The sequence below is a fragment of the Neltuma alba genome, unplaced genomic scaffold, assembly GCF_004799145.2.
Source record: "Neltuma alba isolate B1F8T4 unplaced genomic scaffold, ASM479914v2 tig00003374_pilon, whole genome shotgun sequence".
NCBI lineage: Eukaryota > Viridiplantae > Streptophyta > Magnoliopsida > Fabales > Fabaceae > Neltuma > Neltuma alba.
The window spans coordinates 1-52,544 of NW_021633256.1; the positions used below are offsets into that span (position 1 = coordinate 1).

The 52,544-nt window shown below is 34.6% G+C and overlaps 5 protein-coding genes across 8 annotated transcripts; 1 reads left to right on the plus strand and 4 right to left on the minus strand.

Moving 5' to 3' along the window:
* Window positions 1-5,237: 5,237 nt before the first annotated feature.
* On the minus strand, window positions 5,238-11,768 carry LOC114741361 (probable ribosomal RNA small subunit methyltransferase B). Of its 4 annotated transcripts, XM_028929616.1 has the most exons (18): window positions 11,595-11,768; window positions 11,396-11,458; window positions 11,114-11,268; window positions 10,529-10,639; window positions 10,240-10,305; window positions 9,902-9,985; window positions 9,728-9,814; window positions 8,975-9,066; window positions 8,810-8,870; window positions 8,498-8,557; window positions 8,040-8,100; window positions 7,603-7,710; window positions 7,066-7,184; window positions 6,918-6,989; window positions 6,743-6,828; window positions 6,249-6,345; window positions 5,845-5,988; window positions 5,238-5,735 (listed from the first exon to the last, which is right to left on the minus strand). In XM_028929616.1, exons 1-17 carry the CDS (start codon window positions 11,725-11,727, stop codon window positions 5,857-5,859), a joined length of 1,587 nt encoding a protein of 528 aa, XP_028785449.1. In that variant the 5' UTR covers window positions 11,728-11,768; the 3' UTR covers window positions 5,238-5,735; window positions 5,845-5,856. The 4 variants fall into 4 exon arrangements, with proteins under 4 accessions (XP_028785449.1, XP_028785450.1, XP_028785448.1 ...); XM_028929617.1 differs by having other exon boundaries at window positions 5,238-5,988; window positions 10,529-10,632; window positions 11,191-11,268; XM_028929615.1 differs by having other exon boundaries at window positions 5,238-5,988.
* A 3,487-nt stretch (window positions 11,769-15,255) lies between these two features.
* LOC114741362 (protein NOI4) lies at window positions 15,256-18,622 on the plus strand. The gene is made up of 3 exons (XM_028929619.1): window positions 15,256-15,355; window positions 17,213-17,395; window positions 18,197-18,622. The coding sequence occupies exons 1-3, from the start codon at window positions 15,350-15,352 to the stop codon at window positions 18,236-18,238; spliced, it is 231 nt and encodes a 76-aa protein (XP_028785452.1). The 5' UTR covers window positions 15,256-15,349; the 3' UTR covers window positions 18,239-18,622.
* A 2,173-nt stretch (window positions 18,623-20,795) lies between these two features.
* LOC114741360 (cellulose synthase-like protein E1) lies at window positions 20,796-24,545 on the minus strand. The gene is made up of 8 exons (XM_028929614.1): window positions 24,229-24,545; window positions 23,331-23,667; window positions 23,095-23,235; window positions 22,841-22,975; window positions 22,522-22,734; window positions 22,045-22,281; window positions 21,605-21,952; window positions 20,796-21,511 (listed from the first exon to the last, which is right to left on the minus strand). The coding sequence occupies exons 1-8, from the start codon at window positions 24,543-24,545 to the stop codon at window positions 20,942-20,944; spliced, it is 2,298 nt and encodes a 765-aa protein (XP_028785447.1). The 3' UTR covers window positions 20,796-20,941.
* An 11,139-nt stretch (window positions 24,546-35,684) lies between these two features.
* LOC114741364 (cellulose synthase-like protein E1) lies at window positions 35,685-39,377 on the minus strand. The gene is made up of 8 exons (XM_028929621.1): window positions 39,064-39,377; window positions 38,171-38,507; window positions 37,935-38,075; window positions 37,682-37,816; window positions 37,363-37,575; window positions 36,896-37,132; window positions 36,462-36,809; window positions 35,685-36,368 (listed from the first exon to the last, which is right to left on the minus strand). The coding sequence occupies exons 1-8, from the start codon at window positions 39,375-39,377 to the stop codon at window positions 35,799-35,801; spliced, it is 2,295 nt and encodes a 764-aa protein (XP_028785454.1). The 3' UTR covers window positions 35,685-35,798.
* A 2,855-nt stretch (window positions 39,378-42,232) lies between these two features.
* LOC114741363 (cellulose synthase-like protein E1) lies at window positions 42,233-47,193 on the minus strand. The gene is made up of 8 exons (XM_028929620.1): window positions 46,859-47,193; window positions 44,639-44,966; window positions 44,401-44,541; window positions 44,191-44,325; window positions 43,859-44,071; window positions 43,542-43,769; window positions 43,093-43,440; window positions 42,233-42,955 (listed from the first exon to the last, which is right to left on the minus strand). Exons 1-8 carry the CDS (start codon window positions 47,191-47,193, stop codon window positions 42,395-42,397), a joined length of 2,289 nt encoding a protein of 762 aa, XP_028785453.1. The 3' UTR covers window positions 42,233-42,394.
* Window positions 47,194-52,544: the final 5,351 nt, after the last annotated feature.

Below are 52,544 nucleotides of genomic sequence, written 5' to 3' on the forward strand. Positions count from 1 at the left end.
TCCTATTTTTTCTTATTCAACTCTTAATATCTTAGTCCATATAGATTTGAATGAAGTTTAATAATAATTTGGATATCAATGATTATTATTTTTAGTTAATGATGAATCAAAAAATCAAAATTCTCTCATATTGTTATACTTTGTTATTGTTACAATCAAACTATTGTCGTATTTTCTTATATTTTGTTATTAGTGATTATTAATGTTGTTATATTTTGTTATTTTCAATTAAATTATATTATTTTAATATAAACTAGTTTGACTCCGAGAGTTGCTCCCAATCCGAGCAACTGATCCTTCAACTACTACCTCAGTTAGCCTAGTATTTGATCTAGTTTTTTTTCCTTGGCATAACAGCTGGGATTATAAGTAGGATAGAAAAAATAGCCTCTCAGTTGTGACGAAAGTATTCAAGCCACTATCATGATCAAGCTTTTACCCAGCAAATGTGTTGTGTCTTTCTCTCTCTAAGATGAGTTTGAGTTGCGAGGAGAGAGAAGATGGTAAAACGAAAGGAAAAATACGTGACACGTAGTGGACATGCACAATGCTTCAACACTTGTTCCCTTTTCTTCACTGATTGCCATTGCTATAATGCCAACCACTGCCTCAATTCTTCCCCAGTTCCAAAAACTGGAGTTATGACCTTCCACAGTCAAATTCTATTTTGTTGTTTATGTTGGAGTTTGTATATAGAAAGAGATAAATAATGTCAATTAATAAAATGGGTCTATACTACTAAAAAAATTAGATTGATCTATCATGAATTTTGTGGTTGCAATTTTTTGTTCTCAGAAATCGACAATCTATTTGTTTTTTCAAAGAAAAAAATATAAGAGTTGGCAACTTGAAATAATAAACATTTTCAAACCCACAACATCATATATATTGTCGAAGAGTTTCCATACTATAAAGCCACAGGGCAGTATGATGCATTACTATTATTTTTCTATTATCTATCCAAAACCAACAAGAGTAAGTTGTTTTTTTTTTTTTTCCTTTAGGCCAATAAAGGTATAGATATCTCGAAGTTGATAGGTAGGAAGACCAATTTTTGGAATTTTGTGGTCGATCCATCCTCCGATCTTATCTGATTCAAGACTCGGCCAAACCAGATCTGAATATCATCATCATCATCCAAACTCCACATACGTATCTCGACCTGCTTGTAACTGTTTTAAGAATGTTTAAAACATAAATAAATATATAACTCCTGCGGGTCCCAAGCATTATTATTACAGTAAGAAATTCATTGTTTCAGAGAGACATAAAGGAGTGGAGGCAGATCCAGAGGTTTGAAGATGATGAGGACCACTAGCTACTGTTGATGAACAATTATAACGTTGAATGTCCTTCCCTACTCTGAAATGTAAGTATTAAACTGGGATCACATGCTTTTGCTTTTGCTTATATATTACTCCTCCAGTCCTTAATATAGGACCTAATTATTGAGTTGGTTTTGGGTCCTAAATATAAGAACCCATTTCTCATATTTATCAATTTTCTCTAAATTACCCCTATGGATACTCCCTCAACTATAATCAAGTAGAAGAGGGAGATGGGGTATTAAGAAAGATGATTATGGTGTTTTAGGAAAAACGCATCACATTTCTCATAATTAACTAACTTACCTAATTCCTTAATCTAATCAAATTAGTTAAATGGGTCTTATATTAAGGATCAGAGGAGTACTATACCTCTCGTCCTTAATATAAGTCCTTGTTTGACTTTTATTTTGGTTCTAAATATAAGACCCAAATCTATTTTATCTCTTATATTTATCTACTTTTTTCCAAGATAATCCTTCTAAAATAATGGTAGTTCTAAATAATGAACTTGATTAGTAAGGATATTTTAGAAAAAAAATCTATTTATTACAAATAACTAACTTAACTAAGTTCTTTAATCTCTCCAAATTAGTCAACTGGGTCTTATAATTAGGATCGGAAATAGTGGTCTACTATATATCCAATCTTTAGTATAAGACCTAGTTGACTAATTTAAAAAAATTAAGAAAAGTTACTAAATTCTATTTATATTTATTATTTTATTCAAATTAATTTGTTTCACTTATAAATTGATATATAATTTAATAATACACATAAATATTTTTAGAGAGATCATGTAATATATACTATAATTAAATAATTTAATAACTTTCTTAATCTTTCCAAATTAGTCACTAAGTCTTATAATAAGAACTGAAAATAGTGCGCGCGCCGCACGCGCATGTATGGTGTTGCTGTCTTCAAACGTCGAATTGCTTGAGGTGGAGGTTGAGTTCTGTATTTCCCTTCTCTCCTTTCTGTTTTGAGATTTGTCCGCTTCCTTTCTACATTTAAGTCTTGTGTTCTTCAATATTATTGTTAGTGTGTGAGACTACTCGTCCATTTGTTCCGAATTTAAGATAACTTGTACCCTTCAAAACTTGGGTACATGATATTTTATATAAAGAATGTTTAATAGAATGTAACTGTGTTGGCAAAAAAAAAAAAAAAAGAGAGTCTAATTATGAATTCAATTTGGGCTATTAATACTATTGATTGTCGATCGATTGATGTGTCATTCTAATTCTAATTGACTTAGCGCGCTTCTAATTTTTCTGACAAGCTGAGCGTGCCTCTAATATACACACACGCTACCCTCCTCTGCTTCATATAAGAGCTAATAGGGATTTCATTTGATCCTCAATATAAGATATTAATCCATTTTATTTCATAAATTTATAATTATTCTCTAAAGTATATCTACTAATTATACGTGTTAAGGGATTTCTATCTTATAATAGTCATGATTAAAAAGATATTTTAGGAAAATTAACCCATAGTTGTGACAAATAACTAAATTAATTAATTTTCTTAACCTATTCAAATTAATTAAGTTCTGGGTATAAATATAAGAGTTAGTTTGATTTTTTAATTTGGTTTTAAATATACAATTTTAATTCACTTTGTCTTTCATATTTATCTATTTTTTTAAGATAATCCTTATCACAATTGTATATTTTAAATGTCTTATTAAATTGTAGTTTTAGCTCATACATATGATTAGCAATGATATTTTGGAGAAGACAACACATATTTATCACAATTAACTAACTTAACAAACATTTTTAATCTTAGTCAACTAGGTAAGAATCGGAGGTAATAACTCTTATTAAGGACCGGAGATATCATACACACATATATACATACATACATATATATATTTATATGATTCTGTCATAATAATTAATATTGGGACCTGCATGAGAGAGGCAGAATGTCGTTTCATGTTATTGTCCTATTCATGTGGAAAGACACTAGTACCTGTTCAACGACGACAACTTCTTCTCTATAATCCAAGTGTTCGAGACAAAGATTCAATGATGAGCTTCATGCTTGTGGCTTTTCTTAATATCACACTCTTATGAGGCAATAATCGACAACCACTCTTTAATCTTATTATTGTAATTCCTCAGTTCTTAAATATAAGAGTGTTTAACTAATTTAAGTATTTAATAAAGATAATTAGGTTAATTATTTGTAATCAATATGAATTCATTCTTCTAAAATACTATTTTTAAACATGATGACCTTTGAATGAAATATCTTGATATGTGTAATCAATAGAGATATTTTGGAGAATAAACTACAAAATTTGGGGGACAAAGCGAAAGAAACTAATCCTTCATAATATAATAAACTACTGTTTGAATCTTTGCTGCTGAGAGAAGTATCCATATTTAACGTCTAACAATGTCTTGAACAGAATTATCTCCAATAAAAAGATAATTGTGATTTTAAAAAAAAAAAAGCATCAAGTAATTATAATAGTACCTCGTTTTTTGACTTGGTAGGCGTGCATGGTGATACAAGCTATGAGGAAGATATTGGTTGTCATGCACAGATTGGAATCAAGGACGGGATTAATTAAGATATGGATCTAATCTTGTGAACTTTGGGTGTTTTAATAGTGGAATGAATTTTACTTATGCTGTCCATTATTTGGTCCATCTCTCTCTGGACTTTATTTTCTCTTAAAATTATTTTTATTTTCTTGACACTTTGAGAGCCATCGATTAAAGAATTTCCATAAAATATAGAAATGAAATTTCTCTCCGGATTTGAAAATGAAATTCATAAAATATAGAGAAGAAATTTCTATATATTAAAAAAAGAGATTAATATATATAAAAAATATTTTTTATTTATATAAACTTATTTTTATATAATATAAATTTGAATAAAAGTACATCCAACACTTTTTTTTTAGGCACATCCAACATCCTAATTTTTGTATGGTGTATCTAACATTCTAAGCTCATTTGCTCGATACATCCAGCCTAAACTGGAATAGAAATAGATCCTCTTGTTTTTTTTCAAAAAAATAAAAAAAAATTTTTTTAATTTTTTTAGCCTTTTTTTATTAAACCCAAAACACATTTAACTTTGAAAAATGAAAAATCTTTATTTTCTGCACTCGACTTCCAGCGAAAAGTTGGTGTTTAAAATCATAGATACTTGGTAATTACATAATGTTCTTACATAAAACCCTCTTGGCTTCATCTAATATTATAAGGCATTTTTAACTGACATAAAATCAAAATTTTTAACATATACCACGTCCGATTTTAATTATAAGAACTAGTTGACTAATTTGAGAAGATTAAGGAAAGAAGTTAAGTTAGTTATTTGTAATAAATATATGTTGTTTTTCCTAAAATATCCTTATTAAACAAATGTATTCGCCAGAACTACTATTATTAGAAAGACTAAATTAGAAAAAATGCATAAATTATGAGAAACAGAGTGGATTGGAATTTTATATTTATGACCAAAATAAAAGTCAAACAATGTCATATATTAAGGATCAGAAATAGTATTAAGCAAGGTACTATTATTTGTAAATACAAATTATGTTCATATCTCACAACGATTTGACTTTTCAAATTATTTAACAGGAGCTCAGATTGATCATGCTGTGCCCATGCCCCTTGGTTAAACTATCTCTGCCACTCATTTATGATCTTCTTGGAATGCACAAGAATCATAAACTTAGCTTGAAGCTTTAAAATCAACCAACAAGAATTTGGTCTAATGAAAAGGACCAGTCCCCTACAATACAATGAACTAAAGTTCAAATCTTTACTGAGAAAAGTACTAGCATTTTAATGCTCGACAGTGTCTTAACTAGGATTATCTTCAATAGAAAGATACCTATACCTCGCAGGGGAAAAAAAGCCATCCATTCTCAACTTTGTTCTCCCAAGGTCAGTGGCAATTTCATATAACAAAAACTGCACCAGCCTTAACTGGAATCCAGTACTTACAAGAAGAGTAGCATTTTTTTATTTACATCCATCAAACATTTTACTTCATGAGGTCCTGTTAAAAAAGGAAGTCCAGCAATCTACCAGATTCAGGACCCAAAAAAAGAAAAAAAATTCATGAAGCAACTGGAGCAAAAGTATACATAATATGACCATCGGCCACAAGATTTGCCACAGAAAGTTAGGTGTTTTGCCTGAAAATCGACAATAATCATCCTTCAACAATGTAAGTGCCTCTGTTGATGCTTTTGGGATGCAGCCCATCCGTGATTACCAGGAAAAAAAAAAATGGAAATGCTCTTGGGCTGTAGACCATTCATATATTTTTAAACGATATTTGGGAAAAATTGCAGATGATTCCCTGTTCTGAGTGTGAAATATCCCCCAGAAGGAAAAATGTCTGATTTCAGTGCACGAGACAGTGCTTGCAAAAATTGGAGCGAAGACCAGCACCAATGTAAGCAGCAGTACTAGGAATCGGTTTTCAACTGAATTTTCCCTCAAAAGACAATGAAGATACTGAAGATTATTACCCAGGATTCATTTTATGAAGCTCGAACCAATCGAGCAGCAAAGGAGCCATCCAGTGAATGTTTTACTGGGTTGGAGAAATAGAAGCCACGGTCCGTCACAAAATCAGGCGGAACAAACCTATCTACGGCATCGATGTGGAAATCCTGAATCCCATGGAGAACAGTAAATTAGCATTTATGTTTTAACTTCATAATAGAAACCAAACCATGACTAGTCTTCCCAAAAGAGGTTACATATAGCCAAAGCATTTGATGGTCCATTATTTTATTCGACAGCTTTCCTGTAACATGCCCAGTATTCAATTTCTCTAAATCTCACAAGAAGCTCAAGACGACTAGGCACAAGTGGGTCCAAGAACAGGAAATAAAGTATTTGAAAATCTTAGACTCCAATGACAACTTACTGGATGTCTTGCAAGAAAAGCATCCACCCTCTCATCATTCTCTTCGGGATCTATGGAGCACGTACTGTAGATTAACACTCCACCTGGGTTTACCAATCTACACAAGCAAAAAGATGTTACATGAAAGACAATAACAATGAATTGATCCCCCTTACTCAACTTTACCACTAGTCACCATTATAGAGAGTTCTTCATCCAAAGATTCACTGAACTGATAATAGTTCTCAATCAGCCATTCATAGAAGGCAATTTTCAAAACCAGAACTAACTCTCATGATGTGCAAATAACAACTGAAACGGTAGTCATAAGTCATAAATCAAGATTTTTAGCCATTGCGTCTGAAAAAAATTCTACACACCTTATAAGAAGCTCAATATAGTAGCTACCAAGACAAAGAAATCATAACTTTACAAATCCGTGCACCTCTCATGAATTAATACATGAATAGAGGACAGTTTTTTTAAAAAAAAAAAAATTTAAAAATTGGCCTTACTTGGATGCTGCATCTAGCAGCTCATCCTGTAATTTCTTTAATTCTTCCATGTCCTCTAGCTTCCGGTTCCAGCGTAAGTCCGCTCTCTTGAAAAGCCAAAGATTAAAAAAAGGTTTGTCAGCGAGAAAAGAAACCGGAAGCAAGATGGGTGATCGCAAGATGTTTAATATAGTACCTTGGAAAGAACACCAAGTCCGGAGCAAGGAGCATCCAACAAAACTTTATTACACTTAAGTGGTTTGCTATCCTAGAATTTCAATACAAAGCCAACTTATTAAAAATAAACAGATTCTGAGCTTTGAAATGTAAGTTTAATGACTTACAGGTAACTCACGAAGATCAGCATGGATGGCGGTAATGACACCATCAACTTGGTGCAATTTTGCTGTCTCTTTAAGAATTCTCAATCTACCACGATTTACATCAATTGCAAACACCATACCTGGAACAAATAATCTTCTTCTTAGCACACATATTCGTCAGGTGGAGGGACACTTGTGATTCAACGTCTCAGCAAGACAGATCATTGACACTAACACTGCCAGACAGCTTATATGACTAAGGAGAGTAATATCTGGAAATAGCTAGCATTTTTTTTCTCTGACACAGACAGCAAGTTCTAATGTTTGGGGCACATAAATGGGTGAAAATTTAAACTGCTCTAATATAAAGAGGTCATGCAAATAATTGTGGTTGCCAAGGACAAAGGCTAACTTGGGGGAAATTTATTAAAATTCTTCAGGATGGATGTCTTTTATGGAGAACAAAACATTACTAAAAAGTTTATCATAGTCTCTAAACCAAAAGAAATCCCACATGGTTTTCAGATGTTCAATCTCTTTCGTAAGAGCTAGTGATACCTTGACCACGTAAGTGAGAGGCCATGTACAGAGTCTTTCCGCCAGGAGCAGCACAGCAATCAACAATGACTTCACCAGGCTGAGGATCCACAACAGAAACTACCAGACCTGCAATGGAGAATGTACAATCCATTTTATGAGGATAGAGGCTTGTAAGAATTATTTTCAAAGAAAAACCATGGTTGAAAATTTTTCTTATAATCAACAAGCGGGTCACATATATCCTATCCAGTTTGGCCCCTGAAAAGAAGAATGTGGCCTATCAAGCAAAAGGAAATCCTTTGCAAAATCTAAAAGCCTACTAATATATAACCACAAATATTTACAGCTGATTATTTCTGATAGATCATCAAAATAAGGCAAAGGCCACTTTTCTGAGAGAAAAGAAGCTTGAACATTATAGTTAACCCTTCTATCAGATAAGATGAAAAGATTACCTGCGCTCTCATCCTGAACTGAGCATAAACCCTTCTTAAGCAGACCAGCATGAATGACAATCTATAAGGGCAAAAAATAAAAGAAAAGGTATAAATAGTGAAGAACCTGAAGAACAACAAGACTTCAATGTCTCCAGTGTGAAATTAGGGGACCCCCCCCCCCCAGGGGGGTGATACCCAAAGTAGATAGCTCAGGCGGAAATGACACTATCTAATAAACCTCTTAGGCTATTGCATAAGTTAGAAAGCACACAATATATAAAGTCCCGCCCCATCAACTGTCTACTAGGGATATTTTCTTTATCATCTATTCTCCACCTGCTTCACTTATTCTATCCTTCATCTCTCTGGATTTTTACCATTTATCAGTTTATGGCTCCTTAAAAGGTTATTAGCCCAGTTAGGAAACTCAAAGATCATAACACTCTTATAATCAACTCATTGTCTAATTTTCATACCTGTAGCCCAGTTTTGATGCGAACAAATTCATCCAAATGTGATGAAGGCGTGTGCGGGACCTGAAGTTCAATAAAACAGACTTAAATTGGGAGTGAAATAGATTACACAAGGACAGTAGGTAAATTAGAATTATGGTATGCAGATCAGTAGCAGATACATTAGCCACAGCCCACAGAGAAGAAGGAATTCATTCCAAAGGAATTCAAGGAAGACGAAATGTAAAATTTTTATAACAACTCTAAAAGTACAGAAAGATCATGTGGATTATAATTTTAAGCAGAAGTTATCACTGCATGGAATAATGGTAGTACCTTCAATGCATTAAGCTGTGCCACAAGGTCAGCTCTTGAAAAACCTCTTGCGCGGTTTGCCCTAAAATTTGTATTAGCATAGAGCTTGAATACTTCATTTGCCCTGTCATACACCTTGTACTATTTTGGGAGGAGCAGAGAATACAAGAAGAAGCAGTCACTAACCTTAAACTGTAACTGGGTTCACTGTTGTTCCAGATCATCAATTTGATAGCTTCTCCCTGCCCAAGATGCTTTGTCCATCTTCTTACCATCCACTAAGAAAGAAATAATAAGAAGTAAATTTAGCCTCCATTTTCATGAGAACGGCTATCATAAAAAAATTCCGTGAACAAAATTTCTCACCCTCTCTACATTACAATATTTATTTGGATGGACATTAAAGTCTTCATTGTCATAACTAGCTTTTTGTACAAGACAAAAATCCCAACCATTAACTATCGACTCAAGTTATATGAGAGAAGACGCAGCACTCAAACTGTTTAGTTTCTCAAAACCTCATACACAAATTTGATAAAACTAAACACTGAGATAGTACTAATATGAGTCCATTTAGAAAGCACTACAGACATAAACTTGGGCAAATGATGTATTAAGCATACAATTTTCAAATTTCTTTGTTGAAGTGCAAAGACATTTTGCATATCTTATGCTAATACACCTTTTCCAGATGATGATCTAGACAAATAGTAAGAAGCAGGGGAAGTCCAATAAAAATATGATCATCTTTAAATGAGTATGATAAAGTTTCATAAAACAAAATACTCAATCAATTATCAATCCAGCGATAGTGAGAAGTACTAGTAATGCTGGCCAGAGGAAAAAATATCTGTTTATTCCTTATAAGCTACAGGTTTCCAATTCTAGACTTATCCAAACCATGAGTGATGAAAAGAAATGAGAGAATAAAAAACTCACAACTGGATGAGAATACAAAGTAGCAAGAGCACGCGCTTGAGCACGGTCATCACCCTCCACTTTGGGCAAAGGAAGGCTTTCATTTTCCTGTAAGCCAAATATTAGTGAAGTTAATAAATTATTTATAGTTTTCAGCTCATTTCACCACAGTTTATAACATGGCAGAAAGAATACCTTAAGCACTGCAAGCTTTCGAAGGATTCCATTGACCATGTTGCCAGCACCAGGTCTGAGAGCAACTTTGGCAAGCCTAACATTCTGCATTCCATATGACAGGAACAATAAAACAATTGAGGTAAAGAAAGAAGGAAAGTGAGAAAATAGAAAGCAAAAGGTACTATACAAGAGCAAATCAAGAGGATTATACAGTGCAGATATATCAGCAAAAATTTGAAAATTCAACAAATAAGAATCCTTCTAAACAGAAGTTCTATTTGTTTTCTGATATCTGCTCATATAACAAACCGACTTATTCTCCAAGGAAACAATACACAAATGAGCAAGTAAATTACCTCATCAACAACAGCATAAGGTGGCATATCTAACTGGACAATCTCATAGAAGCCAACCCGTAGAATCTGAGAATGAAAAAAACACTAAGATCAGTAATTAGGTGCTCAAAGAGTAGATGACAAATTCCATGGTTTCACATACAAAATCTATATTCGATCATGATGAACCGCGTGAGAGTCATGATTCAAAATATTCTTGTCTAATCCCATTTACTTGTATAATAATTTTTTCATATAATTAGATTACTTGTATAAACATGTTCACAAGAAGTACAGAACCTTAAATCACCTGCAACAGTAGGGGTTCCATGCTAGATATATCTTTATCGTGACTTATTGAACTAATCAAATGATCAAGATATCTTCTCCAACGAATTGTTCCCCCTACAATGTCTGTAACCTTAGTTGAAAACAAGAATGGAAAAGAAAAAAATCAATACAGTGACTCATGAGTGCTGCAGGACAGATAAGAACTTAATAGATCTACCATAATACTCCTCTGGTCCTTAATATAGGGCCCAATTTTTGAGTTGATTTTGGTCCTAAATATAAGACCCATTTATCATATTTATCAATTTTCTCTAAATTACCCCTATAGATACTCCCTCAACCATAATTAAGTAAAAGAGAGAGTGAGAGGTATTAAGAAAGATGATTATGGTGTTTTAGGAAAAATGTGTCAATTTTCTTATAATTAACTAACTTACCTAACTTCTTTAATCTAATCAAATTAGTTAAATGGGTCTTATATTAAGAACCGGAGGAGTACAACTGTTTTGGATGGGTTTAAAAATAATTTACCTAGATTCAGTCTAATTAATAAATAGCATCAAAGTACAAAATGAAAACCAGAGAATGAAGTGGAAGTTACAACCAGCCTGAGATCTTGATCATTTAACTGCCGGGTGCGGAAGCCAAGAGTTCTTTCAACATATGCCATCTCATTCTCACCTGAACCTTTGCCTTTCTCATTGAGAAGGTCAGCAAAAGCACCTCCAAACTCTATCCTCATCAACCTAACCGCTGATACTGCACGTAGTAGATAAAATTGAAAAAGGATGAATCCGATTAACAAGTGACACTCTCCTTAAGTAGCGTGACTCCAGCTAAATAGTAAGAGTAAGTGATAGCAGAGCAGAGACAAAGACAAGTATACCTGCTCTGTGAGGAGAAACCTCCAAATTCAGCTTCCGGGTTTTGAGCAAGCGATTGGCAGCACCTGGAGTTCAGTCAGTTTCAGTAGTAATAAGCCAGAGAAGCAGTGAAAGCTGAACAATTCAGTGAAATTATAATTCTCACTCACTAAATAGAAGCAAGAATCCGAAAAATGACTTTTTTAAGGGAACTTGAGCTACCTTTTCTGGTTGTGGAAATGGATATCTTTGACCCATTGGTTGACTCACCAAGCTTCAGGGCCTTAGAAGAAGAAGCTGAAATTTTGTTGGGTTGGAGGGGGCAATAGAGACCGAGGCACAGCAATTGCGCCATTGATGTTTAGCTTCTATCTTCTCCTCCCCAGTGCCGATACCATGGACCCTTGAGGATAAAAAAGAAGAAGGGAGAATTAGAATCAAATCCCGTAGAAGAGAAATAATTATTAAAAAGTCTCAATAACAATCTGAACAGCTTATAACGACAAGTCTTACAGAGGAAATGACAACCTCTGAAACTTGTTTTTTAATTATTTTTGTTGCTTGGAATCTCATTATAATTCTCTCTAAAAAAATTTCGATATTTCACTTCCGGTCGATTTTCCCGGTCGATTTACAAATTAAGTGATGAAATTTAACATTTTCAACTCTTTGGTTTAAATTAAGTTTTTAGCTTAATATTAGAGCAACCAATTAGAATTTCAAAAAATTTGTTCAACATATAACCAGATGAATGCATAATGTAATTTGTGTCTATGTGGATTTTGGAGAAGGAGAATAATAATTAGGTCTGAGAACTTCAATTTAATCATAGTTTAATTTCCTTAAAAAAAAACTTTGCATAATAAGTTGAAAATAACAATTGGAAAGATTCAAATTTTAGTTGTGAATTATGATATTTCATTGTTATTAATTCATACTTCTTTTTAAAACTTAAACTCTTATATTAATAATTATCAAAATTAATATTTTTAACTTTTTTAACAAAATCTTCTGAGAACCTAACCGTAATGAATTTAAAGTTTTGGCATTTGATTGTCTTTATCCCATAAAATTACAATCTCAGGATCTCATTAAATAATTAATCTCAACACAGCTTTTCACATCAGGAAAGTTGCCGCCTGACATGAATATTTGTAACGAGGACATGAAATGTTATTCTTCTGCTATTTTCATAGAGGGCCACTTTAATTGAAAGTATTGTTATGAATGGAGTTTTAGTGCTATGAATGCTTTTCTGTTAGTGGCAAATGGTAACTTCGATCATGTTTGCAGTAACCTCAATCTTCTTGTTCATTTTGATTCTAGTGGTGCTTGAAAAATATGTCAATTTTCTGCTTAAATCTATTTCTGCTCATTCTTTCTCATCCTGAGATGTACTCTGTAATTTTATATAATTGGTATTTTAATTTAAAACAAACAACGGAAGGCTTATTGGGAGAATTCCATAAAAAGAATATTAAAATTATTAAATTTTTAATAAAAAATATCTAAAAAAAAAGTTTTATTTTCTTACAAATTAAATTTGTTGTTGTTGTTGGGAATCTCTTAAACTTATTCATGGGAATGTGCTAGTTGTATTTTCATGACATATCTTGTCAAAGATCAATCACTATCGAGGACTCTACAACTAATGTTGGGGTTGTCATTTTTTGATGGGCATGTTGACCACGTCTCTTTTTAAAGAGCAACGCAGCTTCATCTTAAATTTGCAGAATCTCTTTATGTTAACATCAAAATTAAAAAAAAAAAAATCTTTATCGCTTTCTATTCCCTTCTTTTTTTTTTCAATCACCGTCTTACATAAGTACATATTCATCCTTTTTTATTAGCAGTAATCTGATCAGTGCTCCCTCCATCATGTGTTAAACAAGGAAATGCAATCTAATTCACAAGAAATGCTTGTACAATTAGAGGTTTTAAAAGAACAAAACTTACAACAGATTATTTATATCTATTATATCAAGTTTTCTAATCATACTTGTTCCTTTTGTTTTATTTGAATTTATAATTAAATATTAATATTTTAAAATTTAGTCACATGGTTATGTATAATTAAAGAAATTGACACAACAAACAAAAGTTGGTTCAATTGGTGAGGAGTCGATTTATAACCCACAAGGTTGTGAGTTTGAATCCCGCTCTCGACGTGAGAACTTTGTTGGTGGACAATTTGTAAGTAATTCTATAAACGCTTTCTAAACCTGAAGACATGCCCTGGTCCTGGTGAGTTCCCGAGACCCAATTCATCTAAACTTTTATTCACAAAAAAAAGAAGAAATTGACATAATACATATAAAAAATTTAATGTAAAATATATTTAAAATTGTCAAATTTAATTCGGCTTATTATATTTTTTTTTTGCCATCATTATCTGATCCTTTTACTCCATTGATCGTTTCAAAATATAAGTCTTTTTGAAGGAAAGATTTTGTCTCATTTTACTTGTCTATTTATAAGTTCAAATCAATATTTATTATTAAGGCCAAAAAAATAAATATTTATTATTATCATTATAATCATCATCATTATTATTATTTCTCGTCTTAAGGAATAAAATTTCTTCAAATCAGTAGGATTATGATTCGTGTTGTCGCACTCAAAATTTAATTTTTAAACTGAGAAATTAAATCAAACAGAGTTGTCCAAAATTTTTAGGAGTAAGAGTTTTAGAAAGCTTATATTTTGTTTTTCAATTTGCAATCCTTTTTTCGGTCAAAAAAATTTGGAATCCTTTTTTTTAATATAAAATATCTTTTTGGACTGAAATATAAAATATCTTTATCGATGCAAATTCCAACATTGCATTGCAATCCACGAAATGCCTAGGAAGACGTGGGAGACGGTACTCATTTCTTGAAACAAAATAAAACTAATAAATCGGTAAAAGACAAATTAAATTAAAATGCCAATATAACTTGGGATTTTTGATGTGGAGATTATAACACATAATTGCAATAAAAATATGATAACTATAGTGAGGAGAGCCTGTATAGATTATAAGTGTTGAGTTTTATTGGGGACTTTTCATAAAAATATTATATTAAAGACAAATTTATGTAAGTGGGGACTTTTCATAAATTTATTACAGATAAAATAAAGAAAAAATTGTTGAAAATCCCTAATGAAAATTTTATTGCCCAGGATATTTGAAATCGGTAGGTTGTTGAACGGGAACAATTTATTTTTAATTAGTGTGTGACAAAAATCTCAAATATGTGAGAATTTATTCTACTTTGAAATTTTTTACACATAATTAAATATATATCACAAATAGTTGAATGAGAGTTGCACCATTAAAATTAAAGATTCATTTTGTTTTAGTCCCCAAATAAAAAATATTTACACATAATTAAAAATATGTTGTGTGAGTTGTATGTAGCTAAGAACTCACAAATTTTCGGATACGTTTGGTCAATAAATTCTTAATGATGAATTTTCAGCAATTTTTTTAAATAAAATATATTGTAATTCTAAATTCTAAATTATAGATTTATATGAATCGATATGGACAGGCTGCCCACAGAGGCGAGCCCCAAGACGCCTCACCTTCCAAGAAAAGAAAAAAAATACAGCGTCGTCGATGATTTCCGTTTGCCAGCTCATCAATTCCGTTCTTTTTTAACCCTTCCTCGGTATCTGTCACCTTGCCGTGCTGACTCTGGATTTAACGGCAGATTTCCATCTTTCCGTTCCCGTTTTACACATAACGGCGTTCGTGCCAAGCCAAAATGGAGGAGCACTGTAACGCCGTTTCCTTAAAACCGTCCAATACTCCAAAACTCCGTCGGGACAGGCCCATTTTTGGCCCAAACTTATACAAATCATTTTGCTCCATGTCACAGTGCTTCATCTTTCTTTCTTTCTCTCTCTGAATTTTCTTCCTTATTCCTTTTATATATTGCCATTTCGAACTCTTTTTTTGCCTTCACCGGAAAAGTTTTTTCTCTCCAGGATTGATGTCGGTATGTGGAATCTTTTTAATCATTTCTATTTTCTTCCGCTCTTCTTTTGAATATATATTGATGTATTGGGATGATTTCCTTTCTGATTATTGCCATTTGTATTGCTCCGTTGCATACGATTTCTGATCGAAGATTCATGTTCAGTTTGTTCCCCGTTTGCCTAGATGGTTCCGTTTTGTATCTGTTATTCCCTTTTGGTTCAAATGATGTTTCGATTTATTTGCAGGTTCGATGTATTCATTTTTTTTAATTTATGGATTTTCGGAATATGATCCTTTTTTCCATTATTTTAGTTTGAAGACGTCGATGATTAGCTCTAAAGTTCCTTCTTTTGTTTTTCACTTGGTGGGGGTGTGATGTATATGAAATTTCTTGGATTGTCGAAGCTGGTGTTATTTCTGAACTAAATTTCCTGTGATGTCCGTCTTGTAATATGATCCTGTGATTAATGAAGGAAGTTCATGCTATCGAATTCCCCTAAGTTTTTTCAACATTTTGTTTATTGGTTATGATACTTTTGAAAAGTTGTATCATTTTGTCCACAACACTCGACTTTGATAAGAGTTTTGATCTGATGCTCCATTATAAGAATATGGAAGATTACGGCTCCTACGAATTAGCAAGGCTGCCACGTTTTGAGTATATGTTCCTGAATTGAAATTGTGTAGTGACGGAACAAATTATTCTTGGTATGCTGCTCTTCAGCATATGAATTCAAATCAATAGGTTATATACGGTTCGTTTCTGTAATCCTGTTATATGGGGATTTGAGGTTGATGGAAGTAAATGTAAAAATTCAATTTAACTTCAAGATATTTTTGTAGTATAACCACATGTTCTGAGATATTGTTTGCAACAATTGGTTCTTCTTCATTATTTTTGGGTGAACTTTGGAGTTCTCATCTGTTTGATATTGGTTCAACACAGTATTTTTCCTACTGCTGCGTTTGCAGCTTTGTTGTCTTAAAAAGGGAAAAAATTGTGATTCTGATGTGTCAATTTTGGCCTGAAAGTAAAATCTGAGTTAGATGAAGCACTTGTCCTGATTGTTTTTTCGTTTACCAAAATTTTAGAATCCTCTGTACCAGGATAGAGACCAGATTTGATTTAAACTGGCAAGGATGGTTGCTTTAATCACAATTTCATCTATTAGCTTTATTTTTCTGTGTCAGTGGTCTTCAGTATTGGGACTGGAATTTAGTAGGATAATACCTTAAGTAGGTGTGGTTATGCTGTCAAGTAAACTTTGTGGGATGTTTGCATTTCTAGACCAAACATTTAATTGTCCTTAGCTTAATTCACCATTCATAAAAGAATGTGTTGGATGTACATGCAGTTGTTGTCTTTTTATGAATAGAATTGATTGGTATTCGTTGTATTATGCAAAAACTTGTCTCAGAGTTTAGATGGAAGAATCATCACTCAAGATTATGGTTGGGAACTAAATGATTGTAGATTCCATATCCTTAGTATATTGGAAAATCTTCAAAGTTCCATGGATAATCTTCTGTTCCATAGATAATTACTATTGTAATGTACTTTCATTACAGAAACATTGGTTTTCTGTGAATTTCTCCTTTAATGAGTTGCTTAGAAGTTGATTGTATCCAGCAAATAGTCATAAAAGTGCCCTTTTTATTTGGTTTGTAGCATTTGAAATTACTTGTTCTTTACCGTTTGGCTCATATTTAGTTATTTTTAGCACTTTCAAGAACCTTATATGATGGCAGGTTTCCTTGCCAATAAAAGTTACTTTTTAAAAGTTCTCTGGATTTTCAAATGCTTAAGCATAACATGGATGTATGTTCTACTTTTGGAGTCTGTAATTTAATGGTTACTTATCTGATTATCCCTCAGGAAAAGGGTCGGCCACTGCCAAAATTTGGTGAATGGGATGTCAATGATCCTGCCTCAGCTGAAGGATTCACCGTGATATTTAACAAGGCTAGGGATGAGAAAAAGACAGGTGGCAAACCTGAGTCGCCTGGAAAGGCTGATCCTCAAAGCAGGCCCGCAGTAGAACCTGCCAAAACGCAGAGTGTAAGCTGTTCTTGGTTGAATCTTACTTTTTCGTAGAATTGTCTGTTTCTGAACTTATTCAAGTTATTCAATGAGATGTATTTTGTCCTCTTGAAGATGCTGGTTTGATTAGATGAAAGGTTTTAAGCTTACGTTTACACTGATTCTGCTATTTATTTGTTCGTTTGCATGTATGCATGCATGTATGTATTTAAGAAACAATATAGTGGTCGAAGTGATCTATTGTATATTTTGACAGAGAAGATAGTCAGGACCCAAGCCTTTGCCAACTGGATCCAAGACCTGTTGTTAAAACAGTGATCTATATAGGTTATAACCTCTACTGTTTTCTTTGTTAGTACAGTTCATAACTACAGTAGATCTCTATGCCTTGCAACTTTATTGAGGGTCGCATCCACAATACTGTTGCATTTGAATTTGAGATATAATTTCCCTTATAATAAACTCTGGTTAGGATGGAGGTGAGGGGGCAATTGTCAACACCCAGAGGAAAAGAGAAGTAGGCTGTGTCTGATGAATCTAATATTTTTGTCTCTGTATGGCTGATCTAACGTAGGGGTCCTTTGTTTGACCTCACTGTCAAACTTGTTCTTCTTATTGATAGTTGTGCATGCTTCCATCTGTTATCCTGGTAGCTTTTCTTCTTTTGTTCATCCTGTTCTTGGGGAAGGGGTGGGGTCGGTCGTTTTACTGCAGTTGGTTTTGTTAGAGTTTAGCTGTTGAAATGGAAAGAAATAATCATCAATCAGGCTGCATTTACTCACCTATACCCCTTCTTGAATGGTTTCTCTGGGTTTTCAGAAAAAATGGTTCTGCTGCATGCAACCTCCTGCAGAGTCATAGCAACAATGGTTGCCCTGGTGTAAAAGCGGTGAACAGAAGAAAACATTTGTGTAACTAGTTCCACCCCTAAATTATCTCGAAGACATAGGAGCTTTAGATGAATTCTGCAGGGGGTTTGAAGATTATTTGCCATAGTACTGAGTTGCAGTTTGGGGGTGTGCAAAGAAGACAGACTATTATTATTTGTATCTATGTGTATTAATGTTGTGGTTTATTGTTAGAATCGCAGATTGCTTACTGTTTCGCCTCGTCCTTTGTTATGAACTATAGAGAACCCTGTCGGGCACCTCGTATTGTTGGACCATGGACCGAGGTCCTGCTTTATTTTATGAACTGATTTTATTCCCTTGGTTTTATTGCCTGGATAAAGCTTAGAATTTGATACCTCTCTTAGCCTGTTTCTATCATTGTTGGTCGGTTGTCATTAGCTGGCTGTCTTTTCCCAGCTCATACTTCGATTCGATTTCAAACTAGGGAAATAGATTATTTTTGGTTGGTTAGCAAATTAATTGGAGATATTTCAAATTATAACAAAATGATTAAATCAAGTGGTTAGAAATAATTGGCTTGGGGCCAATAAAACTGCCTGTGATGTGCGTATCTTTCATTCTGCTAACAACCTGTGTTATTGGTTTTGCCTTCATGTCTTGGACGAATAGGATGGGCCTGCAGGTGCTGAACCCTTGGTATCTTTTGGGCCTTGGAAGTATCTGTAAAACTATATAGCCTTTCGTAACTCCGACTTCATTAGACATGTGTTTCAAGTAAAATAGTGTAATTATTTAAAAGTCTTAGTGACAGGGTGAGCAGCAAGGATTTTGTTATCATTTGTTATACTGAAACTTGTCATTAACTTTTTATCGAGTTATTGGTAATTACATTTCTTCTCCGCCAAAATTGATCTTTTGAATTCAATTGGTTCTTGTTAAAGACAATGGTGAATGTATTCATGCGTATTGTAACTGTGTATTTCACTCAAAGTTACGACATTGACCAAAATGACAGTAAAAGACTAAAAGTAAAACTATGTTTCCTTGTTTCTTGTTGAGAAAAGGACTCTGTGACACCTGAATCTAAAAGAGAACCCTGGAGACTTGAATATGGTATCTTTAGAAGCAACACGGTGGCCTTGTTCTCTTGTTACAGCGATCTATTGTGCTTCCCAACCACTAGACCACTCATTCACAAGTCAAGCGCTAAGAACCATGCATAAAGAATAATGGCGGCATTGCTATTTTACTTTCTTTTCTTTCTTTTTCTTTTTTTTTGGGTCTCCAAAGTCAAGAGACAAGAGGCACAGTATTCCGCAGGGTACCTTGCATTGTACTTCTCTCTCCAGTGTCACTGTGAAGAGTACTCCACTAAGCAATTAAGACTTTTGATGGCACTATGGCAGTACCCCACCTGGAGGTTGGAGCCCCTAAAACTGATATTTTTGGTGGCATATATGCCACCAAGCAAGACTCTCCTTTTAGAGAAAGCCACTTCTACCCCAAAAAAAATAAAAGCTGGAAAACCACTTTTATGCTATCTCTGCTTTTAATTAGGATTATGCTAGACTCGAGATTAATTTTTGTTAGGCTAGGAGCGTTTAACAATTACATTTTTCAGGATTCAAATCTATGTTTTTCTTTTTGTAAGATAAGATCGCCTACCATTTTAACTAAATTATTGGTTCTCATTCATTTTTGTAAGTACAATAATTTACGCATTCCTGTATGTACAATAATTCACTTTAAACCAATTATGAGCGTGAACTAATTTGGATATTCTAGTTTTTTTTATTAAAGTAAGAATAAGTTGATAAATTCTGAATCGTCCACGTGAATAAATGATTGATTTTTACTTGAAATAAATTTCATTTTTTTTTAGTCATAACACGAAGAAATCCATACACTTGTCGTCATCGCATCCTTAGTACACTTATTTAGTCATTCAGTGAATTTTAGGGTGTGTTTGGTATGAGGGATTTGGAAGGGAGGAGAGGGAAGGGAAGGGATTTTAATCATTTTTCCTTGTTTGGCAACACACAAATTTTAGGAGGGGAGGGAAAATTTTTTAAAATTTCCCCTCCCCTCCCCTCCTCAACCTTCCCTCCAAAATTGAGAGGATTTGGAGGGAAAGGGCAATATTTTGTCATATTATGACCATTATGCCCATATTTTGTCATGTTGTGACCATTATGTCTATATTTTGTCATATTGTAACCATTATGCCCACACCTTAAATAAAATAAGAGCAAAATTATCCATATTAAAATATTTTTCCCTCCCCTGCCCTCTTTTTTTATAAATCCAAACAAGATAATATTAAAATCCTTCCACTCCTCTCCCCTCCCCTTCCTTCCATTAAAATCCCTCCCCTCCCCTTCCTCTCATTGAGCCAAACATACCCTTAAAGTCACCATCCTGCTGCATCTTCTGCTTGATGTCACTTTTTTTTTTTGGGAGAAAGAAAAACTATTTAGGCCAAGGTTTGGATCACCCATGAAATAGGATTTTAACTTAAACCTGTGGAAAACACTCAAAGCAGGCCTACATGGCTCAGTCCATTAATCTAACACCAGACGACAAATTAGGCCTCTGCCGTACTACATTTATTGAGCTTTTTTGTTAGCAAATGTTATGGGAAAAACATATTATTCATGAAACATAATATAAACTAATTAAAACTTCGGTAAAGATATAAGAGCCTAATTAAGACCTAAGTGATGAAGTTCATGCCTTTGAAGAGTACACAAGCACTTGAAGCAAATATTGTAGATTTAATGGCAACAGAGGTTGGCAATCCTCCTTTGTCCTTCCTAAAGAAAAGGCCTTCGTATATTGGCACATTGATGAGAACAAGAACCCCACACAACATAATCTGCAAGATCATCTTCTCCAAAACCCTAATAAAACCATCTTCACTTATAAGAGCATCCATTGATACGCCAAGGAAGCAAAATAGATTGAGCATAGCCAGTGTTGCTAAGAGAGTGAACATCGGAGAAGAGCCTCCAAACTCCATAATCTCCTTCTCGTAGCGTTGGGAAGCGTCTTGTTCTGCAACTTTAGTAGTGATTGCGAAGCCTGAAGCTAGAGGAAACCCTAGAAGCTTCAAGATACTCTCCACGAAAGCAAAGAAGAAAGAGCTTGTTCTCTTGTAAAGCCACATTCTTTGTTCATTCCACCATCCTTGAACCGTGCCTCCACAGCTCAAAAACTCCACCAAGCTGCTAGTGTTTCCCGCAAGTATTACATATGCGAAAGGTATGAACCATGGGCTTGATATCTGATTAAAAAATGCACACCAACACAATTTATTCTGATCTTATTCTGTGCCAAGCGTTAATAAGTAGGCTAAGTAGAGATAGATGATACGTACCTTTGGAAACAAGGGAATGCCCTTAAGTAGACAAAGCGAAGGGACGATGCAGTAATAGAGAATTGGCAAGGACTTAGGTGCCCAGAAGCAATAGTTACAGTATACCATTTGGAGACCTACACTGAGTTTTCCATAAGCATGCCATGGTGGACTGTACTTTGAAACCAAAATCTGAAAGTCACCCTCAGCCCATCGCTTCTGCTGAACCAGTACTTGTCCCAATGTCGTTAATGGCGCTCCTAAGAATGCTTTCCTTTCTGGATTGCAATACACTGATCTCCACCCTTTGCTGTGTATAGATAATCCTGTCATCACGTCTTCCACTGCACATCCATATATTAAACCCCTCTACACTCAAAATTTTATTCTTTATTAGTAATTGTAAACTGCGTGTAATAGAAATTACATACAAATATACAGAGAGAGAGAGAGAGAGAGACCTCTGATCCCCACAGTGTGTTTTGTTCGTAGGTGCAACTAGCAAGAGGCTTTGATTCTTGTTCTTGTTTTTGCAAGCTTTCTTCCATGATGAGTTGGTCATCATCATCGTTGTTCCAATCATTGATGGCATTGTGTTGATCACTGAACTTCCTTCCACAGAGAATATCTCTCCTGTGAAAGCTGCCTGTTCCGATATACAATGAGCCCCCACAACCATCAGAGCCATGTGCTTCCAACTTCGATCACATGCACAAATTAAACTAATTAATCTTCTTCCAATTTACGAAATGTAATTAGGAATAATACAAAAATTAACCCAATCATCAATCATGCTTGTGGTTATAACATATATATGCCACGCAGATCTAAACCTTAATATTTGCAGTTCCAACCTTACATAAAAAAAAACAAAAGAAAAAAGAAAAAAGGACAAAGACTGCAACTTGGATATTGTTTGATAAATTCTGTTAACTGACTTTGTTGAATACTTGCACATGATTCGCATACAAGTCATTCTTGGTGACACCAACGAAGTTCTGTGGGAATTGCACAAAAGCTATTTCATGGCCTTTCTCTTCATCCATGAAGAAGCACAGTGCATCCCTCACAGATTCTGAGCTATTAGACGCCATGTCACAGTCCACGTTCAGAATAATTTTCCCGTTGCTAATCTTTGAAGAAACCCTTATCTGCATTTTTAACCAATAAATCAAATTACCATCGTGATGACTTGTGTATAAATGAATGCATGTATATATGTATTGTGTGATGAAACTTGATGCATTATATATATACCAATGAATTCATGGCTCCAGCTTTAAAATGATGGTGATATTGGGATCTCTTCTCACGAGCCAAGTACACCAGAGTTGGCATAACAGACCCATCTGCATCTTTCGAGTTGAGTGAATCTTTTGTATGAAGCAATATCTAATAAGAATTATATCAAATTAAGCATATATATTAGATAAAGAGGCAAAGTGGTTGAATAGAATTAAAACCATTACTGCTCAAGCTAATTATTAATACTGATGATATTATATATATACTTTGAGAATTGTATCGTGGTCACGTCGAGAAGAATATGCATCCCACTGAGAAAATCCCTTGTGCATTGAACGTACGTCTCTGGGCACTTGTCCCGACTTGGTTGCATCTTCGATTCGTCTTTCCATATCATCATATAGTTTCTACATTATTGAACATAACATAGAGGAAGGAATCAGAGAAACCCATCGTACAAGAAAGCATAAACAAATAAAGATTTGTACTACATATTAATTACCTTAATGGCTGCCAATTCCTGGATCCAAATAGAGTCGTCATCATGATCTGAAGAAGTAGGTAAGCACAAGCCATCCAAATGAGCAGAAGGAGACCTGGGTTCCATATGGAATCTCTTGCAGAAGGGAAGCCATTTCTTAGCAAAAGAACGAGTTTCTAATAAAGCATAGAAGGTAATCTCTGAGGCAGCATCGTCTGAGAGATACACACTCAACTTGTCAGAAGGATAATCATAGGCCATTACTGATAACACTGTGTTCATCACCATCATTGGTGGCTCTTTATCTGGGTCTGCCGTGCACACAAACACGTCTACTCCCGGTAAACTATGCTCATATCTGTTCAAAACACACAAGTTATTTGAAGATCTGGAAACTTATTTTATATATATAGGGTTAATATAATCTTTAGTCTTTCAAGTTTGTTCTTATTTTAGTTTTGGTTTCTTAAATTTTAAACTATAAGTTTTGGTCCTTCAAGGGGTAACATAGTCCAGATCTTTATTGAATTATACGAACCAATATTTTTAATGAAAAAAAACTTAAGAAATTAAATATGATTTGAAATTTGAAAGACCAAAATCAAAATAAGAGTAAACTTGATGAACAAAAAATTATATTAACCATCACATGTGTAAATAAATTATCACCTCTGCTATTCAAAACATCTACAAGCCAGTAAATTTAGCCTTTTTCTATACTTCGTGTATCTCAAAATCTCATGAACAGATTTTGAAAGAGACTTAAAGAACTAAAATTTGCATGTGTATATAACTGAACTTGGTTAGCCAAAAGTTTAGAAACACGTGCTTTTAATGACAAATAATAATCAGATAAACAAAAAGAGAGAAGAGAAGTGAGAGTATGCGTGTGTGTGTGTGTGTGTGTGTAATTACGTACCTTTGAGAGAGTCTGTGCTTGAAGGTTTGTCTGAACACAGGATTCCATCTGAGAGCTTGGGTGAGAAGCCAGTACAGTCCAAAAAATAGTTCAGCAGCAAGCGAACCAACCCAGACGACCCAAGATTTCTCACCATCATCGTCTTCTTCTTCTTCGACCCCACCATGGATATTGAACAAGTGTGAGAATCTGTAAAGCCAGATTGAGAATATTCCGATGAATAGTGAGATAGAGAAGAGCCTGTATGTGATGAGCCACCCACCTGTGGCTCTCCTTGTCTCAAACATTGGATAAGGAATCTCTCCCTTCTTAGCCATGTGCGTTTGTTTAGCAGAGCTGCTCCAATGTGATTTGTATGGAATTGCGTCCTTTTTAACGCAAAATTTTCTTGCCCGGAATAAAATATTTCCAATTTCTTTTGAAATTATATACGTTATATATACACTTGGCATTTCATTTTGTAAAAAAAAAAAAAAATTTCACCAACAAACATTTTGACTTTTATTTTGATCTTAAGTATAAAATCTTAATTTTTTTATCTTTTATATTTATCTATTTTTTTAAGATAGTTCTTATACTTAATTAACAAGAATATTTTAGCCAATATATTTGACTAGCAAGAATATTTTAGGAAAGATAACATCTATTTATTATAAATAACTAACTTAATCTATTTAAATTAATTAATGAGCTCTCATATTAATGACCAGAAGAAATACTCCCTCCGTTCCTTATTATAAGAGACATTTGATGCTTATGAGATGTTCCTATATATAAGAGACACTTAAAAGTTGTCTCTACTTTTTTGTGTTGCTTTCTTATTTTACCCATATTTATTATCTCCAACTCATATTCTCTCTCCTTTCCACTTCTCTTTCTTTTAATAATTTAATTGTTTTCTCTCATACTTTCTCTTCTTATTAATGAGGGCATTTTTAGAAAAAAAAAATTATACTTTTTACACATTGACAAGGTGAGCAGCAAGGATTTTGTTATCATTTGTTATGCTGAAACTTGTCATTAACTTTTTATCGAGTTATTTGGTAATTACATTTCTTCTCCGCCAAAATTGATCTTTTGAATTCAATTGGTTCTTGTTAAAGACAATGGTGAATGTATTCATGCGTATTGTAACTGTATATTTCACTCAACGTTACGACATTGGCCAAAATGACAGTAAAAGACTAAAAGTAAAACTATGTTTCCTTGTTTCTTGTTAAGAAAAGGACTCTGTGGCACCTGAATCTAAAAGAGAACCCTAGAGACTTGAATATGGTATCTTTAGAAGCAACACGATGGCCTTGTTCTCTTGTTACAGCGATCTAGTGTGCTTCCCAACCACTAGACCACTCATTCACAAGTCAAGCGCTAAGAACCATGCATAACGAATAATGGCGGCATTGCTATTTTACTTTCTTTTCTTTCTTTTTCTTTTTTTTTGGGTCTCCAAAGTCAAGAGACAAGAGGCACAGGATTCCGCAGGGTATCTTGCAATGTACTTCTCTCTCCAGTGTCACCGTGAAGAGTACTCCACTAAGCAATTAAGACTTTTGATGGCACTATGGCAGTACCCCACCTGGAGGTTGGAGCCCCTAAAACTGATATTTTTGGTGGCATATATGCCACCAAGCAAGACTCTCCTTTTAGAGAAAGCCGCGTCTGCCCCAAAAAAATAAAAGCTGGAAAACCACTTTTACACTATCTCTGCTTTTAATTAGAATTATGCTAGACTCGAGACTAGTTTTTGTTAGGTTAGGAGTGTTTAACAAGTACATTTTTTAAGATTCAAATCTATGTTCTCGTTTTTGTAAGATGAAATCGCTTACTATTCCAACTAAATTATTGGTTCTCATTCATTTTTGTAAGTACAATAATTTACACATTCTTGTATGTACAATAATTCACTTTAAACGAATCATGAGCATGAACTAATTTGGATATTCTAGTTTTTTTTTATTAAAGTAAGAATAAGTTGATAAATTCTGAATCGTCCACGTGAATAAATGATTGATTTTTACTTGAAATAAAAAAAAAATTTTGGTCATAACACGAAGAAATCCATACACTCGTCGTCATCGCATCCTTAGTACACTTATTTAGTCATTCAATGAATTTTAAAGTCACCATCCTGCTGCATCTTCTCCTTGATGTCACGTTTTTTTTCCCCCCCGGAAGAAAGAAAAACTATTTAGGCCAAGGTTTGGATCACCCTATGAAATAGGATTTTAACTTAAACCTGTGGAAAGCACTCGAAGCCGGGCTACATGGCTCAGTCCATTAATCTAACACCAGACGACAAATTAGGCCACTACTAGAAAAAAGACCTTTAACGTCGTAAACTAACGGCGGTTCAGCAGAAAAACGAAGTGGAAAAAAACGCGGTGGCATTTTTGTAAATAAGTTGAAGGGGTTATGACTTTCCACGGCGGTTCTTTAAAGAACCACCGTGGAAACTATTTTTAACGGCGGTTCTTTAAAGAACCGCCGTTAAAAACACTTTCCACGGCGGTTTTATTGAAAACTGCCGTGGAAAGTGTGTTCTTACCCACTTTCGGCCGCTCGACTCCTCACTTTCCTTCTCATTTCTTCAGTGCGCCGTGGTCCCCCTCTGCCCCACCACCGTAAAACTGCCATTATCGGCCATTCCCGCCTCTAGCCCACCGTTTAAACTCCTCCATTGAGCCCTTGGAGCCTTGCCGCCGTGCGCCGCACTCCGCCGTGGTCGACCGCGCCTCCCATTTCCGTCGGTTCTTGCTCAGCCGTGGTCCACCACTGAAAACCGGTCCTACCCTCCACTATCTAACCGAAGACCGGTCCGTTGCCGCCGTCCGCCGCCGTCCGCCGCCGCCTCACTTCGCGTTTGAAGCTTCTCTGCTCTGTGAGTATCCTCTTCTTTCATTCTTTTCAATTTTTCTTGGTTTGTTGAATGTTTTAGCCATGAAAATCTGTTATATATGAAATGGGTTGTTAGTTTTACATTGTGGTTAGCTTCTATTGTTCATTTTGCATTTTTATGTGGTTGAACCGTTGATTGGTGTTAATTGGTAGGCATTAGATGTGAGAAAACCTTAATTCCTTTTTACATACTGTATTAGAAATATGTTAAAATGTTTGGAGTTGATTAGTTGTGAAGTTTTTAAATTTTTTTATAATTTTTTGATATTTATTTCGAATATTTGATAATTTTTTGTAATAAATATAAGAATTTAGTGATAAATAATCTGTTAGTTATTTTGTGTTTTTTCCTTCGTTATGAATTTTGATTGATAGTAAAGTATTGTTTAAATAATCTGTAGAACAATGGATCGTAGTTGGATGAAAGCTAGGAGAATTAGCAAGGAATATGAGGATGGGGTTGAAAATTTTCTTGAGTTTGCTCAGAGAAATGCCCCTAGTAAAGGAGATGGATTGTACTATTGTCCTTGTGTCAAATGTTTAAACAATAGTCGACGGAGTATTTCTGAGATAAAAGAGCATCTTATCTGTGATGGGATAAATTTGAGGTATACAAATTGGATATGGCATGGAGAAATTAGAAAGACTACATTGTCTGCAAATGAGAAGGTTGTGAATGAAGACTTTGGTGATAGAATTTCGGATATATTTCGTGATATAAGGTCTGAATCCTCTACACAGTTTTCTTCCACCTTTGAAACTTTGTGTAGTGATGCAGAGACACCTTTATACCCGGGGTGCAAAGATGATTACACAAGATTGACAACCGTATTGAAACTGATGAATTTGAAGGCAAGAAATGGTTGGACCGATGCTAGTTTTACGGAATTGCTTGAATTGCTGAGTGATATTCTTCCCAAAGGGAATTCACTTCCGAAACGAATGTATGAGGCAAAAAAGATTTTGTGTCCGATGGGTTTGGAATATGAGAAGATACATGCGTGTCCTAATGACTGCATATTATTCAAAAATGATTATGAAGAGTTGAATAAGTGCCCTAAATGTGGGACTTCAAGATACAAAATGAAGAAAGATGATGGTGATTATAATGAGATGACCAAAGGTTCTCCTTTAAAGGTTCTGTGGTATCTTCCAATAATACCACGATTTAAGCGTCTATTTGCTAATGCCACAGATGCAAAGAACTTGAGATGGCATTTTGATGAGAAAATATGTGATGGAAAGCTTCGTCACCCAGCAGATTCTCCTCAATGGAAAACAATAGATCAAAAATTTCCTCAATTTGGTAGCGAGCCAAGAAACCTTCGGCTAGGGCTTTGTACGGATGGAATTAACCCATATGGTAATCTTAGTAGCACACACAGTGCTTGGCCAGTGCTCCTCGTAATTTACAACTTGCCTCTTGGTTATGTATGAAAAGAAAGTATATCATGCTATCTTTGATGATCTCGGGGCCAAAACAACCGGGAAACGATATTGATGTGTATTTGGCACCTTTGATTGAGGATCTGAAGAAATTATGGGAGGAAGGTGTTGATGTGTTTGATGCATATAAACAAGAGACCTTCAATTTACGTGCCATGATCTTCACCACGATAAATGACTTTCCAGCATATGGAAATTTGTCTGGATACAGTGTTAAGGGGCATAAAGCATGCCCGATATGTGAAGAAGGCACCCACTATATGCAACTTAAACATGGCAGGAAACAGTATATCTTGGTCACAGAAGGTTTCTTAGTCGGTATCACCCTTACCGTAGATTGAAAAAGGCATTTAATGGCTCACAAGAATATGAAATGGCTCCAAGACCATTAACTGGAGAAGAAGTTTATCAGCGGGTGGAGGGAATTAATGTGGTCTTCGGTAAGAAGAAGAAGAAGAAGACTGCCAGTGAGAGAAATATATGGAAAAAAAGATCTGTCTTTTTTATCTTCCATATTGGCGAAGTCTTGATGTGAGGCATAGTCTAGACGTGATGCATGTGGAGAAGAATGTATGTGAGAGTCTTGTTGGTACACTTTTGCATATAAGTGGAAAGACTAAAGATGGAATCAATACAAGACGAGACTTAGTCGAAATTGGAATAAGAAATGTCTTCACCCACAAGAAAGAGATGGTAAGAGGGCTTATTTACATCCAGCTACGCACACATTATCAAAAGAAGAGAAAAGAAGTTTCTGTGGTTTTGTCAATACTATTAAGGTGCCACAAGGTTATTCTTCTAATTTAAGCAAACTTGTTTCAATGCAAGATTTGAAGATAACGGGAATGAAGTCTCATGATTGTCATGTGTTGATGCAACAATTACTTCCACTTGCTATTCGAGGCATTATGAAAACCGATGTGAGAAATACTATTACAAGACTTTGTATGTTTTTTAGTGCCATTTGCAGCAAAGTCATTGATCCTGCTGAGTTGGATGAATTAGAAAATGAAGGTTATGTGATCCTCTCTCAATTGGAAATGCATTTTCCTCCATCATTTTTTGATATTATGGTCCACTTGATAGCTCATCTTGTGCGAGAGATAAGACTTTGTGGCCCTGTGTGTTTAAGATGGATGTACCCTTTTGAGAGATACATGAAAATCCTAAAAGGGTACTCTAAGAATCCTTATCGGCATCAATTGTTGAGAGATATGTAGCTGAGGAGGCAGTTGAGTTTTGTAACGCATATCTTGACAGGTAAAGGCAGTTGGTCTTCCTCAATCTCGACATGATCAAGGGAGAAGAAGCAAGGGAACACGGGGTGTCATAGTGAGGTCTATGTCAAGAGAAGTTGTAATGCAGGCACATCTATACATTTTAAACAACACGGATGAAGTTTTGCCGTACTTAAATGCTCACAAGAATATGCTGAGGAACTTGAATCCAAGAAAGAGTGACATGCAACTAGCTAATGAACATAATAAGTCATTTGCAGAGTGGTTCAAGCGAGAAGTGTTAAAAGATGGCAATCCTTCTGAGACAATACAGAGGCTAGCTGCAGGGCCTTCTTTTGAGGTTTTGTGTTGGGGTGGATATGATATAAATGGTTATTCTTTTTACACAAAAACCCAAGACGATAAGAGTACTATGCAGAATAGTGGGGTGATGGTAGTAGCGGAAGCCATGCATTTTGCTAGTTCTAAAGACAGAAACCCAATGTTGGCGGCAATGTCCTATTATGGAATAATAGAAGAGATATGGGAGGTTAGTTATACCAAGTTTAAAGTTCCCGTCTTCAAATGTAAGTGGGTTAATAGTAATGCTGTGCAAGTGGATGAAGAATTTGGATTTGTTTCGGTCGATCTTGAGAGGTTTGGATACGGAGACGAGCCATTTATTTTGGCAAGTCAAGCAAAACAAGTGTTCTTCGTTCCCGATCTAGCAAAAAAGAAATTGTCTATCGTGCTTCAAGGTAAAAGGCAAGGAGTTGGTGGAGATGATGGTGACTTAGAGCTTAATCTTGATGAAACCCCGCCTTTCACAGCTACTCGACCTAAAGCAGTTGAATTAGATTTGGTAGATGATGACTATGCTGTTAGAGATGATCATTGTGAAGGAATTTGGGAGGATAATCGTTGTAAGCCTCAAATGAATTTTTTGATATTTTTTTTGCTAAATATACTTAATAATATAGTGTTTTATATTAACTTGATATTTTTTATTCTTACATTTATTAATTCCTTATTCTTTAAACAGGAAATGGACGGATCCGATCAACAGGGTTCTGGTGATGACAACTCTTTTACTAGCCGGAGAAAGGGTAGAGGGCCAACCCATATGAGGCATTTAGCTTTACGTGATGAGAGCACACAGTCTATGAGGATTACAGTGGAATTTGATGATGATCTGAAGCCTATAGGAAAGGATGGGGCTCAATTTACTAGTTATGTGGGTTATCTCGCACGCAGTAAAATTAGCATTGACATTCCTAACTGGAAGAAGGTGGACAAAGATTTGAAGAAAAACCTTTGGGAGGATATATTGGTATATTGTGCATTGTTTTCTCTACTTGTTTCAATTATAGTTGTTTATTTACTTTATAACTCTATGCTATTATTGTATTGCATGCAGCTAACATTTGATATTCCTGCCACTAAACAAATGAGAGACCGTCTGTTGAAGCAAATTGCTGAACGGTGGAGGGATTTTAAGTCCATGCTTACAACACAATATATTAATGGAAAAAGAAAGGGTGTGCATCCTAAGGAACGATACCAGTTTATTAGCGATGAGGCATGGGAGAATTTTGTGAAGCAACGTGAAGACCCCGCATTTCAGGTTTGGTTTCTTCAAACTTAATTTTTAATCAGGTCATATTTTATTTACCTAAACTAATTTTGTCGATTTGGTTTCATTGTCATAGGCATTGAGTCAGAAGAACAAACAAATATCTGAGTAGAATGTATACCCACATACCATGTCTCGTGCAGGGTATGGTGGGTTGGAAAGAAGTATGATGGAGGAACGACTGAAGAATGCACAGATGGCTACTGCTTCAGATCCTACTGGCTACATGCCATCCATTGAGCGTCCTTCTCGCCAAGAAAAATGGAAGGCGGCGAGGATTAAAAAGGGTCAATACATTACTCCACAGTCTGCTACTGTTGCTGAGAGGATTGTAAGTAATATTTAAGAATTATGCTTCATTGATTGTTTTTTTCAATTATCTTAAATTGAATTTGTTGTTTTAATGATATAGGATACACTTGAGGAGCAACTATCTCAAGGTACATTCATCCTTCAAGGACGGATGGATATCTTGGCCACTGCTATTGGAAAGGCTGACCATCCCGGAAGAGTCCGAGAGGCCCCTAAAGGGATTGGTATTAAAGAATTTTTTGGCTCTGCTTCACGAAGAAGCACCAGATCATCCTCCGCTAACATGGTATCTAAAGAGGAGCTCGACCAACGACTACAAGAAGAAACAGAGAGAGTTCGAGCTGAACTAAGTCAACAACACATGGCAGAGATGCAAAAGATACGTGATGAATTCGATGCCAAGTTTCAACAGACTTTGATGATGATGGGTACGAGCGGATTCCAGATGCCCCGAGTATCTGAACCTTCCCAGGTAATAATCACACATCTTTTTAAATCTTCTAAAGATTCATTTGATCCATTTAAACTTATTTAATATTTCTTAACTAATTTCATATTATGTTTCAGGGTTCACCTGTGATAAAAAGCGGAAAGGGCAGTAATAATCAGACACAGCCACTGACAATGTCTGACCCTGACCCTAGCCCTGACCCTGACCCTGTCGAAGACAATGGGATGCCGTGTTCTCTCTATGTGGATTATGAAAATTCACCTGTTCATGTTGCTAATGGTCGAGCATTCATGGGCACAACGATTTACGGCAACAAAATTCCGAGCAATCAAGCAAGGGTGACAGTGGAGAGGATTGTTCGTGGTCAGGGGGTACACCAGTGCCTAATCCTACTGATGAGGTTCGACTCTTGGCCCAAGCTAAAGGACATTTCATTTTGTGGCCAAAGAGACTTATTACAAAGCCAATAGTGAAGAAGGCGGCAGCAAAGAAGGCCACAACGAGCGCATCATCTGATCCTGTACTCTTGCCTCTTCCTAGTGATGTTGCGCTTATGTATTCCAGTTTGGAGGTTCTTCATTCCATAGTGCCAAACATGGATAAGCCTGTGACTTTCAAGATGCCGTTGGGGGTTGTGGGTTCAGATATAACATACGACTTCACCATTGACAAGAGGGACCTCGTTCAGTTCCTCAACTTTGAGGAGCTTGATATAGCCTTCATGCAGCTTGCTATTTTGTAAGTTACAATACTCCTCCGGTCCTAATTATAAGACCCAATTGACTTATTTGAGGAGATTAAGGAAGTAAGTTAAGTTGGTTATTTATAATAAATAAGTGTTGTCATTCCTAAAATATCCTTGCTAATTAAGTATATTGGCTAAAACTATCATTATTAGAAGGATTATCTTGGAAAAAAATACATAAATATAAGAGAGAAAATGGATTGGGTCTTATAATTAGGACCAAATAAAAAGTCAAATTGGGTCTTATAATAAGGACCGGAGGAGTATCATTTTCTTATTACATATTATACTTCATGCATGTCCTAATGTTTTTTACTTGAACAACAGGCATTTTAATCAAATCTGTCGAAACGGAGGACTTGAAAGAATATATGGCTTTATGTGTCCTCAAAGGGTGCAGAAAGAATTTAATACTGTGGAAGCAAGGTCAATCTACATTATGACCGCAATGAGTCAGACCAAAAAGCAAATATATTTTGCATCTTACGTGGAAGGGTAAGTGTATTATTGTATTTGAGATATACAAGTTGTATGTGTCGGGTTATAATTAACATGGTTGCCTTTTGCAGTTATCATTGGACTCTAATTGTTTGTGCCCCTTTTGACAACAAAGTTTACTGGTTCGATTCACTCTGTGGAAGTCCATCCGAAGAAACCAAAGATGTCATCGACACGTTAGTTTTTATTTATATATTTATTACTTGTGAAGTTTATACAAACATGCTCTAATATCATTTTCTCTTATAATGTTGATAGGGCTTTTCATAGTTTTAATGTCGTGGCGATTAAACAAAATAGACAAGCACCAACATGGATTCTTCCACAGGTATATGTTGTTTTGAATAGAGCCGGGAAAACGGGCCGAGCCCATCGGGCCGGCCCGTTTAGGCCCTGAAATTATGAGGGCCGGGCTTGATATTTTTCTTTTAAAATGAGAAACAAGCCCTGGAGGGCTGGCCCTGGAGGGCCGAGGGCTTAAAAGGGCCGGCCCTGGAGGGCCGCGGGCCGGCCCTTTTAAGCCCTTTTATAATTTTTTTATTTTTTAAATTTTTTTATATAATATTAATGTTATTAATTTTTTACATTGTTAATAATATTTCAAATATTTAGTTATTATTATCATCTTAAAATTAAATTTAGTTTTAGACAATAATTTATCCAATTAAATTTTTAAAAAATCGGTTAATTTAGACTTTAATAATGATTTGATTTATATTATATGCGTTGATATTTTTAAACTATATATATATTTGATAATAGAATATTTTATACTTATATAACTTGTGATTCTATAATTTGAATTAGAAATTCATGAGTTTCAACAACAATGTTTCTCACATTAAAGTAAAATAATAGTTAGATTGCAAAATTCAAAAATAAAATTCTTATAAAGAAGAAAAACTTGATATTTTTGTTACGAAAGAAAAGCATACTTATGAAGAAAAGTAATTAATTATAGTGATGATGAAGTTTCAAAAGATTAATGATAGTGTTTATTTATTGCACAATTGTATTATAGATAAAACTTTTAGATATTGTTATCTTGTTAATGAATGTTTTAGATGTTCTTAGATGTTGATGAATATTTATATATGATGATATTTTATATTTGTGACTTAATTTTATTCATATTTATGTCTTTTATTAATAATTTCATTGGTTTATTTTTATAAAAAATTTGATAAATATAAAAAAATAGTATTTTTCCTTAAACGGGCCAAAAGCCCGCGGGCCAGCCCTGGCCCTGTAGCTTAAGGGCCGGGCTTAGCAAATTGGGGTATTTTTAAAATTTCAGCCCTGGAGGGCCGGCCCTTTTAAGCCCGCCAGCCCTGAAGGGCCGGCCCTGGAGGGCCGGGCCGGTCCTGATTCCCGGCTCTAGTTTTGAACTAACTTTTAAACATTTTTTGATGAATTAAAGTTAATGTTTATAATCAATAATGTCTAATATTCAATTTTATATCTTATTTTTTAAGTATCGTTGTCAACAAGGACATGTTGAGTGTGGATATTATGTCATCCGCTACATGAATGACATAATTGAGACAGGAACAACTGAGAAATTAAACGAGGTAAAGATGAGTTACGTTGCATGACGTTCTTCAATTTATTTCACATTTTTGACTAAGTTTACTATGTTATTTTTTATTAACAGATATTTCAAAATACTACGCCATATCTCATGGATGACATCAACTTGATGAGGGACACTTTGTCAACAACATTGGTAGAAAAAATTGAAATTTAGCTTTCAAATAGATAGGTTATTTGTCAAAAAATTCATTGTTAGATGCTTTCTCTCGGTTCCCTCTTATATTGTTCATGATTTCCATTGTACAAAGAAGTAGTTACTTCTATTTTAGAATTGTTGGACCTAGCTAGCCAATACGTGTTCCTTGGTTACCACTTAGTTCTATTATGTTGGCCGGTTTCCCTATTTTCGAATTGTGTAAAAAAAAATTTCATTGCTGTATATTAACTAGCTAATTGATCTTGTTCTGCGTGATCTGCACTGCCTACGTTTGTTTGGAGCTGTAAACTGCAGGGTGGTAAACACGAAAATTTCACAGAATTTAAAAAAAAAAAAAAAAATTTAACGGCGGTTATACATATAACCGCCGTTAAAACCCTTTTCCACGGCGGTCCTATAGTTAACCGCCGTGTTTTCCTTGCCTTTCAACGTCGCCTTTAACAACTACGCCTTCAAAACCGCCGTTAAAAGCCACTTTTAACCGCCGTTAAAAGCCTTTTTTGGTAGTGGGCCTCTGCCATACAACATTTATTGAGCAAATGTTATGGGAAAAACATATTATTCATGAAACATAATAAAAACTAATTAAAACTTCGGTAAAGATATAAGAGCCTAATTAAGACCTAAGTGATGAAGTTCATGCCTTTGAAGAGTACACAAGCACTTAAAGCAAATATTGTAGATTTAATGGCAACAGAGGTTGGCAATCCTCCCTTGTCCTTCCTAAAGAAAAGGCCTTCGTATATTGGCACATTGAGGAGAACAAGAACCCCACACAACATAATCTGCAAGATCATCCTCTTCAAAACCCTAATAAAGCCATCTTCACTTATAAGAGCATCCATTGATACGCCAAAGAAGCAAAATAGATTGAGCATAGCAAGTGTTGCCAAGAGAGTGAACATCGGAGAAGAGCCTCTAAACTCCAAAATCTCCTTCTCGTAGCGTTGGGAAGCGTCTTGTTCTGCAACTTTAGCAGTGATTGCGAAGCCTGAAGCTAGAGGAAACCCTAGAAGCTTCAAGACACTCTCCACGAAAGCAAAGAAGAAAGAGCTTGTTCTCTTGTAAAGCCACATTCTTTGTTCATTCCACCATCCTTGAACCGTGCCTCCACAGCTCAAAAACTCCACCAAGCTGCTAGTGTTTCCCGCAAGTATTACATATGCGAAAGGTATGAACCATGGGCTTGATATCTGATTAAACAATGCACACCAACACAATTTATTCTGATCTTATTCTGTGCCAAGCGTTAATAAGTAGGCTAAGTAGAGATAGATGATACGTACCTTTGGAAACAAGGGAATGCCCTTAAGTAGACAAAGCGACGGGACGATGCAGTAATAGAGAATTGGCAAGGACTTAGGTGCCCAGAAGCAATAGTTACAGTATACCATTTGGAGACCTACACTGAGTTTTCCATAAGCATGCCATGGTGGACTGTACTTTGAAACCAAAATTTGAAACTCACCCTCAGCCCATCTCTTTTGCTGAACCAGTACTTGTCCCAATGTCGTTAATGGCGCTCCTAAGAATGCCTTCCTTTCTGGATTGCAATACACTGATCTCCACCCTTTGCTATGTATGGATAATCCTGTCATCACGTCTTCCACTGCACATCCATATATTAAACCCATCTACACCCAAAATTTTATTCTTTATCAGTAATTGTAAACTCTGTGTAATAGAAATTACATACAAATATACATAGAGAGAGAGAGACCTCTGATCCCCACAGTGTGTTTTGTTCGTAGGTGCAACTAGCAAGAGGCTTTGATTCTTGTTCTTGTTTTTGCAAGCTTTCTTCCATGATGAGTTGGTCATCATCATCGTTGTTCCAATCATTGATGGTATTGTGTTGATCATTGAACTTCCTTCCACAGAGAATATCTCTCCGGTGAAAGCTGCCTGTTCCGATATACAATGAGCCCCCACAACCATCGGAGCCATGTGCTTCCAACTTCGATCACATGCACAAATTAAACTAATTAATCTTCTTTCAATTTACTAAATGTAATTAGGAATAATACAAAAATTAACCCAATCATCAATCATGCTTGTGGTTATAACATATATATGCCACGTAGATCTAAACCTTAATATTTGCAGTTCCAACCTTACATAAAAAAAAGAAGAAAAAAAGACAGAGACTGCAACTTGGATGTTGTTTGATAAATTCTGTTAACTGACCTTGTTGAATACTTGCATATGATTCGCATACAGGTCATTCTTAGTGACACCAACGAAGTTCTGTGGGAATTGCACAAAAGCTATTTCATGGCCTTTCTCTTCGTCCATGAAGAAGCACAGTGCATCCCTCACAGATTCTGAACTATTAGACGCCATGTCACAGTCCACGTTCAGAATAATTTTCCCGTTGCTAATCTTTGAAGAAACCCTTATCTGCATTTTTAACCAATAAATTAAATTACCATCGTGACGACTTATGCATAAATGAATGCATGTATATATGTATTGTGTGATGAAACTTAATGCATTATATATATACCAATGAATTCATGGCCCCAGCTTTAAAATGATGGTGATATTGGGGTCTCTTCTCACGAGCCACGTACACCAGAGTTGGCATAACAGACCCATCTGCATCTTTCGAGTTGAGTGAATCTTTTGTATGAAGCAATATCTAATAAGAATTATATCAAATTAAGCATCTATATTCGATAAGAGGCAAAGCGGTTGAATAGAATTAAAACCATTATTGCTCAAGCTGATTATTAATACTGATGATATTATATATATACTTTGAGAATTGTATCGTGGTCACGTCGAGAAGAATATGCATCCCACTGAGAAAATCCCTTGTGCATTGAACGTACGTCTCTGGGCACTTGTCCCGACTTGGTTGCATCTTCGATTCGTCTTTCCATATCATCATATAGTTTCTACATTATTGGACATAACATAGAGGAAGGAATTAGAGAAACCCATCGTACAAGAAAGCATAAACAAATAAAGATTTGTACTACATATTAATTACCTTAATGGCTGCCAATTCCTGGATCCAAATAGAGTCGTCATCATGATCTGAAGAAGTAGGTAAGCACAAGCCATCCAAATGAGCAGAAGGAGACCTGGGTTCCATATGGAATCTCTTGCAGAAGGGAAGCCATTTCTTAGCAAAAGAACGAGTTTCTAATAAAGCATAGAAGGTAATCTCTGAGGCAGCATCGTCTGAGAGATACACACTCAACTTGTCAGAAGGATAATCATAGGCCATTACTGATAACACTGTGTTCATCACCATCATTGGTGGCTCTTTATCTGTGTCTGCCGTGCACACAAAGACGTCTACTCCCGGTAAACTATGCTCATATCTGTTCAAAACACACAAGTTATTTGAAAATCTGGAAACTTATTTTATATATATAGGGTTAATATAATCTTTAGTCTTTCAAGTTTGTTCTTATTTTAGTTTTGGTTTCTTAAATTTTAAACTATAAGTTTTGATCCCTCAAGGGGTAAAATAGTCCAGATCTTTATTGAATATACGGACCAATATTTTTAATAAAAAAAAACTTGAGAGATTAAATATGATTTGAAATTTGAAAGACCAAAACCAAAATAAGAGTAAACCTGATGAACAAAAAATTATATTAACCATCACATGCGTAAATAAATCATCACCTCTGCTATTCAAAACATCTACAAGCCAGTAAATTTAGCCTTTTTCTATACTTCGTGTATCTAAAAATCTCATGAACAGATTTTGAAAGAGACTTAAAGAACTAAAATTTGCAAGTGTATATAACTGAACTTGGTTAGCCAAAAGTTTAGAAACACATGCTTTTAATGACAAATAATAATCAGATAAACAAAAAGAGAGAAGAGAAGTGAGAGTATGCGTGTGTGTGTCTGTGTGTAATTACGTACCTTTGAGAGAGTCTGTGCTTGAAGGTTTGTCTGAACACAGGATTCCATCTGAGAGCTTGGGTGAGAAGCCAGTACAGTCCAAAAAATAGTTCAGCAGCAAGCGAGCCAACCCAGACGACCCAAGATTTCTCACCATCATCGTCTTCTTCTTCGACCCCACCATGGATATTGAACAAGTGTGAGAATCTGTAAAGCCAGATTGAGAATATTCCGATAAATAATGAGATAGAGAAGAGCCTGTATGTGATGAGCCACCCATCTGTGGCTCTCCTTGTCTCAAACAGTGGATAAGGAATCTCTCCCTTCTTAGCCATGTGCGTTTGTTTATATAGCAGAGCTGCTCCAATGTGATTTGTATGGAATTGCGTCCTTTTTAACGCAAAATTTTCTTGCCCGGAATAAAATATTTCTAATTTCTTTTGAAATTATATACTTTATATATACACTTGGCATTTCATTTTGAAAAAAAATATTATTTTCTACCAACAAACATTTTGACTTTTATTTTGATCTTAAGTATAAAATCTTAATTTTTTATTTTTTATATTTATCTATTTTTTTAAGATAGTTCTTATACTTAATTAACAAGGATATTTTAGCCAATATACTTGACTAGCAAGAATGTTTTAGGAAAGATAACACCTATTTATTATAAATAACTAATTTAATTTACTCAAATTAATTAATTAGCTCTCATATTAATGACCAGAAAAAATATTATACAACAACCTATTTGAATGTCCAAAAAGATAATCAAATTAAATACTATCTCAAGTCCTAATTATAAAATTTCATTTATAATCTATAAACAATGTCTTATATTAGAATCAAAGGTACTAAGAGAAAATTGTTAAAAAAATTTATTTAAATAGCAAGTGCAAATAGGGGTGGAAATAGGCTAGACTAAGTTAGGCTTTAACTAAATAGGCCTGAGCCTGCATCAGAGATCTAAAGCCTAGTCCTAAGTCTGAGCTTGTATGTAGTTTTTTTTTTTTTTAAGCTCAAGCCTAAGCCTTCAAAAGACTTGATAAGGCCTGAAAGCCTTTTTAAAAGCTTACTTAAAATTTAGGTATTTAAATAGGCTTAAAAGCACATGCCTCCAAATTCATGTATAACTCTTCAAACCTATTTTAAAGCCTACGTTATGTCTTAAAAGCTTAGGATCTATTCTCACATACAATATAAGATAATAAGAGTCTAGTAAGGAAAAAGAATGCTTAGTGACAACAATTGTTCCAGCAAATATGAATAAGAAAAACCAGTTATATGTTGACTAAGGAGATATATTTTCTAAAATCAACCAAACCCAACAAGTGGTATGTAAAACTAGATTTTACCTCTTGTTCTTCTAGCAGTATTATAATATTTCATTTCGACATCACTAAAACAAACTTGCTACAATTATTATGTTTTAGTGAAGAACATAAATCCGGGGAGAAGGAGTGAGCTAACATAGTCAGCTTGAGTGATCAAAGAAAAGAAATGCAGAGGTGAAAGATTGATTGATGAAAGGGTTGCGTTTGTGTGTGAATGATAAGATGTGAGACTTAGATTATGGCTAAGTTAGTAATTTTATAAATAATTTATAAAATTAATCTAGATTATATTATATAATAGTGTAAATTAAAAAAAAAAGCTAAATAAGCCAAGCCTGTAGGCTTGTAGGCTAGGCCTTATAAAAATAGGCCTGACCTGTTAACCTAAATAGGCCTTGCAATAGGTCTAAGCCTGAGCCTAGCCTATTTACTAAATAAGTTAGGCTAGGCTTAAAGTAGGTTAGACTGTAGACTCCCGATAGGGGCCTAGTCTACTTCCACCCCTAAGTGGAAATCAATTTTAATGGATCTAATTCTTTTTTTAATTATGTGGAATATATTCTTAGAGGGAATAAAATAATTATGTTTTGTTACAAATTTAACTAATCTGACTAATTTTTTTGGTGCCTCTGGGATGGGTATTATTAGAGTCATATATTATGAGACTATATTGAAAGTAGGGGAAGAGTGGGTAGGATGGAAATAAATAAATACTCGTATAAAGTCTTTTTTGATGGGATTATCTATTTTAAAAATTTCATCGAAGTTAGTCAAGAAAGTTCACGATCGGATAAACCTTACATTGATTGTCTTTTATTTAAAACGTTCCAACAAAGTTTGCGTATAAAGTCAAGGCGATATTTATTTGTATGCTTGTTTAAATTCATTCATTTTGTTAACAAGCCTTTAAAATATATTCTTTCATGTGTCCTTATTATAAGACATCAATTAAAAAATATTTTTTATTCTTTTTATAAGGCATTTGCTTAGTTTCAAGTAGCATTAATTATTTTTTTGCCATCTATGCCCATATTTAATAAGCGTGGTGAGGGAATAAAATTTAATAAGTTGTTGGAGTTTAGTATAATTAATAATGTAATATTAAAAATCACTTAAATTTTATGACAAATTTAATGCTTTTAACTTCTTTTTTTTGGTTTACAATGCTTTTAACTATTTTTATTGATACCTATGAATTACTCCTCTTGTCCTATTTATAGGGCAGAGAGAGAAGATTTTTTTGTCCTATTTATAAATCATTTTATTAAATTTTTATTATGAATGTACTATATTGTCCTTTATTTATTATAATGTAGATAGTTTTTTTTTAAAGATATATATATTAAATAGGAGTAAAGTTAAAAAGTTATTATATTTTAATGAAGAGTTAATGCAGTTTAAAGTCTTTCTTAATCTATGTAAAACATATTAAAGTTGCCTTATAAATAGGATTAGAGGAGTAGTTAGGAATGACTTATAATAGGGACTAAAGGGAGTATACACACAGACATAAAGGCATCTTAGTAAAATTTAATTTAATAACAATATAGATTTTTTTTTTTCTCGAGCAAACATTTCATCAATGTATAATTACGTACCTATGAGAGAGTCTATGCTTGAAGGTTTGTCTAAACACAGATATGAAGCATTGCCTGAGAATGATAGCTGATTATTACTTACTGATAATATCAATGTATCATTTTCATTCCCAATATTATTATCAATCGATGGCAAATATAATAAACAACTTAATTGTAGAGTTTTTAAATTATATTTATAAACAAAAATATATTCATGATTTATTTAAATATACGTGTGATAATGAGTTGAAAACTCAAACTGAAACACAGATAAATACACTTTAAAGTCATATGGAATGAATTTTATATAAAATCGCATGAGAAAATAATCTTGCCCCTCTTTCGCCAATCAAATATTACAGCAAGATATACCTCACTTATTCCACAATTGAAAACTACATATAATCATACTCAATGCAAATTTAAGAACCTAATTTAGTTTAATGCCTTGAAGAGAGCACAAGCACTTAAAGCAAATATTGTAGATTTTATGGTCACGGAGGTAGGCAATCTTCCCTTGTCCTTCCTAAAGAAAAGGCCTTTGTATATTGGCACATTGATGAGAATAAGAACCCCACATAATATTATCTGCAGCATCATCTTCTCCAAAACCCTAATAAAGCCATCTTCACTTATAAGAGCATCCATTGAAACGCCAAGAAAGCAAAATAGATTGAGCATGGCAAGTGTTGCTAAGAGAGTGAACATTGGAGAAGAGCCTCCAAACTCCATAATTTCTCCCTTGTAACGCTGAGAAACTTCTTCTTCTGCAACTTTAGATGTTATTATGAAGCCTGAATCTGAAGGAAACCCTAAAAGCTTCAAGGTGGTATCCATGAAAGCAAAGAAGTAAGAGCTTGTTCTCTTGTAGAGCCAAATCCTTTGCTCATTCCACCATCCCTGGATTGTGCCTCCACAGATCCAAAACTCCAACAAGCTATAAGCGGTTTCCGCAAGTATTACATATGCGAAAGGTATGAACCATGGGCTTGACATCTGATCAAACAAGTCCACCACAACAATTCATTTTGGAAACAGGGAAATGCCTTTATAATGGGGGTGTAGAAACAAAAGATGATAAAGAAATGGCGATGTTTATAAGGCTAATTAAGGGAGATATATAGAGATCATACCTTTGGAAACAAGGAAATGCCTTTAAGGAGGCAAAGAGAAGGGAGAAGGCAGAAACAAAGTGTAGCTAAACTGTTGACTGCCCATAAGTTATAGCAGCAGTAAACCATTTGAAGGCCTAAACTGATTCTGCCATAACCATACCAAGCTGGACTGTACTTTGAAAACAGAATTTGAAGTTGACCTTCTGACCATCTCTTGTGCTGCACCAGTGTCTGCCCCAGTGCGTTTGGAGCCACCCCTAAGAATGCCTTCCTTTTCGGATTGCAATACACTGACTTCCATCCTTTGCTCTGTATAGACAATCCTGTTATCACATCCTCCACCGCACACCCATATAGCAGCCCCATCTGCATGCTCTCAGATTTATCAGTATTTTGTAAATTATTGTCTTAGAAATATTAATTATATATATATATATATATATATATAGAGAGAGAGAGAGAGAGACCTCTTTTCCCCAGAGTGTGTTTTGTTCATAGGTGCAGCTAGCAAGAGGCTTTGATTCTTGTTCTTGTTTCTGCAAGCTAGCTTCCATGAATGGGTCATCCTCACTCTTCCAGTCATTAAACTTGGGCTGATCACTGAGCTTCCTCCCACTAAGAACATCTCTTCTGTGAAAGCAGCCAGATCCAATATACAATGGCCCACCGCAACCATCGGCACCATGAAATTCTAGCTGCAAATTTACCCCATCATTCAAGTTATGGCAGATAACAGGATTGAGTACAATGTTGGAGTTAGACACGATTTAATGTTTTGACTAACCGCAGAAATTACTCGTAGATCACTCCCGTATAAGTCATTCTTGGTGACACCCATGAAGTTCTGTGGGAACTGCACATAAGCTATTTCATGCCCTTTCTGTTCATCCATGAAGAAGCACAGTGCGTTTCTCACTGATTCTGAATTGTTCGAGTACATGTCACAGTCCACGTTCATTATGATCTTGCCGTTGCTAATCTTTGAAGACACCCTTATCTGCATTTTTAACCGGGAACCTCCATGAGTTGTTCATCTCTCTCTCTCTCTCTCTCTCTCTCTCTCTCACACACACACACACACACACACATTATGTGAAATGATAATTGATACTGTACCAATGAATTCATGGCTCCAGCTTTAAAATGATGGGGATATTGGGGTCTCTTCTCGCGAGCCAAGTAAACTAGAGTTGGCATAACAGACCCATCTACATCTTTCGAATTCTGTGCATCTTTTCTATGAAGTAATATCTACAGCAAACAAAGTTACAAGCGTAAGATTAAATTTACATTAGTGAAATTAGGTTGACAATAATATATAGATACCTGAAGAATTGCGTCATGGTCACGTCGAGAGGAAAAGGAATCCCACTGAGAAAATCCCTTGTGCTTTGAACGTACATCTCGGGGAACTTGTCCTGACTTGGTAGCATCCTCGATTCGTCGTTCCATATCTTGGTATAGTTTCTAGTTGCAGAGTAAGGAGTTAGAGAAACCAGCTCCCATATTTGAGAGGGAAAAAACACAAACACATATAGATGTTAGTTAATTATGTATATATTACCTTAATACATGCCAACTCTTTGGAGAAAAGAGGGTCATCTGAAGAAGTGGAAGAGGACAAAGTATTGAAATAAGCAGAAGGAGATCTGGGTTCAACATGGAATCTGTTGCAGAAGGGGAGCCAGTGCTTAGCAAAAGAAGAAGCTTCAAGTAAAGCGTAGAAGGTGATCTCCGAGGCAGCGTCGTCGGAGAGATACACACTGAGCTTATCAGAGGGATAATCGTAGGCCATCACTGATAACACTGTGTTTATCACCATCACCGGCGGCTCTATCTCTGGGTCTGCTGTGCACACAAACACGTCCACTCTTGGCAAGCCATGTTCATATCTGTCTCAGAACACACCAAGTTAAGAGTACCTAGTTATATAAATACACACACACACATTACATAGTTCCAATGGAGATGGAAGAAATAGAGAATGTCAATCCAGTTTGTTGTGGGAAGTTGGCAGGGGCCAACCAGCCGTGCTTGTTTGCCTTTTACATTTTACAGGACAAAATTCGTACAAGGCAAAATTATTTAAAGTAGGGAAAGCTAAACTCTCCAAGAACCGACTTTTTGAGAACAAATATCCATAATTAATTTTATTTTTTTTAACTATTTATTATTTTTTTAAAAACAATTTTATAATTTTTAAATATTTGGGTGATAAATTATTTATAAACTAGCTGGGGAGAGAAATCGGAGAACTGAGGACTGAGGAGCAGTTTTTATGGTTTTTTGGGGTCCAAGTTCTTTGAATTACGAGGAAAGAGTGTTGGTGGGCCGCCTTTGCTTAATACGTGGGCCTACACTGGAGGTGGGTATGGCTTGGATCATTTAACTGGGAACGGGTCCCACTTCCACTACATGTGAGCCCAACCCATACTGGTATTTTTTTTTTTACCAGCAACCCATTCTATTATTTTTAATCTTAATTGTTTAAATATATAAATATTTATTTTTCCAAATCTAAAATTGATGGTATGGGGTTGGCTGGATAGATTTGATTAAAAGAGTTTTAATTTTCTTAAATTCGGCATGAAAAATTCAACAGTGAGTAGTTCTAGTTCCTACGTAGAAGAGACAAAATGTGATGACAAAAAGTCAAAACTCGTGCCATGGCATCAACAGAGAGTAGTTCTAGTTTCTACTTTGAAATTTTTTTTTTTGACCAGATTCTACTTTGAAAAATTGCAACATTGGCCAATATACTTTTTTATTTTAAAAAATCATTAAATATCTTAAATCAAGCTGGCCGACACCGCGTCTAGGCTACTAGGATCGCTACATCCATGAAAATAATAGCTGTAGTGCCATTGATGTTTTCTAAATTACTTTTTGTTTAAAATAATATGTTAATATAATTTTTAGTTCTTAAAATTTGGATCTATATTGATTTCAGTCTCTTAAATTTTAAATACATAGTTTAAGTTCCTGAAAATTTAATCTGTCTTAAAACATTAATATCTAAATGTGTAACAGTATTAAAATCTACCAAAATATCCTAAATAAAACTAAAGTGATAATGTGAACTCATCATATAATATTTAACAGAATCTTGTATGAATAATAAAAGAGGAAAAAAAAAAAAGAACTGGCTCTCAAAACATAGTTATTTAACCCCTCTTTTTTCTTCATTTATGTTTGTTTTAGGAGCTCTGTTTATTGTGCTACTTTCTATTATCCACACTAGATCCAGTTATGTGGCATCTTATGAGTCCACACCATCACTTTTGATACCATTAATGATACATCACTAGATTTTAATACCATCATACCTTCGACAATCAACGTTTTAAGATGAACTAAATTTCCAAAAACTTAAATCATGTGTTTAAAATTTAAAAGACCAAAATAAAAATGGATCCAAATTTGGGGATTAAAATTATATTGATCCTTAAAAGATTGTTATATTATTAATTTGTTAAAAAATCTTAAAAATTTGATTTTTATCCTTATGAGTACACTTATCATTTCTCCTAAAACATTCACTTACAATTTATAAGATCATGTATTAAAATCTTAAGGAGCAAAAATTAAAAAAAAAATGTTAAATACTTTTACGTAAAAATTATTAATGTGTCTTAAAATTCAAAAATAATAATTATTCCTGCTTACTGCATAAAATGACTATCTAAATTGCTTACATTCAATTAAAAAGGTATTTGGATAAAAGCACTTTTAAAAGTGTTTCTACGTAAAAACAGCTTTTCTATGGTGGGGGAGAGAGAAGAACCTTAGAGAGAGACGGTTGTTGAAGGGAAGTCTGAAGACAAGATTCCATCGGAGAGATTGGGTGAGGATCCAGTAGAAGCCGAACCATAGCTCTGCACCAAACAGAGCAACCCATAAAACCCAATAACATTTCTTCTCACCTTCATCATCATCTTCTTCTTCTTCATGTTGACGACCGCCATGGATGAACAAGTGAGAGAATCTGTAAACCCAGATAAAAAATATTCCGGCGAATAACGAGACGCAGAAGAGCCTGTAGATGATGACCCTTCCTCTGGGTCTTTCCGTCGCAAACAATGGAACATAGCTACTCTCACTCCTATCATCTGCCTTCATCATTCCCCTCGTTCTTTTTCTCATGAACTTCACTAATATATATAACCCACCACCCCCATTTATGACACTGTTCTCTATTTGTTTATTATTTTTCTTATCATTAATTTATTAAGGCTCCGTTGGGTCGCATCAATCCAAAAGAAATTCTTATATGTTTCTGGGGTGCCGTCTAGATCCAATTCATATGCTTGCAGGTCTTATTCCCCGTTGGCTGCTCGGTGGTTGCTGAGGATCATCACCATCAAAATTATAATATTAATATGTTATACAACACCTTGTTCGAATGGTCAAAAAGATAACCAAATTAAATAAGAGAAAATTGTTGAAACATTTATTTAAATAGCAAGTGCAACTCATTTTTTATGGATATAATTCTTTTTTTAATTATGTAGAATATATCCTTAATTATGTGCAAATAAAAAAAATTATGTTTTGTTACAAATTTAACTAATCTGCCTTTTTTTTTTTTTGGTGAGCGTGAGCTGGGTATTATTAGAGTCATATATTTTGAGACTATATTGAAGTAGTGGAATAGTAGATGGGATGGGAATAAATAAATATAAAGTGTAGTTTAGGCCTTTTTTGATGGGACTATGTGTGTTAACAATTTCATCAAAGTTGGTCAAAAAAGTCGACGATCGGATAAACCTTACGTTGATTGTCTTTTATTTAAAAAAAAATTCAACAAAGTTCGCCGATAAACGCAAACTTCAATATATATTTATATATTTTTTCAAACACACACATTTCTACCATCCTTTTCTTTTTAATTCTTTCACTTCTTTTTTTGTGTTTTCCTCAAAGGAATTGGCACACATACACATCTACGGACATTAAATCCACATTCTTATAGTTAAGAAACACTTAGGAGAAGTATTTAATGTTATTATAACACAAATTTATAAGTTTTTGCTTGATTTCGGCAACTTGAATTGGGGGGGGGGGGATCGGCAGCTGTATCACAGTAAAAGATATAAAAAAATTTTAAAATTAAATCTTCTATATTATATTTTCATGAACTTAAGCATCCAAAAAGACTGACACAAAAATTTGATAATATATAAAAATTTAACTTTTATTTTTACTGGTCATTATTTCTCCTTTTATCTGTTTTGCCTATATATATATGTACATATTATATGCTCTTTTATCTATCTATCTAAAAATCTTTACATATACATACGTACATATACATTGGAATCCTAATTTTTTTCTTGCACATAACGCATTATTGTTTTTTTCAGGGAGAATTATTATAAGGTCTCGAAAGGGAGGTTTAATTATCAAGAAATGTCAATAATAAATGAGTAGCATAAATCTATTACTCCTCTGGTCCTTAATATAAGACATATTAATTAATTTGATTAGATTAAAAAAGTTAGGTAAGTTAGTTAATTATAAAAAATATAACATATTTTTCTTAAAACACCAATCATTTTTCTTAATATCCTCCCTCCCTCTTCTACTTGATTGTGGTTGAGAGAATATCCACCAGAGTAATTTAAAAATTTGATAATATATACATAAAATAGTTTCTTATGTTTAGGATCAAAATTACTCAATAATTAAGTCCTATATTAAGAGCTGGAGTATTATTTTACTGTACTAAAACTTGTTTATTGCGCATTGCATTCTCAGTTATGAACAATTCTTGGGGGATTAAATTCATTAATTCAGGATCTGATTATAATTCCTTGTTGTTTGTGTCACAAGAGTGGCTATTGTGGCCCAAGTGAATGAGTAATGCAACCCGCACTATCAAGTTAAAAAAAAAATAAAAGGACCCAAACATGAGCAATTGAAAATGGGGCTTGCCTAACCCAACACATTAGCCAATTCTTTTATAATTTAATCTAGGTTATATGTTATAACACCAACCTACCAAACCAAGTTCAACATATCACAAACACCTTTTTCACTAAAATTGTAACATTTTGCCAACAGGAGCCGGTATTGGTTAGTTTTCTCAGCAGCATGAGAGGAATGAAGATTCAAATATGCTCCTTTTTTTTCAAAAAAAAATCTCTTATGACAGAGTTAACAAGCAATTGCCCTTGGTGACAACAAACGTAATCTAATCTAAATATGGCTAATTATTAGAAATTCATCGCGCATTCTTCAACTATAAATTAACTATCAGAGACTAACTTAAACATTTCAACATAGTACTACCTCTAGTCCTAGATTAAGGAAATAAGTTCAATTAGTTTTTGTAATAAATCGTGTTGTCTTTTCTAGAATATTCTTGCTAATCAAATGTATTGGTTAAAACTATTATTATTAGAATGAACCCCTTAGAAAAAAAATACATAATATGAGAGACAAAGTGGATTAAAGTATTATATTGGAGGACCAAAATAAAAGTCAAACAAGATCTTATATTAAAGAAGACCCAAGATCGTATCTAAACTTTTCCATACATATTTTGTCAACATATCAGGGATGCTAGGAGGCATCCCAAGAAGCCAAAGCAACAAACTTGAACAACGCCCCTCCGATGGTAAGCTTCCTCTACCAGTACGTACAAGGGAGCCTCATAAATTGGTTTATTCAAGACCATAATCAAAATGCACAACATAGTCTGTAACCCTAAATAGCTCCATGAATAATCCACAAGAAGCCTTGATACCCTAGACTGCTCCAAATAGGTTGAGCAATGCGGTGTGGCCATGATGGTGAACATGACCGACGAGCTTCCAAAATACAAGACCTCTCGTTCGAGCAGTTTGAGGTTGTCTTGGGACAAAGCTTGTACGTGACATCGAACTTTGTCTGAGAGAGATTGAGCTTCATGGAGATAGCATCAATGAAGCCAAAGAGATATGAGATGGTCATTTGGAACAGCATCATATGTTGTGCATTCCACCATGCCTTGCCTTTGTTGCCACAGCTCAGAGCCTCCAGGAAGTTTTAGGCGTAGTTTGCTAGAATACATATAGGAATAGAACGATCCAGGGGCTTGTAAGCTACCACCAAGAGGCAATAATTATTTCAAGAACTTATATTTATAATAGATATCACCTCTACAACCAAATATAAGAATTAATTAGCTAAGTTTTTCCGTTATCAATAGCAAAGTTTATATCAGTAGACTATGTCTTTTTGGTCCATATGAAAAGATAAGACAAGGGGGATTAATATATACGAGGTTTACCTCCGGGAACACATGGAACACCAACGAAATGTGGAAATGGGAAGAAAATAAGATAGCAAAGGGTTGGAAGAGACAACTCTTGTCCCCGCCTTTTCTTAACAAGAAGCACGCCAAAGGTTGTCGGAGCTACTCCCATGAAGGCCCTTTTTTCTTGTGGGTTATAGTAAATTGATTTCCACACTCTGCATGTGATCATAAGCCCTATGACTATGTCTTCTACAGGAATCCCATACAATAAACCCATCTGCACAATCATTATTTGTTACGTATGCACCACAAATATATCTATATATATATATAATGAACATAACATAGTACTCCAAGTGTTCTAAATTAATTAGAGTCATGTATTATGCTTGATATATAAACACTGACCTCTTTGCCCCACTGAGTGCCCTTCTCGTAGGTGTAGCTCACAAGAGCCTTCGATGCTTCAATTAATTCATCGGCTATTCTTTTTTGTCTTCGTCCCTTTAGTTTTGGTGTCCCATTTTGGTTTGTAATAATCTTTGAAGTACATTCCGGAGAGATTCTCTCTTTTTTGAAAACCACCCATTTCCACAATATAAAGATCCTCCATTCCCCCTCCAAAGCCGCAAGCTCATCTTAGACAATAGTACAATGAAAGGTTTATGAGTAGTCTTTCATGTTACAATCATATCTAAAAAGGAGTAGTTTAATTAAAATATTAGTACCAACAGGTGTTTAGTACACTTATAGCAACAAGAAACAAAACACTTGAATAAAGGTCATTCTTGGTGATATTGTTAAAGCTTAGGGGAAATTGCACATAAGCTATCTGTTGGCCTCTCTTCTCATCCATGAAGAAACATAGTGCTTCTTGTATTGTGTTTGCACTGTTTAGGTACTGTCACAATCCAAGTTGAGAATTATAGGTCCGTTGTGCTTATCTCTGGCGACACTCTTATCTGCATATATATGTACAGGTTTCTGTCAATAACTTCATTTGAACACACAACATATATATGATGTTGGAAATTAAAAACATTTATGATTAGAGAAGTACTTACAAGGGCATTCATGGCTCCTGCTTTAAAATGGTGAGGAAGTTGGGTCATTTCTCTCGTGCCATATAAACTAGAGTTGGCAACTGAAATCCCATCATCATCTTAGCATCTATGTCCCTTCCATCAATTATAATCTGGCCCCAAAAAAAGTAAATTGTTAATAATTTTTATAAGGTATATATGCATGAGATTATACCCACACACATATATGAATGCATGCATGTTTCAACACTTAGTTTTTCTTAGGAAAGAGATCAGTTATATATATGCATGCGTGAACCTGCACAATAGGCTGATGGTTATGCTTTCTGTGTTGTCGTTCCATTCTGAGAATCCCTCTGTGTTGGTTCCTCATGAATCTAGAATCTTGGCCTTCTTCTACTACTACTGATTCTATCTCACTTTTCATATCTTCGTATAATTAATTTTCTGAAAATCATTGGGTTATTCAGCTTATATATATATTATACGCGCTCATCAATTTTTTTGTATATTTGGAGACCATTGATATAAATTAATTTTAGTAACAGTACCTTGGTATTTGACCATTGTTGATCATTTTAATGCACACCCCAGAATGGTGAGAGGAAAAGTAAGCCTCTGGAGATCTGGTTTGAATGTTGAATCTTTTGCATAAAGGAATCCAATGCTTAGAGAAAAGAGAGCTCTTACAAGAGCATAAAAAGTGAGCTCAAAGCCTCCATCATAAAAAACATAAACACTAAGCTTATTGGAAGATAATCATATGACATTGCTGATAAATATTGTGTTCATCATCATGCTTGCAGCTCTAACATTATATCTGTTGTTGTGCACACAAAAATGTCAACTTCTGGTAGCTTCTCTTCATCATGTCTGCACGTACATGTCTCCCATTCAATACAAAAGCTATCGCACTTTTCTTTGGAGAAAGAAAATACAAAATGGTTCATCTCCGGTTGTATGCATAACACATACATGCTCACCAATATTACCACCTCGATCCTAATTATAAGTTCTTGTTGTTATTTATAAATGAGGTCTTATAATTAGAACCAGAGGTAATATAGTTTTTTAGATTTGACTATCATTCACGTGCAATTTATAAGATCACATATTAAAATCGTGAGGGGCAAAATAAAAAATTGTTATATAGTTTTACATAAACCTTATATTTTAGACTCAAAAAA

Coding starts and splice junctions, on each gene's coding strand:
- LOC114741362 (XM_028929619.1), top strand. Junction 17,396..18,196: donor AACCTGCCAAAACGCAGAGT/GTAAGCTGTTCT, acceptor CTGGGTTTTCAG/AAAAAATGGTTCTGCTGCAT.
- LOC114741363 (XM_028929620.1), bottom strand. CDS start 47,193: ATGAAGGCAGATGATAGGAGTGAGAGTAGCTATGTTCCATTGTTTGCG. Junction 44,542..44,638: donor AAGAGTTGGCATGTATTAAG/GTAATATATACA, acceptor CTCTGCAACTAG/AAACTATACCAAGATATGGA. Junction 43,441..43,541: donor ACACACTCTGGGGAAAAGAG/GTCTCTCTCTCT, acceptor GAGAGCATGCAG/ATGGGGCTGCTATATGGGTG.
- LOC114741364 (XM_028929621.1), bottom strand. CDS start 39,377: ATGGCTAAGAAGGGAGAGATTCCTTATCCACTGTTTGAGACAAGGAGA. Junction 37,817..37,934: donor ACCACGATACAATTCTCAAA/GTATATATATAA, acceptor AATTCTTATTAG/ATATTGCTTCATACAAAAGA. Junction 37,133..37,362: donor ATATGCAAGTATTCAACAAG/GTCAGTTAACAG, acceptor ATGTGATCGAAG/TTGGAAGCACATGGCTCCGA.
- LOC114741361 (XM_028929616.1), bottom strand. CDS start 11,727: ATGGCGCAATTGCTGTGCCTCGGTCTCTATTGCCCCCTCCAACCCAAC. Junction 9,815..9,901: donor GAAAGCTTGCAGTGCTTAAG/GTATTCTTTCTG, acceptor TTTGGCTTACAG/GAAAATGAAAGCCTTCCTTT. Junction 7,185..7,602: donor CTCTCACTTACGTGGTCAAG/GTATCACTAGCT, acceptor TATTTGTTCCAG/GTATGGTGTTTGCAATTGAT.
- LOC114741360 (XM_028929614.1), bottom strand. CDS start 24,545: ATGGCTAAGAAGGGAGAGATTCCTTATCCAATGTTTGAGACAAGGAGA. Junction 23,236..23,330: donor AGGAATTGGCAGCCATTAAG/GTAATTAATATG, acceptor TCAATAATGTAG/AAACTATATGATGATATGGA. Junction 22,976..23,094: donor ACCACGATACAATTCTCAAA/GTATATATATAA, acceptor AATTCTTATTAG/ATATTGCTTCATACAAAAGA.